This window comes from Monodelphis domestica, chromosome 6 (assembly GCF_027887165.1).
Source record: "Monodelphis domestica isolate mMonDom1 chromosome 6, mMonDom1.pri, whole genome shotgun sequence".
NCBI classification, from domain to species: Eukaryota; Metazoa; Chordata; class Mammalia; order Didelphimorphia; family Didelphidae; genus Monodelphis; species Monodelphis domestica.
In genome coordinates this window covers 69,057,045-69,129,133 of record NC_077232.1, presented here as the reverse complement: position 1 = coordinate 69,129,133, position 72,089 = coordinate 69,057,045, and the positions used below count along the sequence as shown (strand labels likewise).

Here is a 72,089-nt window from a genome sequence, read left to right as displayed (position 1 = left end):
TGACTTATAGAAAGGTATTATATTAATGCTATTGTAGTTTGTCTCAACTTTCCTTATTAAAAATTATATATCTACTTACATACTTTTCCTATTAGTCTACAAGAGTTCTGGAACACCACCAATACATCAATGTTCATGTATTCTCTGAATTCACAGATGAGCAGGCTTACTTTGTAAGTCTATCCTCTTTATGGGGATATTTCAAAGAAGTAAGAAAAGAAAAAGACTGTAAATTCTGCATTTACCCATGTCATTGGAGAATGTCTATCTCAGTATTTTCCAAGATAATTGATGCTTGTAGTAAACATTTAAGCAGGTTTTTTTATGTTGTGCACACACATACACACACACACACACATAAATGTATGGAATGGGTTGTTTGGGGAAAGTTGCTTATAACAAAGATTTTTTTCCCCTCTGTAGATCATCTTCCTTAAGGGAAGGCAGTGAACAAAATCTGGAATTATAACCTTCAGAACAGTCAGTTACATGGCACTGAGAAATTCTTGAGTTCTATTTCTAATCTTTTGGATGGTTTTATTTTTATTTTCCATTTACCATCATTTGCTGTTATCTTTGATAGATCTATTTTTCTTTTTCTTTTTTAAAATTTTATTTGGTCAAATTCAAACATTATTCCTTGATTATAAAATTCATATTCTATTCCTCCCTCCACTCCCCCTGCCCTTCCCATTACTGACATGCAATTTCACTGGGTATTACATGTGTCCTTGATCAGAACCTATTTCCATGCTGGTGATGTTTGCACTAGGATGTTCCTTTAGTGTCTATATACCCAATCATATCCTCCTCAACCCATGTAATTATGCAGTTGTTTTTCTTCTGTGTTTATACTTTCACAGTTTTTCCTCTGGATGTGAATAGTGTTCTTTCTCATAGATTCCTCTGGGTTGTTCAGGATCACTGCATTGCCTCTAATGGAGAAGCCCATTGCATTCAATTGAACCACAGTGTATCTGTCTCTGTGTACATTGTTCTCCTGGTTCTTCTTTTGCTTTGCACCGCTTCCTGGTGATTGTTGCATTTCCCATGGAATTCCTCTACTTTATTATTCCTTTTATCCCAATAGCATTCCATCACCAACATATACCACAATTTGTTCAGCCATTCCCCAATTGAAGGGAATCCCCTCATTTTCCAATTTTTGGCCACCACAAAGAGCCCAGCTATGAATATTCTTGTATCAGTCTTTTTCCTTATTATCTCTTTGGGGTATAGACCCAGCAGTGCTATGGCTGGATCAAAGGGCAGACAGTCTTTTATCGCCCTTTGGGCATAGTTCCAGATTGCCCTCCAGAATGGTTGGATCAATTCAGAACTCCACCAACAATGCATTAATGTCCTGACTTTGCCACATCCCCTCCAGCATACATTACTTTCCTTTGCTGTCATGTTAGCCAATCTGCTAGGTGTGAGGTGGCACCTCAGAGTTGTTTTGATTTGCATCTCTCTAATTATAAGAGATTTAGAGCACCTTTTCATGTGATTATTAATAGTTTTGATTTCTTTGGCAGAAAACTGCCTATTCATATCCCTTGCCCATTTATCTATTGGAGAATGGCTTGATTTTTTGTACAATTGATTTAGCACTTTGTAAATTTGAGTAAGTAGACCTTTGTCAGAGGTTTTTGTTATAAACATTGTTTCCCACTTTGTTACTTCCCTTCTAATTTCGGTTACATTGGTTTTGTTTATACAAAAATTTTTTAATTTGATGTAATAAAAATTATTGATTTTATATTTTGTGACTCTTTCTAAGTCTTGCTTGGTTTTAAAGTCATTCCCTTCCCAAAGGTCTGACATGTATACTATTCTGTGTTCACCTAATTTACTTATAGTTTCCTTCTTTATGTTCAAGTCATTCACCCATTCTGAGTATGGTGTAGGGTGTGAGGTATTGATCCAAGCCTAATTTATTATTCCTTTGTGTGCAATAGTATTCCATCACCAACATATACCACAATTCGGCCATTCCCCAATTGAAGGGTATCCCCTCATTTTCCAATTTTTGGCCACCACAAAGAGCACAGCTATGAATATTCTTGTACAAGTCTTTTTCCTTATTATCTCTTTGGGGTACAAACCCAGGAGTGCTATGACTGGATCAAAGGGCAGACAGTCTTTTATTGCCCTTTGGGCATAGTTCCAAATTGCCCTCCAGAATGGTTGGATCAATTCACAACTCCACCAGCAATGAATTAATGTCCGGACTTTGCCACATCCCCTCCAGAATTCATTACTTTCCTTTGCTATCATGTTAGTCAATCTGCTAGGTGTGAGGTGATACCTCAGAGTTGTTTTGATTTGCATCTCTCTGATTATAAGAGATTTAGAACACTTTTTCATGTGATTTTAAATTAGTTTTGATTTCTTAATCTGAAAACTGCCTATTCATGTCCCTTTTATCAATTTATCAATTGGGGAATGGCTTGATTTTTTGTACAATTGATTTAACCCTTTGTAAATTTGAGTAATTAAACCTTTGTCAGAGGTGTTTGTTATGAAGATTATTTCCCAATTTGTTGCTCCCCTTCTGATTTTAGTTACATTGGTTTTGTTTGTATAAAATCTTTTTAATTTGATGTAGTCAAAATTATTTATTTTACATTTTGTGACTCTTTCTAAGTCTTTCTTGGTTTTAACATCTTTCCCTTCCCAAAGGTCTGAAATGTATACTATTCTGTGTTTCCCTAATTTACTTATAATTTCCTTCTTTATGTTCAAGTCATTCACCCATTCTGAGTTTATCTTGGTGTAGGGTGTTAGGTGTTGATCTAAACCTAATCTTTCCCACACTGTCTTCCAATCTTCCCAGCAGTTTTTATCAAATAGTGGATTTTTCCCCCCAAAACTTGGGTCTTTGTGTTTGTCATAGACGGTCTTGCTGAGGTCACTTACCCCAAGTCTATTCCACTGATCCTCCTTTCTGTCTCTTAGCCAGTACCAAATTGTTTTGATTGACCACTATTTTATAGTATAGTTTGAGATCTGGGACTGCAAGTCCTCCTTCCTTTGCATTTTTTAAAATGATTTCCCTGGATATCCTTGATCTTTTGTTCTTCCAAATGAATATTCATAACTGCGCTCTTTGTAGTGGCAAAAAAAAATTGGAAAATGAGGGGATTCCCTTCATTTGGGGAATGCTGAACAAATTGTGGTATATGTTGGTGATGGAATACTATTGAGCTCAAAGGAATAAGGAACTGGAGGAATTCCATATGAACTGGAATGACCTCCAGGAATTGATGCAGAGTGAAAGGAGCAGAACCAGGAGAACACTGTACACAGAGACTGATACACTGTGGTACAATCAAATGTAATGGACTTCTCCATTAATGGCAATGCAGTGACATCCTGAATAATTTGGAGGAATCTATGCGAAAAACCACTATCCACATTCAGAAGAAACACTGTGGGAGTAAAAACACTGAAGAAAAACAACTGCTTGAATACATGAGTTGAAGGGATATGGTTGGGGAGGTAGACTCTAAATGAACATCCTAGTGCAAACAACAACATGGAAATAGGTTCTGATAAAGGACACAAGTAATACCCAATGAAATTGCACATTGTCTGTGGAAAAGGTGGGTGGAGGGGAGGGAGGGAAATAAAGTGATTATTGTAAACCCTCCCCCCAAAAATATAAATTAAAAAAATCTAGTCCTTGGATAATACATAAAATATCATTTCAAATATGTTATAGTTATATGAATGTTAAGAGTGTGCATGTTACTGTATTAAACTTAAGTGAGTTGCCATGTTAATCCCAGGTGTATGGTTTTATTTTATAATGTACTTGATATCAAATTAAATCACATAACAGGCTACAGGGACCAGAAAGTCACCCAAAGGTTATGGAGAACAGAAGGCCTTCAAGGGCTGGAACTTTGATGGCCAAAGGACTTATAGGTGTTGATTATTTTGGTTGGATCTGAATATTTAATTGGTGGTCACCAGGGATTTAATTTCTAAATCCCAAAAAGAATTACTAAAGTAAAATGGAATTTATGGTAGTTTATTTTTATAATAGAAGGAAAATATTAAGGAAGAGAGAAAAGGCAGAGAGATAGAGAAAGAGAAATGTTCACCTTCCTCTGACCCAGGTAAAAATTCTAAGGCACCAGTCAGGGAAAGGAGTTTCAAGACCCTGGACCTTTCTCAGGGGTTCACACCTCCAGAATGGAGAAGGAAGGAAGTCAGCCTTTCCACTCACCATGGTGACCATCTAAAAGGAAAGCAGTCTGAGATCTTCTGCAGGAGGTCCTCCAGGGGTCCAGTTTCATAGCCAACTGTCTTCACTCCAAGTCTGAGTGTCTGTCTTCCAGTCTCTCCTCAAGTTTCTATCTTCCCTACAGCTTCAAGTGACTGTCTTAACTCCAAGTCCAAGTAACTATCTACCAGTCCAACTCCGAGTGACTGATGATCCCTGTGTGTCTCTGTTTCCACTATTTACAGATCTTTTTCTATTGTATCACCTCCCCTAAAATTTACGTCTACCAATCACAGCCAATGCTCCTCTCCAGGACTGCCCACTCTTTCACATGTGAGTTACAGACTTCCCACTCAATGTATGAAATGGGGTTTCATAACTTTTTGTGGTTAGTTCACACTTTTTTGTAGTTAGTTCATACCTTTTGTGGTTAAAATAGGTAGATCAACTTTAAGTACTGGGTTTATACTTTGGGGATTAAAATCTAAAAATAGACATGGGATTACAATTTATAGTATAGTGGTAGTCTCTCGGTGACCGAGAATGACTATTGTCTTTGTGCATTATCATCTATTGATGTACCCTCATGTGGCTTTGAAGTCCAAAGACTGAGGCGCAGAGTTTGTGGCAAATGGGGCATGGAGCACCAGTTGTTACGGGAGGTGCGGTTGGGGCCTGGTGTCGGCGTTCACGCGCAGCGGCAAGATGTCGACGTCATTCATCTTCAAAGGTGGTGGCGGCATGGTGAATGTGGGTTCGCCAGCTGCTTCTGACAGAGGCAGCGAGTTCTAGTTGCTTTGGTGTAATGCCAGCCCACTTCAAGTTGGACTTTAGCTGATCCTTGAATCTTTTCTTTGGTCAGCCTTGTTTCCTGAGTCCAGTTGACAGTTCACCATAGAATACCTGTCTTGGTATTCTCTGTGGGTCTGTGCGGATGACGTGTCCAGACCATCATAGCTAGGTTTTGAGGACCATTACTTCAATGCTGGTGAAGTTGGTTCTGTTGAGGACTTCCTGATTGGTGATTCGGTCCTGCCATCGGATCCTCATGATTGACTGGAGGGAGCGTTGGTGGAATTGCTCCAGCTGTTTCATGTGCTTCCAGTACAGGGTCCATGTCTCGCAACTATACAGGAGAGAGCTGAGGACCACTGCGTTATACACTTTGAGCTTCGTTGCAGTGCTTACACCTCTGTGTTGGAGGACTTTGGAGTGCAGGCTCCCGAGTGCCTGGCTGGCCTTTTGGATCCTGGCATTGATCTCATGGTCTAGGGACCCGTCCCTGGTGATGGTGCTGCCCAGGTACTTGAAAGTGTTGATGTTAGAAAGCTGCGTGCTGTCGATTGTAAAGCATGGCTGGTTAGTTGACCTCCCTGGTGCAGGTTGGAACAGCACCTCTGTTTTGCTGAGGCTGATAATCAGGCCAAACAGTTTTGTTGTGGTAGAGAACCTGTCCACAATGGTTTGGAGATGATTTTCTTGGTGGGCCATGAGAGCACAGTCATCTGCAAAGAGAGCTTCCAGGATGAGTCTCTCTGTTGTCTTTGTTTTTGCAGTCAGGCGGCAAAGGTCAAACAGTGAGCCATCTAGTTGGTATTTAATGTAGACGCCCAGGTCTAGATCCATCACAGCATGTCGTAATACTTGGGTGAGGTAAAGGTTGAATAGTACCGGAGCGAGGACACAGCCTTGTTTCACGCCATTGGAGATGTTGAAGCGATTGGAAGTCTCTTCACCAGATAGGACTTCCCCTGTCATGTTGACATGAAAGAGCTGGATCAGTTTGATGAATTTTGCTGGGCAACCGAGCTTGTTAAGGATCAGCAACAATGCGTCCTTGTTCACTGTGTCGAATACCTTTGTCAGGTCTAAGAAGACAATGTAGAGACTCAGGTTCTGCTCAAGGCATTTTTCCTGCATTTGCCTCACTGTGAAGACCATGTCGATGGCGCTGTGATCTGGTCAGAAGCCACATTGTGATTCAGGCAAGCTCTGCTCTGAAACAGATGACAGGAGTCTGTTGAGCATAATACGGGCGAGGATCTTTCCAGCAGTGGAGAGTAGTGAGATGCCTCTGTAGTTGTCACAGGCTGCTTGTGAGCCTTTGTTCTTGTATAGGGCTATGATGGAGGCATCTCTGAGTTCTGGGGGCATGTCTTCCTCTTCCCATATGCTGGTCAGCACTATGTGGAATGCCTGAAGCGCCTTTCCATTTAAGGCCTTGTACACCTCGGTTGGGATCCCGTCTTTACCAGGTGCCTTGCCTGCACTCATTTGTTTAATAGCTTTTTGGACTTCCTCTATTGAAGGAGGGACATCAAGTTGTTCAATGGTGCAGTTTTGGGGGATCTGGTCAAGGGTGCTTTGGTCGACTGAAGAGGGTTGGTTGAGAAGCTGACTAAAGTGTTCTTTCCACCTGTTGCTGATGCCTTTTTTATCATTTATGAGAGTGTCACCGTCAGAGGATAGCAAGGGAGTGGTGGTGGGTTTTAATGGCCCATAGACAGTCTTGAGGGCACTGAAAAATTGTTTGTAGTTTTTCTATCAGCAAAGCGCTGGATTTCTTCTGCCTTTTTTTCCCCATCATTGGTCTTGCATCTTCCTGATCTCACACTGCGCTGTGGCTTGTTGAGACTTGAATCTGTCCTTTTTAGGAGAAGAATTTGGGTTATTTTGCCATTCCATAAAAGCTTTGTTCTTTTTGCTCAATAGGTTTTCCTGGTGGTTGTGTTGTTTGGGGCCTAGGACTGCCTTTGATGTTTCCTTCACTGCGTCTCTGAACTGGTTCCATTTCTTGGTTGAGCTTCCAGTGAGTGGTCCCTTGGCAGATAGCTTGTCATCCAGGCAGGACTGGAATGTTTGCAAATAAGATGGATCTCTAAGATAACTCAGTTCTAAAATGTGCAAACTCTCTGGGTGCATTTTGGATGGCGAGGCGCAATGCGCATTTGAAGAGTCCCTCTAACCAATCGGTGGTTTGTCCAGCATTCAGCTCCTCTCATGGCTCTGGTGATCTGTACATCCTGGATGTCTCACTGGCGTACAATGATGTAGTCAATGAGATGCCACTGTTTTGATCATGGGTGCATCCACGTTGTTTTATATTTGTTCGCCATTCTGACCACAGTGTTCGTGATGGTGAGTTCAAACTCTGAGCATTTGCTGAGTAGCAGTAGACTGTTGTTGTTCATTTTGCCCACACCGTGTTTGCCGAGCACTTCTTTCCATCTTTCATGGTCCTGGCCAACGTGGGCGTTGAAGTCTCCCAGTAGTATCAGCTTGTCATTTGTGGTCACTGAGTGCAGGATGGCACTCAGATCAGAGTAGAACTGCTCAATGGTCTCCTCTGTGCTGGTCAGTGTTGGGGCATATGCGCTGATGATTGTGGCATACCAGTCTTTGCTGAGAGGCAAACGGATCTTCATGAGCCTCTCACTGATGCCCACAGGCAAGTCTGGCAGCTGTTTGAGCAAACTGATCTTGATAGCCAGGCCAACACTGTGGATTCTGTCTTCATTTGAGGCTCTACCTTTCCAGAAGAAGGTGTATCCAGTGGTGGGTTCGCTGAGTAATCCCTCTTACAATTTAATCTTCACAATAAAGGAAGAGCTAAGTACCCTCATTGTGACAATCAGGGGAGAGTCAAATGCAATCTTCACAGAAATCTCATGGGGTTTAGAATGTACTATGTTGGAATGACCTGTGAAGAGTTCCAGGTCAAAGGTGTTCTGAGTTATCTGTGACCTATGAGTCACTATTCCTCACATCAAGAGTGGTATCTATAAGTTATCACGTACACTCTGTAAATTCCTCTATGGGCCATTAAAACCCACCACCACTCCCTTGATATCCTCTGACGGTGACACTCTGAGAAAATTGAGTAGAAGTCTTTTTATGACACAAAAATGGTGTTGATACCTAAGCCAGGAAGAGGAAAAACAGAAAGAAATTTGCAGACCTATTTCCTTAATAAATATCAATACACAAATATTAAATAGAACAGTTGTAAAGAGATTTGTAGAAATATAGTATAAGGATCATTCACTATGACCAAGTGGGATTTATCCAGGAATGGAAGTCTGGTATATTATTAGAAAAACTATCAGAATAAATAACTACATCAATAACAAAACTAACGGAAATAACATGGTTATCTCATTAGATAACAGAAAAAGCCTTTGACAGTATATAATATACTCCTTCCTATTAAAACTCTAGAAACCATATGAGTGAAAGGGCTTTCCTTAAAATACTATATAGTGTCTATCTAAAACCATTAGCAGTATCATCTACAGTGGGGATCAGTTACAGTTGGAAATTTACTTGCCAAGACAAACAAAGGAATTACATAAACATAATTACAAAGCATTTTTCACAAAATAAAGTCAGATCTAAACAATCTGAAAACCTTAATTGTTCATAGGTAGGCCAAGATAATATAATAAAAACAATAATTCTACCCCAAATGATTTTACTTATTTAATGACATACCAATCAAATTACTAAAAATGTATTGTATTGAACAAGAAAAATAATACTAAAATTCACATGTAAGAACAAAAGATCAAGAGTATCAAGGGAGTTAATGGGGAAAAAAAGCAAAGGAATCTGATTTAGCAATATAAGATCTCAAACTATACTATAAAACAGTAATCATCAAAACAGTGTGGTAGTGGCTGAGAAATACAATGGTAAATCTATGGAATAGATTAGGGGTAAAAGACCTTGGTAAACTAATGTTCAATAAACTCAAAGATCCCAGCTTTGTGCATAAAAATTACTATTTGAAAAAATTTTTTGGAAAACTGAAAAACAGTATGGCATAAATTAGATAAAGAAAAATATTTTACACCCATTCCAAAATAAGGTCATAATGGATAAATGATTTAGATGTAAAGGGTGACACCATGAGTAAATTAGGGGAAGAGAATACTTTAACTGTCAGATCTTTGAAGAAGGAAAGTATCAAACAAGAGAGAGAGACATTATTGTATGATATAAAATAGATCATTTTGACTATATTGAAACATTACAGGTTTAAACAAACAAATCATAACCAGGATTAGAATGGAATCAACAAAGTGGAAAAATTATGACTAATTTCTTTGATAGAGACCTCATTTCTCAAGTATTTGGAGAACTAAGTCAAATTTCTAAGAATACAAGTCATTTACCAATTGAGAAATGGTCAACGGGTATTAATAATTTTCAGACAAAGAAATCAAAATAATCAATAATCATGTGAAAAATATTGTAAATCACTCTTTATTAGAGAAACTAAATTATAACAACTCTCAGGTACCACCTCACACATATGGAATTGGCCACTATGATAGTAAAGGAAAGTGATTAATGGGGGGGGGCTTGTGGCAAAATTGGGGCACTAAAGCACAGATAGAATTTTCAATCAAAGTGGAACCAAAATGGAGGAATAAAAGCAATTTGGAATTTGCCTGACCTCTCCCAAATTCCTACCAAATAACATTAAAATGATACCTCAAGAGAGGCGGAGTCAATATGGCAGTCTAGAAGGAGCAGAAGTTCAGACCTCTGAATACCCTTCCTTACCAATCACAAACTGAATGCTTCCAGGGGACTCAAAATCAAACTCAACAACAAGACAGAGCCAAGGAACCCTCCTGCTGGACTTAATTAAAAAGGTACACCCCACAAAAAGCCGGAATCTGAGAACACTCAGGTTCAAGAGGAAGACAGAAGGAAGGTCCCAGGTCCCATATACCCTCCCAACTAGAGTGCTGAGACACCAGTGGCAGGGGGAACTTTTGGGTGGGCAAAAGTGCTGGTCTGGAGGGCTTACCTTGTGGGCAGGCCTGTGCCAAGTTCAGAGCATCCAACACAAACAGCAGGGAAGGAGCTAGAGAGGGAGCATAGACCTGGCACCCTGGCCAGAGCTGTGGAGATGCTCCATATTTGTTCCAGCCTTCCAGGAGGTTTTGGACTCAGAGCACACCCAGCCCAAATAAGCTGAACTTAATCCCATTAAAAGTCTCCAGAACTCAGGGAACCCCAGGCTCCACACCCATCCCCATTGACTGCTGTACTTTAATCCAATCAAAGGCCTCCCAAGGACAGGGAAGCTCAAACCCCCAACAACCATCCCTACTACACTACACGAAGACTACACTGAGAGATCTACTGTTAAAGTTCCAAGAGGGGAGACTGACAGAAGCCCCCAAAAGAAAAAAAAATGAGAGGAGCAAGAGCACAGACATATACAGGGAGTAAAGAAGGGTGAACATGAGCAAACAGCAGAAAAAGAAGAAAGAAACTACAATAGACAGCTTCAGCAAAGTCAGCAAATGGAACAGAGGGGGAGAGATCAGTAAATGATAAACCAGAAATCCCAGCGAATTGGATACAGGCTGTGGAAGAACTCAAAACACAATTAAGAGAGGCTGAAGACAATTGGAAAAAGAACTTAAAAATTAAGATAAGTCATCTGGAAACAGAGGTACTTGAGCTAAAATAAGAAGATAGTGTCTTGAAAGCCAAAATCAACCAGCTGGAAAATGAGGCAAAGGAGATGAAAGATGAGACAAAGGAGATGGAAGACAAGGTAAAGAGGATGAAAGATGACCTTCAAAGAAAATCAGACCAGAAGGAAAAGGATGACCAAAAAGCCAGGGATGAAATCCAGTCTTTAAAAACCAGAATACAACAACTGGAATTAAGTGACCTCACAAGGCAGTAGGACACTATAAAACAAAATGAAAAGAATGAAAAAATTGAGCAAAATATGAAGCATCTCATTCACAAAACAGAGGATTTAGAAAATCGTTCGAGGAGAGACAATTTAGGAATCATTGGTCTACCAGAAGACCATGACAAAAGAAAAATCCTGGACATAATACTACAGGAAATTATTCAGGGAAACTGCCCCCATATCCTAGAACAAGAGGGAAAAGTGGAGAATGAAAGAATCCACAGATCACCTCCTGTATTTAATCCCCAACTGACAACATCCAGGAATGTTATAGCCAAATTCAAAAACTATCAGACCAAAGAAAAGATATTACAAGCTGACAAGAAGAAGTCATTCAGATTCCATGGAACCACAGTGAGGATAATGCAGGATTGGTTTGCATCCACACTTGAGGACTGAAAGGCATAGAATATGATATTCCAGAAAGCAAGGGAACTAGGTCTACAACCAAGAATCAACTACCTAGCAAAACTGACTATATTCTTGGAGGGGAAAGTATGGTCATTCAAGACAATAGAATAATTCCAAGCATTCGTAAAGAAAAAACAGGCCTGAACAAAAAATTTGATGTCCATGCACAGAACTCAAGAAAATCATCAAAATGTAATTTAAAAAGAGGGGAAAAAGAAAAACAAAACAAAACAAGAACAACAAAACTTTTTTAAGAGACTCAATAAGTTAAAATAATATGTATCCCTATGAGAAAAGAGGTCATTGGCAACTCTTAAAAACTATTGCTATCACCTGGGCAGCTAGAAAAATTACACTTAGTGGGAACAGTGACAAAATCTATAGGATGAAAGGATAAGACATAAATAGGTATATAGATATATGCATGCATAAATACATATACATGTGTGTGTATATATATATATATACATATATATAAACTAGAACTTAAAAAAGAGGGTAAAACTAAAAGAAATGGGAAAAGAGAGAAATGGGGGTAAATTTATATGTCACAAAGAAACTCATGGCAGGAGGGGGTTGAACATCAATACACTGAAAGGGTAAAGAAGTTGGAGATAGGAAACACTCAACTCTTACGTGCTTTGAAACTGACCCAAAGAGGGAAGAAAAATCCAATCTATTGCGGCAGAGAATAGATTTGCACACTATAGGGGAGTAGAAGGGTAACAAACAGACTGGTGGGTAGGGACATAGTACAAGGGAGGGAGAGGGTGGGGGGACAACGTTAAAAAGACTACAGGGAAAATAAGGGGGGGAAATAAAAAGGGAGGGGTAGAAAGGGAAGTAAAATAAGGGTGGTAACTAGGGTGACTGATTATAACCAAACATTGGTGTAGAAGGAAATAGTGAAAGAAGAAAAGGCAGGACCAGGAGTAGAAATCAAAATGCTGGGAAATACACAGCTAGTAATCGTAACTCTGAATGTGAATGGAATGAACTCACCCATAAAATGCAAGTGAATAGCAGAGTGGATTAGAATCCAAAACCCTACCATATGCTGTTTACAAGAAATACACATGGGGAAGATAGATACACATAGGGTCAAAGTAAGAGTATGGAGCCAAATCTATTGGGCATCAAATGATAAAAAGAAGGCAGGAATTGCAATCATGATATCTGACAAAGCCAAAGTAAAAATAAATCTAGTTAAAAGAGACAGGGAAGGTAATTACATCCTGATTAAAGGCAGCATAGACAATGAGGAAATATCTGTACTCAATATGTATGCACCAAATGGCATAGCATCCAAATTTCTAAAGGAGAAACTAGAGGAGCTCAAGGATGAAATAGACAGAAAAACTATACTAGTGGGAGACCTGAATCTTCCTCTATCCGAACTAGATAAATCAAACCAAAAAATAAATAAGAAAGAGGTAAGAGAAGTGAATTAAATCTTAGAACAATTAGAGTTAGTAGACATGTGGAGAAAAATAAATAGAGACAAAAAGGAATATACCTTCTTTTCTGCATCACATGGTACATTCACAAAAATTGACCATGTATTAGGGCATAAAAACATTGCAAACAAGTGCAAAAGAGCAGAAATAATAAATGCAACTTTCTCAGATCACAATGCAATGAAAATAATAATTAGTAAGGGAACATGGAGAGGTAAATAAAAAATTAATTGGAAATTAAACAATACGATTCTCCAAAACCCGTTAGTTAAAGAACAAATCATAGAAACAATAACTTCATTGAAGAAAATGACAATGATGAGACATCCTTTCAAATCCTATGGGATGCAGCCAAAGTACTACTCAGGGGCAAATTTATATCCTTGAGTTCATATATTAATAAATTAAGAAGGGAATAGGTGAATGAATTGGGCATGCAAATTAAAAAATTAGAAAGAGGACAAATTAAAAATCCTCAGATGAAGACTAAATTAGAGATCCTAAAAATCAAAGGAGAAATTAATATTATTAAATGTCAAGGAACTATTGACTTAATAAATAAGACTAGAAGCTTGTTCTTTAAAAAAAAACAAATAAAATAGACAAAGTACTAGTCAGTCTAATTAAAAAAAGGAAAGAAAAAAAGAAAATAGAGAGTATCCAAGATGAAAAGGGAGACCTCACCTCTAATGAAGGGGAAATTAAGGCAATCATTAAAAATGACTATGCCAATTATATGGCTAAAAATCTGGGAATTTAGCTGAAATGAATGAATACTTACAAAAATATAAATTGCCTAGACTAAAAGAGGAAGAAATAAATTACCTAAACAACCTCATATCAGAAAAAGAAATTCAACAAGCCATCAAAGAACTCCCTAAGAAAAAACCCCCAGGTCCAGATGGATTCACAAATGAATTCTATCAAATATTCTAAGAACTACTAATTGCAATATTATACAAACTATTTGACAGAATAAGCCAAGAAGGAGTTCTACCAAATTAATTTTACAACACAAACATGGTACTGATTCCAAAGCCAGGCAAGTCAAAAACAGAGAAAGAAAAATATAGACCAATCTCCCTAATGAATATAGATGCAAAAATCTTAAATAGGATACAAGCAAAAAAGACTCCAGCAAGTCATCACAAGGGTTATTCACTATGACCAGGTAGGATTCATACCAGGAATGCAAGGATGGTTCAACATCAGGAAAACTATCTGCTTAATTGACCATATTAACAAGCAAACTGAAAAAAATCACGATTATCTCAATAGATGCAGAAAAAGCCTTTGACAAAATACAACACCGATTCCTATTGAAAACACTATAAAGTATAGGAATAGAAGGGCTTTTCCTAAAAATAATAAACAGTATATACCTAAAACCATCAGCAAACATCATCTGCAGTGGGGAAAAACTCAAAGTCTTCCCAATAAGATCAGGAGTCAAACAAGGATGCCCATTATCACCTTTATTATTTAATATTGTATTAGAAACACTAGCAGTAGCAATTAGAGAAGAAAAAGAAATTGAAAGTATTAAAATTGGCAATGAGGAGACCAAGCTGTCACTCTTTGAGGATGATATGATGATTTACTTAAAGAATCCTAGGGAATCAACCAAAAAGCTAATCGAAATAATCAACAACTTTAGTAATGTTACAGGATACAAAATAAACCCACATAAGTCATCAGCATGTCTATATATCTCCAACTCAGTTCAGCAGCAAGAATTAGAAAGAGAAATTCCATTTAAAGTCACCCAAGACAATATAAAATGCTTGGGAATCTATCTGCTGAGACAAACACAGGAACTATATGATCACAACTACAAAACACTCTCCACACAATTAAAACTAGATCTAAACAATTGGAAAAACATTGATTGCTCATGGGTGGGATGAGCTAACATAATAAAAATGACCATCCTACCCAAACTTATCTATATATTTAGTGCCATACCCATTGAACTACCAAAAAACTATTTTACTGAATTAGAGAAAACCATAACAAAGTTCATTTGGAAGAATAAAGGATCAAGGATATCCAGGGAAATAATGAAAAAAAATTCAAAGGAAGGTGGCCTTGCAGTCCCAGATCTCAAACTATATTACAAAGCAGCGGTCATCAAAACAATTTGGTACTGGCTAAGAGACAGAAAGGAGGATGAGTGGAATAGACTTGGGGTAAATGACCTCAGTAAGACAGTCTTTGACAAACCCAAAGACCCCAGCTTTTGGGACAAAAATCCAGTATTTGATAAAAACTGCTGGGAAAATTGGAAGACAGTGTGGGAGAGATTAGGTTTGGATCAATACCTTACACCCTACACCAAGATAAACTCAGAATGGGTGAATGACTTGAATATAAAGAAGGAAACTATAAGTAAATTAGGTGAACACAGAATAGTATACATGTCAGACCTTTGGGAAGGGAAAGATTTTAAAACCAACCAAGAATTAGAAAGAGTCACAAAATGCAAAATAAATAATTTTGACTACATCAAATTAAAAAGTTTTTGTACAAACAAAACCAATGTAACTAAAATTAGAAAGAAAGCAACAAATTGGGAAACAATCTTCATAACAAAAACCTCTGACTAAGGTCTAATTACTCAAATCTATAAAGAGCTAAACCAGTTGTACAAAAAATCAAGCCATTCTCCAATTGATAAATGGGCAAGGGACATGAATAGGCAATTTTCAGTTAAAGAAATCAAGACTATTAATAAGCACATGAAAAAGTGTTCTAAGTCTCTTATAATCAAAGAGATGCAAATCAAAACAACTCTGAGGTATCACCTCACACCTCCAGATTGTTCAACATGACAGCAAAGGAAAGTAATGAATGCTGGAGGGGATATGGCAAAGTAGGGACATTAATTCATTGCTGGTGGAGTTGTGAATTGATCAACCATTCTGGAGGGCAATTTGGAACTATGCCCAAAGGGCGATAAAAGACTGTCTGCCCTTTGACCCAGCCATAGCACTGCTGGGTTTGTACCCCAAAGAGATAATAAGGAAAAAGACTTGTACAGGAATATTCATAGCTGTGCTCTTTGTGGTGGCCAAAAATTGGAAAATGAGGGGATGCCCTTCAATTGGAGAATGGCTGAACAAATTGTTGTATATGTTGGTGATGGAATACTATTGTGCCAAAAGGAATAATAAAGTGGAGGAATTCCATGGAGACTGGAACAACCTCCAGGAAGTGATGCAGAGTGAGAGGAGCAGAACCAGGAGAACATTGTACACAGAGACTGACACATTTTGGTACAAGAGAACATAATGGACTTCTCCAGTAATGGCTTTACAATGTCCCTGAACGACCTGCAGTGATCTGCGAGGAAAAAAAAACACAACAAAACTATCCTCAAGTAGAGGACAAACTGAGGGAGTAAAAACACTGAGGAAAAGCAACTGCTTGACTACAGAGGTTGAGGGGACATGATTGAGGAGAGACACTAAATGATGCAAATACCAACAACAAGGAAATGGGTTCACAGCAAGGACACATGTGATACCCAGACGAATCACGCATCGGCTAGGGAAGGGGTGGTAGGGGGTTCGAGGGGGGGAGAAAAGAAAATGATCTGTTTCCAATGAACAATGTATGAAAATGACCAAACAAAATAATGTTAAAAAAATTGGCAATGAGGAGACCAAGCTATCACTCTTTGCAGATGATATGATGGTATACTTAAAGAATCCTAGAGAATCAACCAAAAAGTTACTTGAAATAATCAACAACTTTTGCAAAGTTGCAGGATACAAAATAAACCCGCATAAGGTCATCAGCATTTCTATATATCTAACCCATTTCAGCAGCAAGGATTAGAAAGAGAAATACCATTTAAATCACCCTAGACTATATAAAATACTTAGAAATCTATCTGCCGAGACAAACACAGGAACTATATGAACACAACTACAAAACACTCTCCATAGTTAAAACTAGATCTAAACAATTGGAAAAACATTGATTGCTCAATGGTGGGATGAGCTAACATAATAAAAATGACAATCCTACCCAAGGTAATTTACTTATTTAGTGCAATACCCATTGATCTACCAAAAAACTTCTTTACTGAATTAGAAAAAAACATAACTCAGTACATTTGGAAGAACAAAAGATCAAGGATATCCAGGGAAATCATGAAAAAAAAATGCGAAGGAAGGAGGCCTTGCAGTCCCAGATCTCAAACTATACTATAAAGCAGTGGTCATCAAAACAATTTGGTACTGGCTAAGAAACAGAAAGGAGGATCAGTGGAATAGACTTGGGGTAAGTGACCTCAGCAAGACTGTCTATGACAAACAGAAAGACCCCAGCTTTTGGGACAAAAATCCACTATTTGATAAAAAATTGCTGGGAAAATTGGAAGACAGTGTGGGAGAGATTAGGTTTGGATCAATACCTCACACCCTACACCAAGAGAAACTCAGAATGGGTGAATGACTTAAACATAAATAAGGAAACTATAAGTAAATTAGGTGAACACAGAATAGTATACATGTTAGACCTGTGGGAAGGGAAAGATTTTAAAACCAAGAAAGACTTAAAAAGATTCACAAAATATAAAATAAATAATTTTGACTACATTAAATTAAAAAGGTTTTGTACAAACAAAACCAATGTAACTAAAATCAGAAGGGGAGCAACAAATTGGGAAACAATCTTCATAACAAACACCTCTGACAAAGGTTTAATTACTCATATTTACAAAGAGTTAAATCAATTGTACAAAAAATCAAGGCATTCTCCAATTGATAAATTGATAAAAGGGACATGAATAGGCAGTTTTCAGATTAAGAAATTAAAACTATTAATAAGCACATGGAAAAGTGTTCTAAGTCTCTTATAATCAGAGAGATGCAAATCAAAACAACTCTGAGGTATCACCTCACACCTCCAGATTGTTCAACATGATAGCAAAGGAAAGTAATGAATGCTGGAGAAGATGTGGCAAAGTCGGGACATTAATTCATTGCTGGTGGAGTTGTGAATTGATCCAACCATTCTGGAGGGCAATTTGGAACTATAAGGGCTATAAAAGATTGTCTGCCCTTTGATCCTGTCATAGCACTGCTGGGTTTGTACCCCAAAGAGATAAAAAGAAAAAAGACTTGTACAAGAATATTCATAGCTGCGCTCTTTGTGGTGGCCAAAAATTGGAAAACGAGGGGATGCCCTTCAATTGGAGAATGGCTGAACAAATTTTGGTATCTGTTGGTGATGGAATACTATTGTGCTCAAAGGAATAATAAGGTGGAGGAATTCCATGGAGACTGGAACAACCTCCACAAAGTGATGCAGAGCGAAAGGAGCAGAACCAGGAAAACATTGTACATAGAGAGTGATACACTGTGGTACAATCGAACGTAATGGACTTCTCCATTAGTGTCAATGCAATGTCCCTGAACAATCTGCAGGGATCTAGGAGAAAAAACACTATCCACAAGCCAAGGACAAAGTGGGAGTAAAAAGACCAATGAAAAGCAACTGCTTCACTACAGGGACTGCGGGGATATGATTGAGGAGAGACTCTAAATGAACACCCTAATGCAAACACCAACAACATGGAAATGGGTTTGAATCAAGGACACATGTGATATCCAGTGGAATCACGCGTCGGCTATAGGAGGGGTGGTAGGAGGGGGTAGGAAAAGAAAATGATCTTTGTTTCTAATGAATAATGTTTGAAAATGACCAAACAAAATATAAGATTCATCTTGTAACATAAAAAAAAATAATACCTCAACATGAATTCTGGAATTGTAGAATGAGTAAAAGGACAGAGTGAAATAATTTCCAAGCCCAAGACAATTGAGAAAGTTAGCAGGGAAAGTCTATCACACTGGAGTGAGAATGAAGCATAATCCAGTGCAAGTCACACTTAGCAAGTCAACAAAGAGTTTCCTCATGCAGAAAGGAGGATCTGAGCCCTGGTACAAGTCAGAAACAGGCCTTGGGAGTAGCTGAAACAATGTAGGGCTTTCAGAACTCTCAACCCTGATATGGTTAAAATTCTCTGGAGACTGTATTTTAATTTTTAGTTATTTATTAAATAACAAAAAGCATACCAGTGAAAGAGAAGGCATCAGCCTTTCATCGCCTGCCACCCTCCTTGCTGAGACCTAGCTCAACAGCACTACTACTCACTCTGATTCCAAGGAAAAAGACCTCTCGTTTCTCCTGGTACTCTGATTTATACTCTTTGTTAATATCCTTTTCCTAAGCTCCTCTGATTGGAGCTCTCTGGCCTCACTCTGGGTAAGAGGCAAGGGCCTTCCAGAATCAAAAAGCTACAAGACCTTTAGAATGGCTATATAGTGCACACATCCACCTTTTTTCTATCTTAAGAAACTCATTTACAGATAAATGAAAAGCATTGTCTCCAGTCTTATTCATTAAGGGAGTAGGGAAAGAGGCATGTTATAAATTCAATCTTAACATTAAACCTTTTTCCTTTAAATCCCTAAGTTTGTCTCATAATACTAAAAAAATAATATAGTGTTAAATTTCCACAGACCACACATAATAAGGGAGTGAGATCTTGTCAGAATGAGGTTACAGGGGACTCTTTCCTATCATGGGTACTTGAATCTGCTACATTGCCCATGCACAGTTCTGGATTATAGTCCTAGGGCAAAGAGGAATACTATCACACTAGAAATATGTGTCCACAGTGGAACTTAGACCCTGGCTGGTCACAATTCAAGGGTAGAAAAGAGTGCTCAAAGACCAAAGCACAGGCCAGGAGAGTAGTAACCACATTTCTCCTTAGTTCATACCACCTTGGAAGAACTGAAAACTTATAGACCTCCCAGAACTGGTCATGAAAACAGTAGCAAGAAAGTCTTAACTCTTGGAACATTGACACTTCCATCCTAAGAGCAAAGCTCAACTTTAACATACAATTAAAAGTCAAGAAATAGATTGAGAAAATGAGCAAACAAATGAACAACAACAACAAAAAAAGAAACTGGCCATAGTAAGTTTCTGTGGTGAAGGAGCACATCAAAATACACACAGAGGAATCAACAAGGTCAAAAAGCCATATCCAAAACCTCAAAGAAAAATGTGATTTTGTCTCAGGCATAAAAAGAATTCTTGGGAAAACTCAAAAAGGGTTTTAAAATCAAATAAGAGAGGTAGGGGAAAAACTGGGGTGAAAATGAAAGTGATACAAGAAAATAATGGGGGGGGGGAGACAAGATCTTAGTTAAGGAGGTACAAAAAATGCTAAAGAAAATAATAACTTAAAAAATAGAATAAGACAAATGGTTTAAAAACTCCCCACAAAATTCAATGAAGAGAAGAATTCCTTAAAAACTAGAATTGGCTAAGTAGAAAAAGAAGTACAAAAGCGCGCTGAAGAAAATAATGATTTAAAAATTAGAATCAGGCAAGTGGAAATTAATGACAAAATACAATATTAAGAAACAATAAAAACAAAATCAAAAGAATGAAAAAATAGAAGAAAATGTGAACTTTCTAACTGGAAAAACAACAGATACAGAAAATAAATGAAGGAATGATAATTTAAGAGTTACTAGGCTACCTGAAAGCCATTACATATATCATTTTGGGAAACACTAAGGCATCATATTTAGTCTATGTAATGCATAGTCATCATATTTAGAGTGATTCATTGAGGAAACTGAGGCACAGACTCTCAAGAATTAGAGGGAGGATTGGAAGAATTTTTTCATATTCTATAGTAATTCTTAGGTCAGGATGATAGATTACAGGGGGCTCAGTAAATTCCTATTCAAGGTCTCACTTTAGAGGGGCTCCCTTTAGTTGATCTCTTTTTACATTTTCTTTGTTCCTTTTAACAAAATTTGGTTAATAGAAAAGAGAGACAATCATTCTCTTCCTACTATGAGTACATTATTACACATTATTACTACCGAGAGATTGGCAAGTAGATGCAAGAAGTGGAAGCTTGAAGGATTGTCAATCAAGGAGAGAAGGAAGGATTCAAAAGAAGAATCTGGTCAGGAGAGAGACAGTTAAGAAAGCTGGTATCTGAAACTGATCATTTCTTCTCTTTTGAACTCTGAAGAAGGAGCTAACAGATAAACTGCTCTGGAGTCCTGGCTATTGACTTCACATTGAAAGATTTGAGCATAGCTCTGAAGATCCTTTCAGTTCATCAATAATATCCCCTTAGAGACAAATAACTTTGCTTTCTTATATTGAACTTATAGAAAATTAGGGAGATCCTAAATTCCCTCTTCCCTTCTCCCAATTCCCTAACATCCCTTTTTAAAAATAACCCCCTTTTCAGAGAGTACTATAGTGTGAAATTAGTATTTTGAAACTGCTATTAATTTACCATCTGAGGAGAGCTGTTAGGACCTACTGAGAGAGAGAGACAGGAAGTGGGGTGGGGGAAGGAGCGAGAATCCCAGCTTCTCCTCAAACCTATTTCCTAGTGGCATTGCTCCAGCACTTCTCTTACCTTAAATATCTTAGTGAGGAGCATCTATTACACTACCTATGTGACCTCAAGCACCTATGGCATCAGGAAGGGTTGAGAGATTGCTGGACTATCTCCTAATTAGCTTCTTATCAATTAGAGATATCTTAGGCTATTCAAGGGAAGATTTCAATATCAAGCTCCCAAGATTGTATATAGGGGACCAGATCAAGGGGGTTGGGATTTTTTATTATCAAGAGAATCATTTGACCATATTAAGATATCTTGATTAGTGAATAAATTTAAATTTAAAATTAAGAAATATTACCTCTCAAGAATTTTAATCATTACAACTATACATTGCATTTCTTAATTAGAAAATTGCTTGTTCTTATTCTTTTATTATTTATCAGTTGGAGAATGACTTACATTCTTATAAACATTACTCCATTCTCTCTGTTTTTTTCTTTGAAGAATTCTACTCAGTTTTGTTTTATAGACGCTTGTTGATTGTAATGATAGTTCCTTTGCTCTCTGGAATATCAAATCCCAAGACTTCTGATCCTTTATTACAGAAGCTGATATATCTTATGTTATCCTGATAGTTCCATGATATTTGCATTGCTTGTTCCGGTTGCTTGTAGTATTTTCTCCTTGACCTTGGAACACTGGAATTTGGTTATAATATATCTGTGACCTTTGATTTTTGAGATCCCTTTGAGATCAGTTTGATGAATGGAACTTTCCAATTCTATTTCATTCTCTATTTATAGGATATCAGGCCAATTTTCTTTGATAATTTCTTGAAATTATCATAGAGGACTATCATAGAGGTTCAACTATAGTGTAAACTGAAAAGAAATAATATTTTGGAATATATTTTAAAAATATTCTTTAAAATACTTTCCCCCAGAATCTGAGAGGCAATATCATATGGTAGAAATAATGATAACAAAATAATTTATACAAATTCTGTGCCAGGCACTATGCTAAGGATTTTATAATTATCAAATTTGATTCTCATAACAACTTTACTATTATCATCCTCATTTTACAGATGAAGAAACTGAGGTTAAGTGACTTTGGCAGGGTCATATAATTAGTATATGCTGCAGGCTGGATTTCATTTCAGGTTTTCTTGATTCTATATTTTTTAAATCTTACTTTCTATTTTAATGCAATAAGGTAAAAGAATGGCAAGGGCTAGACAGTCAGGTTTAAGTGACTTGTCTGGGGTGACACAACTAGAAAGTGTTTGAGGTGATATTTGAATCCAGGTCCCCCAAATTTACAGTCTGGCATTCTATCCAATGTGCTATGTAGCTGTACCAATACTTAAAATTGTCCAAGGGAATGACCTATTGATATGGAAACTACACCTGGATATGAAGTAGACAACTAGAGTACAACAAAATAGTACTCTGACCAAGCATTCTGGACAATGTGGAATCAACATAAAAGGACTGGTCACAAAGAATGGACAAGAGAATGAGTTGCTGCAGACTGGGAGTAGATAGCAAGGTGCCTGGAAAATTGGGATTAGACTTTTTAAGCAACATTTCAAATCCTGATTAGAGATAGCTAATATTGAGAAATAGAACCTTATGTTAATAGCACTGAAGAGGAATGGCACAGCCTGGGTACTGTAGGATAGAATAGATACAAGAGATGGAGCAAAAGGAGACTGTGGATCCTTTTTTTTTTTCCCTTGACCATGCCTTGTATTTATTTTTTTTTTAATTTTATAGTATTTTATTTGATCATTTCCATGTATTTTTCATTAAAGACAAAGATCATTTTCTTTTCCTCCCTCCCACCCCCCGTGGCCGACGTGTGATTCCACTGGTATCATATGTGTTCTTGACTTGAACCCATTGCCATGTTGTTAGTATTTGCATCAGAGTGTTCGCTCCGAGTCTTTCCTCTGTCATGTCCCCTCAGCCATTGTAGTCAGGCAGTTGCTTTTCCTTGGTGTTTCTATTCCCTCAGTTTGTCCTCTGCTTTTGGATAGTGTTTTTTTCTCCTTGATCCCTGCAGATTGTGCAGGGACATTACACCACCACTAATGGAGAAGTCCATTACGTTTGATGATACCACAGTGTGTTTGTCTCTGTGTACAATGTTCTCCTGGTTCTGCTCCTCTCGCTCTGCATCACTTCCTGGAGGTTGTTCCAGTTCACATGGAATTCCTCCACTTTATTGTTCCTTTGAGCACAATAGTATTCCATCACCAACATATACCACAATTTGTTCAGCCATTCCCCAATTGATGGGCATCCTCTCATTTTCCAGTTTTTGGCCACCACAAAGAGCGCAGCTATGAATATTTTTGTACAAGTCTTTTTGTCCATTATCTCTTTGGGGTACAAACCCAGCAGTGCTATGGCTGGATCAAAGGGTAGACATTCTTTTATCGCCCTTTGTGCATAGTTCCAAATTGCCCTCCAGAATGGCTGGATCAGTTCACAACTCCACCAGCAATGAATTAATGTCCCTACTTTGCCACACCCCCTCCAGCATTCATTACTTTCCATAACTGTCATGTTAGCCAATCTGCTAGGTGTGAGGTGATACCTCAGAGTTGTTTTGATTTGCATCTCTCTGATTATAAGAGATGTGGAGCACTTCTTCATGTGCTTATTAATAATTTTGATTTCTTTATCTGAAAACTGTCTATCCATGTCCCTTGCCCATTTATCAATTGGGGAATGGCTTGATTTTTTGTACAATTGATTTAGCTCTTTATAAATTTGAGTAATTAAACCTTTGTCAGAGGTTTTTATGTAGATTTTTTCCCAACTTGTTGTTTTCCTTCTGATTTTAGTTACATTGCTTTTGTTTGTACAAAAGCCTTTTAATTTGATGTAGTCGAAATTATTTATTTTACATTTTGTGATTCTCTCTATGTCTTGCTTGGTTTTAAAGTCTTTCCCTTCCCAAAGGTCTGACATGTATACTATTCTGTGTTTACCCAATTTACTTATGGTTTCCTTCTTTATGGAGACTGTGGATCCTAATGAGTGAGATACTAGCCACTGAAAAGTGAAAGTGGTAAACAAGGACCCTGGATACTTGAATTAGATGTAATGGAGGGTACATATTGGTGAGCATACAGTGAAAATATTGATTAATAATGGGTGAATATAAGCTATAAGAAGAGGAAAAGAACACTAAGTTTTTTTTTTAATGGGAAATAAAGTCAGTGGAATGGGAATGAAATCTCAACTGACAGACCAAGTTTAGAGACCATATTCTTTTCCAGATTAAATCACTTCAAGTTTCTACAAGATTTGTGATGTATACTTTCGGGAACAAATCCTCTTGGATTCCTGGTGAATGATTCATAGTATCACAGAGGAACTAGGCACAGCACCACTGAGTCCAGTTTATGAGAGATTGAGAAAATGATCTCTGGGTCATTAAGAGTCCAAGTTCATAATCACTTTGGGTGCCTAATATGGGGTCCTTTAGGAGGCAAAGCCAAGGTCAAAGAGGCACAAATTTTTTGATTTTAATATGATTACAAAGAGAGTCAGGAAATTTCAAGTTCATGTTCATTAAGAGCATACATAGTAGAATCTACCACCCTGAATCACCAGGATAAAGAAATAACAGTATTTCTTTGATTGGGGCTCATAGAGTACATGGAAGAGGGAACAAGAAGGAAAAGAGATTAAAATTGATCCAATCTGTTGAGCTCTTTGTCTGCCATGGGGTCATTAACTCCTAAAGAGATTGATGTTCCAGCTGTCCTGGTTAGTATTTCACATTCTGGGGCAAAAAAGAAAGGTTTGTATTAGAGATATTTACACTTCACCTCCAGCCTAATTTCCCCTATTTAATGTTCTCACACATGAATGAGGAAGGGACACTTTGATAAGAGTTTAGAGAAAGTATTTTAGCTCCATTTTGCCAAGAAATGTAGACTCAGAGCTCAATAACATGCTCTGTTCCCATGCCCAGATCAGCCACTGTCCAGCAGGTTTTCTTGTTAGGACCAAAACATTGAGAACAAGAGGCTGAGTTAATCATCTTGTACTTCGTGACATCATACTAAGGATGATTGAACTACCTAAGTCTGCATATTTCCTGAATGCTTTATAAATCAAAATACCAAAGGATTTCTTAAAATAATTGTAAAAAATATTTCTAGAGGAACAAAAGATCAGGAATCTCTATAATCCACAATAAAAGTACAAGAAAGGAGATACATAATAGTACAAGATCTCACACTACTGAAAAGTAACAACCATTCTTTCTTTATTTTTTAAAAAATCTTTACCTTCCATCTTCAAATCAATACTATGTATTTGGTTTCAAGGAATAAGAGTGGTAAGGGCTAGGCAATGGGGGTTAAGTGACTTGTCCAAGGTCACATAGCTAGAAAATGTCTGAGGCCAGATTTGAACTTAGGACCTCCTGTCTCTTGGATTGACTCTTAATCTACTGAATCACCAAACTGCCTCCTAAAATGTAACAATCTTTAGAATAAACTCATACTTATTTTAAAAATAGTAACATTGATCACTGGCAGAGAAGAGATACACAAGAAGCAAACTGTCATAATATAATTAGGTTATACAATGGATAGAGTGCCAAGCCTGGAGTAAAAACGACTCACTTTGGGAGTAGCTGGAAAGCTCAATGAATTGAGAGTTAGGTCCAGAGACAGGGGTCCTGGGTTTAAATGTGATCCAAGACACTTCCTGGTTGTGTGACCCTGGCCAAGTCACTTATTCTCCATTGCCTAGCTCTTACCCCTCTTCTGCCTTGGAACCAATACATAGTATTGATTCCAAGGTGGAAGGGAAGGGTTTTAAAATAAAAAGACCCATCTTCCAAAGTTCAAATCTGATGTCAAACACTTACTAGTGGTGTGACTGGATGAGTCATTTAACCCTGTGTGCCTCATTTCCTCATTTGTAAAATGAACTGGGGGAGGAAATGTCAAAGCACACTAATATTTTTATCAAGAAAACTACAAATATGATTACAAAGAGTCAGCCATGCCTGAAAAACAATATCATAGTGTTTGATAAACACAGATCCCAAAAACTAATGTAAAAAAATCAGTCTTTGAAAAAACCTGTTGGGAAACCTAAAAAGCAATCTGGAACAAAATAAGGATTAGATGGATATCTCTCATACATTATGTCACTGTAAACTCTAGAGGAATATATAAACAGAGAATAAAAGTTTGCAACATCACATATAAATTAGGGAAGCATGGAAGAAGTAACTTTTTACAGCCAGGGTAAGAGAAGAAAGTCATATTTTGTTTATAAGATGAATTGAAAATTTCAATTTGAAATTTTTATAAAGCCCTCTGAAACAAACAAAATCAATACAGTTAAAATTAGAAAGGAAATAATTAACTAGAAAAAAATCATTGCAGTTAGTTTTTCTGATAAATATCTACTATACAAACTATATCTAGATTGGATTGAAGTACACAAGAAGAGAAGACTTTCCTAATAGAGAAATGGTGACGTGAAGAATAGTAGTTTAAGAATATCACATACAAAGAAATTCCCAATCACCAATGAGAAAAATGTACATTAAAACAATTCTGATATGACAGGTGACCTCCAACATAAGGGCCAGGATGACAAAAAAGGAAAAGGAAAGTTGATGGAGATGATATGAGGTGAAAGGCATACTACCTACATTGTTGATGAAACTGTGATTTAGTGTCACCATTCTGAAGAGCAACATGGAACTCTACCCCAAAAGTCACTAATCCATGTATATACCAGTTGATGAAGTAATACTACTAGTAAGCAAATCCTCCAAAGTGACAAGCAGAAAGAGGGGAAGAATACACATGGACAAAAATATATGTGTCTAATGTGTTTTTTGTAGCAAGGATTTGAAAACAAAGGGATGGAACATCACTATGATATGATATATAGTATTGATTTAAAAATACTATGCTGAATAACGAATAGGATAGATTCAGAGAAATATGTGGAAATTTATGTGAACTGGTGCTCAGCATGATGAGCAGAATTGGGAAATCTATTTGGAAAATGCCTGCAACACTACAAAAATAGTTTGTAATTACTAAGATCTTTGATCAATATCATTACCATCTATGATTATGAAAGACAGATGATGAAGTATAATTCTCACCTCTTAATTGATCAGTGGAGCAGTGGTGTAGAATGAAACATGCATTATCAACAGGCCAATGTGGGGATATATATTCTGCTTGACTAGACAAGTTTGGTTCAAGGAATAGATTTATTTTTAATTTTTAATGTAGAAGATGGAGGAGAAGGAGACTAGTGATAGTGATGCTAAAAAGAAAAGAATAGCAGAGGAGAGGAAAGGAGACAAAATGAAAGGAAAAAGAAAGGGAAATGAAAGGCATCTCCCCAAGATGCCAAAATGCACATTTTGGGAAAGAAAATGGACAAAGTGTAACTGCACTGTTTATAATGGGATTATACCCAGTTTTCTCCACCTCTGAGGTTCACTAGAATGCCCATATCTGTTTCACTGTCAGAAACATATTCCATTTCATACCTCCAAAAGTGAGAAAAAGCCATCTTTTGCTTCTCCTGATTCCACCAATTCACAATAGTTCAAGCACAGTCCATTAACACCTAGAAAGAGAAGAGCAATTATAGTGGAATCCAGAGTTATAAGCAAAGTTACAATAACACAAACCTACCTCTTTTGGAAAATGAAACTTCCTCTGAGGTTTCAAGATTTTTCTTTATGGATGCCATGGATACACCCCCCAATTACTGTTCCCCAATGAAAATGGCATATCAATATGAGCCTTGTAAATAGATTTCTTCCCTATCCAATTACTAAAAACTAGATTCTCTAAACATAATCTATGCTGACATTTAGCCTCCTGTTAATACTACTTTGTTTCTCTTACAAAGGACCTAAGATTAAAAACACCTAACTGAATACTTCTAGTGTACATTTTGAGCATCATAATATTATAGGTGAAGATTATTTTCTCTGTTGAACAAGGACTAAAGTGCCAGAATTACACACACACACACACACACACACACACACACACACACACACACACACACACACACACACACACACACTACTATGAACCCTTATTCCTTAGAGGTAAATTACTTTTTAGGTAGAACTATCTTTATTCATTATTCACAGATTTATGCAAAGCAGCACTATCAAAGGATGATATTCTTCCCAAGCAGATGGGATAGGCCTGAATAAAAACATTTTCCGGTTATCATAGTCTCACCTTTTTCAACCATTTCCAAACTTTCAACTGGAGTTGGTATAGAACTTTTAGCACTGTTGACACACAGGATAAAGGAGAAGAGGAAAAGAACTGTGACCAGCTTCATTGTGAAGTTCAGACTGGAATGCAAGAAAAAATTTTCAAGAATCCAGATCAATCTGAATAAATAAATGTCTTTTGGTTTTCCAGTTGTAATATTTCTGGTTTGACATTTACATGTGATTTCATTACAAACTTAACCAACATTTTAAAGCTCCCAAATTGTTTTGTAATGAATTAGAAACAGATTTCTAACACTGCTGCAATAGCAACTTAGAAAAAGCTAACAGAATTCCCTTAACATCAATATCATTAATACTACTACATTTTTCTAGGTTTTGTTCAGTTTTCTTACTTACCAACATTGTTCACTCGGGCATATAAATTCATTAAGAAATCATTCCAAAATATTGATTAGGTGTCCACTATATATGTTGCATTGTGATATGCCCTGAAAGTATTTTTAAAGTATACACTGCTCTCTAGACTATCACATTCTATTAGTTCAGTTCTTATTTAGAATATAATCTGCATTAGCCCTGAAATCACATTAAGGAAAGAGAAGAAAGAATCCCTGCTAATAGAAAGTTTGTCAGCTGTAACAAAGACACTATAACAAAAAAGGAGGGAAAGGAAGGCCTCCACAAAACTGAAGGAATACCTAAGTCTGCTCCTTTTTCAGGTCAGGAGAGAGGTCCAACTGTGAATGCTGCTGGGCAATGGAGGAGAATCTGATATTTATACAAGCTCTCCACCAGGGGAAAAAAAAAGATTGAGTCTATGAGCCAATCAATGCTCAGGCTAGTTGGGGAATTTCCCCTTGAGAATTCTTCCTGGATGATTATTGAATTAAATATCAAGGAACAGAGAATCTATCATATTTTTTAGATATAGTACACTGAAGTCTAGTTTCCTGGCAACTTTTCATAGTGGCATTCTTTCTTCTACTTTTATTGTCTTGGAACAAAGGAAAAAGCCCCATGTAGTCAATTTAGGACTCTGGACAACCTAATCACACCCTTTGAATGTTTTGCATATATCGTTGCTCTATTGCATATTATTTCGAGCCTCTTGATGTCTGAACTCAGTTTAGTTGTGAATTGTAAAAATAATCAATATTTTTGTAGGTTTATAAAGCCTTTTATATATATTCTTTGATGTGAGAATTTTAATTTCATGTAAAAAGTATCAGAGATTATTTCCTTTCACTTAACAGATAATAAAATTGTGAGCTGGAGAAATTAAATGCCTGGTCCACGGTTGAACCAAAGGAAAGCCAAAAGCAGTTATTACTGAATGACACTTTTGTGTTCCAGTTTTCTGGCTGACTTGATAAAGGAATTTTATGTCAGAACCACACCACAGTGTAGGCAAAAAGAGAGAAAGAGTAGGTAAAAATTGAGGATGTTTATAGCAGCTCATCTGCAGAGAGTTTTCTCTCTTCATGTTCCTTAGGATTGTATGGGGCTCAGACTGCAATTTGTTGTATGAATGCTGTGTCTCATGGATCTTATTTATATTTCTATGCATATAATTCATAGTTTAGTCTTATCTCCCAGATTATAGCAAAACTAATAGAATACATCTAAGATGAGATCTGAGAAGAGATGTCATATTCAAAGACTTTAACCTGAGAACAACATATCTCATACTTCTAACAAGAGCTCAAACTTACATAGTGAGATATGATGTTCAAATAGTGAATGTTTGTCACAACCACTCATTCTTTTATAAACTTTGAACTCTTATCCCAATATGATCATAAGTTCTATGAAAGTATGTACTGTGTCTAATACTTCTTTTGTATCCCACGAACTCTTCGGACATTCTTGGTATATCTTAAAGAACCAAATATATGCTTTAAAATACCCAAAATATAAGAGTTAGACTCCTGGATCACTGCCTTGTTGTTGCAGAGGGACTTGACTGGCTCAATGAAACTCTAAGCTATACCATGCCAGGTTTCCCAAGATGCACAAGTTATAGTGTAGAGTTCTGTCAAAAGATGATCCACTGCCAGGAAACCCCAATGGATAGTATTAAAATGATAAAAGATATGACAGGAAGATAAGTCCCTCAGTTGGAAGGTTGCCAACATGCTACTAGGGAAGGGAATAGGACAGCTACAAGTAGTTATAGAAAGAATGAAGTGTCTGTGTCAAAGGTGAAAGGAAGCTCAGCTGCAGAAGTATCTCATGACAAAAGAAAAGTTCAATGTTATAAAAATCAATATTGCATAGGAACGTGAAATGTTAGATCCCTCAAGTGTAATCTGGATGTACTCCAATAGGATATGGAAAGATTAAACATCAACATTTTCCATATCAGTGAAGTTAAATGGACACAAGTGAGTGAATTTAATTCAGGTGATCATTACCTGCACTACTATGGGGAAGAATCCATTAAAAGAGGTGGATTAGGTAGATCCAAAATGGCAGAAAAGGTGCACAGACTTACCTGATCTCTACTGAATCCTCTCTAAAAAACTATAATATAACATCTTAAAATGTATTCTGGAACAGAATAAGCCACAAAAAGACAAGATAAAATAATTTTCCAACCCAAAGCAACTTAGGAAGCTAGCATGAAAGATCTGTCACACATGAATGGAAGTGGAGAGTTAAGCAACACACCAAGATCTGCCACACCATGGCTACAGGCCTGTGGGGCAGCTGAATCAACAATAAAAGCTTCCAGAGTTCTCAGCCACAGATGGTAAGGCAATTGGACAACTGCACAAAAGAAGATTTCAGGCATCCTGTTGCTAGCTATGAGTGCAAGTCTCTCGTTGCATTGCCCATACACAGATACAGGTTTTAGTCTTAGGGTATCTCAGGGTATGGAGGAGCACTAGCATACTTGTGGCTATTGTGGTTATTGTGGATCAGGGGATTCTGCTCTCAGTTCCAAGGAGGAAAAGCATGTTTAGGGTTACTTATAGACCATACCACAGGCTGGGAGAACATTAAACACTTTTAAGGGGTAAAATTATGATTGGACTGAATATTTAAGAGTATGGTCACCAGGAATTTAATTACTAAATTCCAATGAATTACTCAAGTCAGAATGACTTTTATGGTAGTTTTATTTACAAATAGGGAAAATGAGAGAGAGAGAGAGAGAGAGAGAGAGAGAGAGAGAGAGAGAGAGAGAGAGAGAACTACTCTGTGTGAGTTCAAATGATTTTTTACAAAGTAACAGTTTTTTATGAAGAACAGAAGTACAACAGGTAATGCACATTCAAGAAATATCAAAATTCACAAAGTTATAATAGCCCATTTAATGACAATGGCCAACAAACCCACTATCATTAGGATTCACTTGAGTCTGCTGTATGACATTAAAAAAATAAAACCTTAGAAGCTAATGGATACTTGTCACAAGTTTTTCAGGTGTAGCAATCTTTCAACCTTGGCTGAGATATTTTAAAAAATCTGTTACTGCCATCATTACAAAATGTGTCAGAGGAGTCTAGAAAAGACAAAAACCTCTGTACCGTTGATGTTGGGTCTAAACACTTCACCAAGAATCTAGATCATTCTGATGGAAGGGTAGAATAAGATGAAGAGTTACAAATGGCAGATGCTCCCTCTTGGGAGCCATCCAGGGGTACCACGCCCTAGGAATAACTTCCCTGCTCCTCTGGTATGAGACTGTGATATGTCTCAACCATTACATTTTTATAAATGTGGAAGTGGAAATTATAATTGCACTTCACTTCAGCTACTAAATAGATCCTTTATCTCTTGTTAGAAATAACCCAGAGGCAGGCAAATGATTAGTCGGAGGTATTGAAAAAATCTAAAATTTATGTCTTAAGACCCTTTAAGATCAATTTGAGATATTTAGCTCATTAAATTCTCCAAAAGTCGTATACAAGGTTGATGAAGTCATCTATGTGACAATTAAAAAAAGGCAAAATGGAAGAAAAGGCTGTTTATGGGCTTTTACAATGATCTTTTGTTTAGTATAGTTATAGGGGAAAGGTAACAGAATTTATCTAATAGTTAAAACACAGTAGCTTAAAATGATTCAGTGTAACAGAATAGTATTGATCAGATTAACATATGAACTTAAAACATGAAAATTAAATTTTAAAGCAATTAGCAAAATCAAATAAATACAGAGATTTTCATTAAACAATGGAGCCTAAAAAGGCTTAAAATTTTTACCTCCAGACTCTTTAAAGTTCTTTCCCTATCCATTTAGATTTCTTTTGTCACACCTCTGTAATCTCCCATAGTGAGGGAGAATTCCTTGCTGAATATGGTGTGGAGGAATTCCATATTGGATGTATTTTAGAAACTGGGCAGGCCCAAATGGCAAGAGGTTGTAGGGAGATTAATGTCTCCCCAGAATTTGAGGCAAGACAATTACAAGGACCAGTGAATCCAGGAATGGTAGGAAGAAAAAGCATCCTAAAACTATATCCATTTTGGACTTATCTTTGTATATAGTGTGAAATGTTGGTCTATACTCAGTCTCTGCCATACTTTTCTCCAATTTTCCCTAATTTTTTCAAATAGTGACTTCTTGTCCCAAAACCTTGATTCTTTGGGTTTGTGAAGCACTTTATTACTATGGTCTTTTGCTACTATGTATTGTGTAGCTAATCTGTTCTACTGTTCTAGTTCTTAGTCAATTCTAGTTATTTTGATAATTATCACTTTGTTGTACATTTTGATATCTGATATAGCTAGGTTGCCTTCTACTACAATTTTCCCACTATTTATTCCCATAATATTCTTTATCTTTTATAATTCCAGATGAATTTTGTTATTTTTTATAACTCTGTAAGATAATTTTATGTAATTCTTTTGGTATGGCACTGAATATGTAGATTAATTTAAGTAGGATTTTAATTTTTGTTTTATGTATACCAGTGAGCAATTAACATTTTTCCAGTTATTTATATCTTACTTTATTTGTGTGAAATACAATGGAAATACAGATTGATGAAAAATAATTTAAGAATTATTGGACTACCTGAAAGCCATGATCCAAAAAATGTGCCTACAGAAGTGGAACCAAGATGGCGACTTAGGAATACTAAAATCCAAACTTTCTCTGACAATCTGTCCATACAAATCATTTAATTGAGCTTCAAAAAAAACCAGAAACTCAAATCAAACAAGAAGTCACAGGACAGGGGACTTCTGGGCTAACATAGCCACAGAGTAGACTCAAGGAACTTCCTCTCTTTACTACCTACAAATATAAAGTGCTTCAAAAGGACTAAATCCAAAATCAGGCGAATGAAGGGGCTCTACTGAAGCCTTGAAGGTAGGCAGAGTATAGGCATTTCCATGCTATAACGGTGTGAAAGTACTCTGACGAAAGCATAAGCTGATCACCCCTCCTCCATTCCATATGCAGCTCCAGTGCCAGAGTCAGAGTGAATGTTGGACATCCAGTAGGTTCTTGGGGGGCTGGCTGAGGACACCACAGACATACCTCAGAGAGCAGAGGGACTTGGGACCCCAGGAGGCTGAGGATCATGAAGTTTGGGCATGGAGATAGGCCAGAGAGGAGCTGTGCACAGCAGACAGAGCAGAGATTTAGAAAATAACCTCAGGAAAAAACTGCTCTATAGCTCAATACACAGAGAGCCTGCCCTCCTTGCCCAGACTTCTGACTTTGAAGAGAAGAAAGAACTAGCAAAGAAATGACCACCAACACCCAGGAACAACAATCTGTAACTACCAAAACAAACAAACTAGAAAAGAACCTTGACCCTTGACCATTTCTATGAAGAAAACCTCCAGACTGCCAAGGAGACAGCAGAGGAAGATAAACAAACAAACTCATCCCAATATTTCCCCCAAAATGGAAATTGCTCACAAGCTCTGGAGGAGCTCAGATTTGAGATGATGAATGAAGTGAGAAAGATAGAAGAAACTTGGCAAGAAAAGGAGGAAATAGTTCAAAAAGAAAATAATAGTTTATAAGACAGAATCTTCCACTTGGCAAAAGAAGCTCAGAAATCAAATGAAATGATAAGCAAACAGAAGACCAGAATTGACCTGCTGGAAGCCATGAAAAGAAGGATAGACCAAACAGAAAAGGAAAATCAAAAGATTATAGCTAAAACCCTGTCTTTAAAAACTCGAATTGGGCAATTAGAAGCTGATGATCTCACAAGACAGCAAGAATTAATAAAACAATTTCAAAGGAACAACAAATAGAAGGAAACATGAAATATTTCATTGAGAATATGATTCACTTGGAAAGCAGGTCTAGGAGAGGCAATTTGAGAAACATAGGCCTACCTGAAAACCTAGAAATTAACAGAAACCTTGACATTATACTACAAGAATTTATCCAAGAAAAAAGCCCTGATATTCTTGAATAAGAGAGCAAAATAGATATTGAAAGAGTTGATATATCAGCCTCTACGTTAAATCCTCAACCTTGGGATATAATAATTGCCAAATTCAAGAGCTTCCAAGCTAAGGAGAAAATATTGCAAGAATCCAGAAAGAAACAATTCAGATATCAAGGAGTCCCAGTCAGGATTACATAGGATCTGGCAGCCTCTGCACTAAAGGACCACAAGGCTAGTAATATGATATTCAGGAAGACAAGAGAATTGGGTCTACAACCAAGGATCACATACCTATCAAAACTGGCTATATAGGGGGTAGAGTCAAGATGGTGGCATAGAGGCAGTGAAAGTTCAGACCTCTGTAAACCCTTCCTTACTAAATGCTCCTAGGGGACTGAAAATTAAACCTAACAACAAGACAGATTGAAGGAACCCTCCTGCAGGACTCAACTTAAAAGGTATGCCCCCCAAAAGCCTGAATATGAAAACACTCACGTTTAAGGGGAAGGAAGAAGGAAGGTCCCAGCCCCTCCCCACCTCTAGAGCACTAAGGGTCCATGGAAGCTGGAACCTCTGGGCAGACAAGGGTGCTGGTCTGGAGGTACCTTGTGGGCAAAGCTGTGCCAGGCTCAGAGCATCAAACAGAGGTGGTGGGGAAGCAGTTGGAGAAGAAATGCAGAGCAAAGAGTACAGAGTGCACAGCCTAGTTGAAGCAGCTCAGACACTATATATTGTCCCCCCCCTCCCTCCCGGATATTTTGGCCTCAGAGCACATCCAGCTCAACCCAACTGGACTTAATCCCATCAAAGCTTTCAGAGGGCAGGGAAGCTCAAGCTCCAATACCCCTCCCCCACAGACTGCGCTGAGAGATTTGCTGACTAAGCTCAAAGGGTGAAGGTTGACAGAAAAGTCCACAGATCCAAGAAAAAAAAATCAGAGGAGCAAGAGTGCAGGCAACTGCAGGTAGGAAAGAAGGGGGGTAAATATGAGGAAACAACAGAAAAAGAAAAAAAATAAAATTGACAGCTTCTATGCAGGCAATGAACTAATAGCAAACAGAACAGAGAAGGATGAGGAAACATTAAGCAAAAAATCAGAAACCCCAACGAATTAAGTACAGGCTTTGGAAGAACTCAAAATGCAATTCAAAACACAATTAAGGGAGGCTGAATACAACTTTAAAAGCAAGATATGTTATCTGGAAATAGAAAGTAGTGTCTTGAAAGCCAAAATTAATCAGCTTGAAAATGAGGCAAAGGAGTTGAAAGAGGAGGCAAAGAAGATGAAAGATGACCTCCAAAGAAAATCAGACCAGAAGGAGGATGACTAAAAAGCCAAGGATGAAATCCAGGCATTAAGAACCAAATACAACAATTAGAAGCAAGCAACTTTACAAGGCAGTAGGACACTATAAAACAAAATCAAAAGAATGAAACAATTGAAGAAAATATGAAGCACCTCATTCACAAAATAGAAGATTTAGAAAATCATTCTAGGAGAGACAATTTAAGAATCATTGGTCTACCAGATGACTATGACAAAAGAAAAATCCTGGACATTATACTATAAGAAATTATCCAAGAAAACTGCCCTGATATTCTAAAACAAGAGGGAAAAGTGGAGATTGAAAGAAGCCACAGATCACCTCATGTACTCAATCTCCAACTGACAACACCCAGGAATGTTATAGCCAAATTCACGAACTATCAGACCAAGGAAAAAATATTACAAGCTGCCAAGAGAAGTCATTCAGATACTATGGAACCACAGTGAAGATAACACAGGATCTCGCTGCATCTACACTGAAGGACCAAAAGGCATGGAATATGATATTCTGGAAAGCAAGGGTATTTGGTCTACAAACAAGAATCAATGACCCAGCAAAACTGACTATATTTTTACTAGGGAAAGTATGGTCATTTAACAAAATAGAAGAATTCCAAGCATTTGTAAATAAAAGACCGAACCTGAACAGAAAATTTGATGCCCAAGCACAAAACTCAAGAGAATCATCAAAAGGTAATTAAGAAAGAGGGAAAAAAGAAAAACAAAACAAAACAAAGCAAAAAAAAATTAAGAGACCCAATAAGTTAACATGATTAGTATCCCTATAAGAAAAGAGGTCATTGGTAACTCTTAAAATTGTTATTATCACCTGGGCAGCTAAAAGAATTACACTTAGAGGGATCAGTGACAAACTGTATAGGATGAAATGCCAAGACATAAATATATATTGATATATATGTATGCATATATACTTGATCAATTTCTTTTTCTGATATGGGGTTATTTAAATATTCTATTTCTTCTGCTAATCTAGCCAATTTATATTTTTGTATATATTCATCCATATCCCCTATATTGCCATATTTATTGTCATATAATCGGGCAAAATAGTTTTTAATGATAACCTTAATTTCCTCTTCATTCAAGGTGAGGTCTCCTTCTTCATCTTGGATACTGTCAATTTGGTTTTCTTCTTTCCTTTTTTTATTAGACTGACAAGTACTTTGTCTATTTTATTTGTTTTTCCAAAGTACCAGCATCTAGTAATTTATTAATTCAATAGTTCTTTTACTTTCAATTTTTATTAATTTCTGCTTTAATGTTTATAATCTCTAATTTAGTTTTCATCTGGGGATTTTTAATTTGTTCACTTTCTAATTTTTTAATTTGCATACTGTCCTCTCAAATTTATTACTATATGAACTCAAGGATATAAATTTTCCCCTAAGTACTGCTTTAGCTGCATCCCATAATTTTTGAAAGGATGTCTCTTCATTGTCATTTTCTTCAATGAAATTATTTTTGTTGAATTTTTATTTTTAATTTCAAACATTGTTCTTTGGTTACAAAAAATCATTTTCTTTTCCTCCCTCCCCTTCCCCATCCTTCCCATAGCAGACACACAGTTTGACTGGGTATAGCATGTGTTCTTGATCAGAACCTCTTTCCATGTTGTTGGTATTTGCAATAGGATATTAATTTAAAGTCTATCTCCCCATTCATATCCCCTTCAACCCATGTCATTAAACAGTAGTTTGTCTTTAGTGTTTTTACTCCCATAGTTTTTCCTCTGCATGTGGATAGTGTTTTTTCTCCTGTAACCCTCTGGGTTGTTAAGGATCGATGAATTGCCACCAACGGAGAAGTCCATTACCTTCGATTGTACCACAATGTATAAGTCTCTGTGTACAATGTTCTCCTGGTTCTGCTCCTCTCGCTCTGCATCACTTCCTGGAGGTTGTTCCAGCCCCCGTTTAATTCCTCCACTTTATTATTCCTTTGAGCAAAATAGTATTCCATCACCAACAGATACCAAAATTTGTTCAGCCATTTCCCAATTGAAGGACATCCCCTCATTTTCCAATTTTTTGCCACCACAAAGAGCCCAGCTATGAATATTCTTGAACATATCTTTTCCCTTATTATCTCTTTGGGGTACAAGTCCAGCGGTGCTATGGCTGGATCAAAGAGCAGATAATCTTTTATCGCCCTGTGGGCATAGTTCCAGATTGCCCTCCAGAATGGTTGGATCAATTCACAACTCCACCAGCAATGAATTAGTGTCCCTACTTTGCCACATCCCCTCCAGCATTCATTACTTTCCATAGCTATCATGTTAGCCAATCTGCTAGGTGTGAGGTGATACCTCAGAGTTGTTTTGATTTGCTTCTACTCTGATTATCAGAGATGTAGAACACTTTTTCATGTGCTTATTAATATTTTTTATTTCTTTGACTGAAAATCGCCTATTCATGTCCCTTGCCCATTTATCAATTGGAGAATAGCTTGATTTTTTGGTACAATTGATTTAGCTCTTTATAAATTTGAGTAATTAGACCTTTGTCAGAGTTTTTTCCTATGAAGGTTGTTTCCCAGTTTATTTCCCTTCTGATTTTGGTTACATTGGTTTTGCTTGTACAGAAACTTTTTAATTTGATGTAGTCAAAATTAATTATTTTACATTTTGTGACTCTTTCTAAGTCTTGCTTGGTTTTGAAATCTTTCCCTTCCCAAAGATCTGACATATACTATTCTATGTTCTACTAATTTACTTATAGTTTCCTTCTTTATGTTCAGGTCATTCACCCATTCTGAGTTTCTCTTGGTGTAGTGTGTGACGTGTTTGTCCAAGCGTAATCTCTCCCACACTGTCTTCCAATTTTCCCAGCAATTTTTATCAAATAGTGGATTTTTCCCCCAAAAGCTAGAGCCTTTAGATTTGTCCTAGACTGTTTTGCTGAGGTCCTTACCCCAAGTCTAATCCACTGATCCTACTTTCTGTCTCTTAGTCAGTACCAAACTGTTTTGATGACCATTGCTTTATATTATAGTTTGAGATCTGGGATTGCAAGACTGCCTTCCTTCACATTTTTTTCATTATTTCCCTGGATATCCTTGATCTTTTGTTCTTCCAAATGAACTTTGTTATGGTTTTTTTCTAATAACGTAGAAAAGTTTTTTGGAAGTTCAATGGGTATGGTAATAAATAAATAGATAATTTTGGATGGGGAAGGTAAATACATCCTGATAAAAGGGAGTATAGACAATGAGGAAATATCACTAATCAACATGTATTCACCAAATCATATACCACCCAAATTTCTAATGGAGAAAGTAGGAGTATTGAAGGAGGTAATAGATAGTAAGCCTATATTAGTGGGAGACCTGAACAAATAACTATCAAATTTAGATAAATCAAATAAAAATAAATAATAAAGAGGTAAAAGATGTGAATGGAATCTTAGAAAAATTAGAGTTAATGGACATATGGAGAAAAATAAATAGGGACAAAAAGGAATACACCTTCTTTTCAGTAGCACATAGCACATTCACAAAGACTGACCATATAATGGGTCATAAAAATATGGCATACAAATGCAGAAAAGCAGAAATAATAAATGCAACCTTTTCAGATCATAAGGCAATAAAAATAATGATCAGTAATGGCACGTGGAGAGCCAAATTAAAAATCAATTGGAAATTAAATAATATGATACCCCAAAATCGGTTAGTTAGAGAACAAATCATAGAAACTATTAATAATTTCATTGAAGAAAATAACAATGTTGAGACATCCTTTCAAACCTTGTGGGATGCAGCCAAAGCAGGGCTCAAAGGAAAAATTCATATCCTTGAGTGCATATATTAACAAATTAGGGAGGGCAGAGATCAATGAATTGGACACGCAGATCAAAAAACTTGAAAAAGAACAAATTAAAAACCCACAGAAGAAAACCAAATTAGAGATCCTAAAAATTAAGGGAGAAATTAATAAAATCAAAAGTGATATAACTATTGAACTAATAAATAAGACTAGAAACTGGTACTTTGAAAAAACAAGCAAAATAGACAAAGTACTGGTCAATCTAATAAAAAAAGGAAAGAAGAAAAGCAAATTAACTGTATCATAGATGAAAAGGGGACCTCACCTCCAATGAAGAGGAAATTAAGGCAATCATTAAAAACTACTTTGCCCAATTATATGGCAATAAATATACCAACCTAGGTGATATGGATGAATACTTACAAAAATATAAATTGCCAAAACTAACAGAAGAAGACATAGAATTCTTAAATAATCCCATATTAGAAAAAGAAATCCAACAGGCCTTCAAAGAATTGCGTAAGAAAAAATCCTAAGGGCCTCATGGATTCACAAGTGAATTCTATCAAACATTCAAAGAACAACTAACCCTAATATTATATAAACTATTTGACAGAATAGGAAAAGTAGGAGTTCTACCAAATTCCTTTTATAACACAAATATGGTACTGATTCCAAAGCCAGGCAGGTCAAAAATGGAGAAAGAAAACTACAGACCAATCTCCCTAATGAACATAGATGCAAAAATCTTAAAAAAGGATACTAGCAAAAAGACTCCAGCAAGTGATCAGGAGAGTCATTCACTATGATCAGGTAGGATTTATACCAGGAATACAAGGATGCTTCAATATTAGGAAAACCATCCACATAATTGACCACATCAACAAGCAAACCAACAAAAATCACATTATTATCTCAATAGATGCAGAAAAAGCCTTTGATAAAATACAACACCCATTCCTATTAAAACACCAGAAAGTAAAGGAATAGAAGGGTCTTTCCTAAAAGTAATAAACAGTATATATCGAAAACCATCAGCAAACATCATCTGTAATGGGGATAAACTAGATGCATTTCCAATAAGATCAGAAGTGAAACAAGGATGCCTATTATCACCTCTATTATTTAACATTTTACTAGAAACCCTAGCAGTAGCAATTAGAGAAGAAAAAGAAATTGAAGGTATTAAAATAGGCAATGTGGAGACCAAGCTATCACTCTTTGAGGATGATATGATGGTCTACTTAAATAATCCTAGAGAATCAACTGAAACAACTTTAGCAAAGTTGTGGGATACAAAATAAACCCACATAAGTCATCAGCATTTCTATATATCTCCAACCCAGTTCAGCAGCAAGAATTAGAAAGAGAAATTCCATTTAAAATCACCCCAGGCAATATAAATTACTTAGGAATCTATATACCAAGACAAACACAGGAACTATATGAACATAACTACAAAACACTCTTCACACAATTAAAACTAGATCTAAACAATTGGAAAAACATTGATTGCTCATGGATAGGACGAGCTAACATAATTCAATGAAATTATTAATTGTTTCTATGATTTGTTCTTTAACCAAATTTGGAGAACCATATTATTTAATTTCCAATTAATTTTTGATTTGGTTCTCCATATACCCTTACTAATTGTTTTTTTAAATTGCATTGTGGTCTGAAAAGGTTGCATTTATTATTTCTGCTCTTTTGAACTTGTTTGCAATGTTTTTATGCCCTGATACATGGTCAATCTTTATGAATGTACCATGTGCTGCTGAAGAGAAGGTGTATTTCTTTTTGTCCTTATTTGTTTTCCTCCATATATCAACTAACTCTAAGTTTTCTAAGATCTAATTCACTTCTCTTACTTTTTTCTTATTTATTTTTGTTTTGATTTATCTAGTTCTGATAGAGGAAGGTTCAGGTCTCCCATTAGTAGTTTTTCTATCAATTTCATCCTTGAGTTCCTCTAGTTTCTCCTTTAAAAGTTTGGATGGTATGCCATTTGGTGCATTCATGTCGAGTACTGATATTTCCTCATTGTCTATAATCAGGATGTAATTCTCTTTCCCATCTCTTTTAACTAGATTATTTTTACTTTGGCTTTGTCAGATATCATGATTGCAACTCCTACCTTCTTTTTACCAGTTGATTCCCAATAGATTTTGCACCATCCATTTACTTTTACCCTATGCATGTCTACCTTCCTCGTGTGTGTTTCTTGTAGATAACATATGGTAGGATTTTGGTTTCTCATCCACTCTGCTATTTGCTTCTGCTTTACAGATGAGTTCATCCCATTCACATTCAGAGTTATGATTACTACTTGTGTATTTCCCAACATTTTCATTTTTCTCTCCTTGTCCTGCTCTTTCCTTTTTCATCATTTCCTTCTACACCAGTGTTCTGTTTTTAAACAGTCCCCCTAATCTCCACCTTTATTTTACTTTCCTTTCTCCCCCCTCTTCTTATTCCTCTCTTAAATTTCTTTTGGAGTCTTTTTAAGCTACCCCATACACTCTCCCCACTTGAATTACTTCTCTCCCCACCTTCCCTTTCTGCCCCAATCCCTTTTTATTCCCCCTTTACTTTTTAAAGGCTATTGAATTTTCTTCCCCTTCTTTCCCTCCCCCCCTATTTTAAAATTCCCCTCACCACTTCCCCTCCTTAGTGTTCCCCTCTCAGCTTCCCTATAGGGTAAGAGAGAGTTCAATACTCCAATGGATATAGATGTTCTTTTCTCTTGGAATTGATTCCACTGAGAATAAGGTTTGAGTATTACCTTTTAGCACTCTCTTCCTCTCCTTCTTATAGTTGTATTCTTCCCCTCCCTCTCCTGTGTGCCTTTTTTGTGTAATATAGGTTATCCTAATTGTCTTTATTCCTTCAAGTTTCTCTTGATGCCATTTCCCCCCGACCTTACTTTCTTCTTTTATATCTATATAGGATTTTAAACCCCTTAGTGCCCCAATCTCTACCTTTGGAAATTCTTCCAACTACTATAATAGTGAATGTAATTTTTGACAGTTACAAATAACATTTTCCCATATAGGAATATAAATGATTTGACCTTATTTGAAGCCCTTAGAGAACAACAAAAAAAATAAGACCCTTCCATTTATTATTTACCTTTTCATGTTTCTCTTGATTTTTGGATTTTTATGTCAAATTTTCTGTTTAGTTCTGGTCTTTTCTTTACAAATATTTGGAAGTCTTCCATTTTGTTGAGTGCCCATACTTTCCCCTGGAAATATATAGTCAGTTTTGATGGGTAGGTGATCCTTGGTTGTAGACCCAATTCTCTTGCCTTCCTGAGTATCATATTCCAAGCTTTGAGGTCCTTTAGCATGGAGGCTGCCAGATCCTTTGTAATCCTGTTTGGGACTCTTAGATATCTGAATTGTTTCTTTATGGTTTCTTGTAATATTTTTTCCTTAGCTTGGAAGTATTTGAATTTAGCAATTATATTCCTGGGGGTTGTCTTTTGAGGATTTAGTGTGGTGGGTGATCTATGGACTCTTTCAATGTCTATTTTTCCCTCTTGTTGCAGAACCTTAGGGCAGTTTTATTGGATAATTTCTTGTACCATGGTGTCAAGGTTTCTGTTTTTTTTCAGGTTTTCAGGTAGGCCTATGATTCCCAAATTGTCTCTCTGACTTTTATTTTCAAGGTGAACCACCATCTCAGTGAGATATTTTGTGTTGCTTTCTAATCTGTCACTTTTTTTGGCTTTGCTTTATTAATTTTTGTTGTTTTATGAGATCATTGGCTTCTACATGCACAATTCTAGTTTTTAATGACTTATTTTCAGCTAAGATCTTTTGATTTTCCTTTTCAGTTTGATCTATCCTGCTTTTCATGGCTTCCAGCAGGTCAATTCTTTTCTTTTTTTTTTTAACATTAGCAGATCTATTTATTAAGGGATAGGTTCGGTATATTGTTAGGAAAGAGGGAACAGGAAGTCCCTGATCTATTTTCCACCTAGATTTTCTTCAGGGGTTGAAGCTCATCTGGGGAATGAGTCCCAACACACCTTAAGATCTTCTGTATATTCAAGATGATGTATTTGCTTGGAAGAGAGATATAGCTTTTGAATAAAATCTTCTGATGGATAGGCTATTGCCTTCCACTAAGGGAAAAAGTCTTTATCCAACATTATGGATGGTTAATCTGGATCTCTTCTGTTCAATGAATTTGTAGTCAGATAAGCTCAGTGAGATTGCTCCTTTCCTCCTCAGTACAGAAAGGGAAAAGGTAATGTATTCTCAATTATTCACCTTCTTTTCTTTGCTGGAGCTTTCATTCCCATCCCTTGTTGACAGCCAAGGTTCTATGTCCTTTTTGCATGAGATAATACTTCAAAACTCAGTCCTTGTGTTTCCTTCAATATTTTTCTCTTCCAGTCTTAACATCTTTCCTTTCCCACAGATCTGACAGGTACAGTAATCCAAGTTCACCTAATTTATTTATTATTTCTTCCTTTATATTTACATCATTTACCCATTTTGAGTTTATCTTGGCATGGGGTGTAAGATGTTGATCTAAACCTAATTTTCCCCATACTGGTTTTCAATTTTCCCAGTAGTTTTTGTCAAATAGTTCTTTCCCAAAAGATGGGGTTTGGGTTTATAGAACACTAGATTACTGTGGTCATTTACTCCTAGTCTGTTCCATTGATACACCTTGCTGTCTCTTGACCAGGACAATATTGTTTTAATGACCTATGCTTTATAGTACAGTTTAAGATCTGGTACTGCTAGGACCCCATCCTTCACATTTTTTTTTATTATTTCCCTGGATATTCTTAATCTTTTGTTCTTCCAAATGGATTTCATTACAATTTTTTCTAATTCTATGAAAAAATTTTTTGGTAGTTTGATAGATTAATTTGGATAGATTGTTGTTTTTATTATATTGGCTCATCCTACCCAGGAGCAGTTGATGTTTTTCTAATTGCTTAGATCAAGTTTTAATTGTGCGAAGTGTTTTCTAGTTGTGTTCATATGATTCTTGTGTTTGTCTTGGCAGTCAGATTCCTAAATATTTATGTTGTCTTGAGTGATTTTAAGTGGAGTTTCTCTTTCTGTCTACTGCTGATGAGTTTTGTTGGTAATATACAGACATGAGAATGATCTATGTGGGTTTATCTTGTATCTTGAAACTTTACTAAAGTTGTTAATTATTTCCACTAGCCTATAGTTGATTTTCTGGGGTCCTTCAAATATACCATCATATTTGCAAAGAGTGGTAGTTTAGTCTCCTCATTGTCTACTTTCATCCCTTCAATTTCTTTTTCTTCTCTAATCACCATTACTAGCACTTCTAGTACAATATTGAATAAAAGAGGTGATCATGGGCATTCTTGCTTCACTCTCGATCTAATTGGGAAACCTTCTAACTTGTCTCCATTGCAGATGATACTGGCTGTTGGTTTTAAATATATACTATTCATTATTTTAAGGAAAGGCTCTACTATTCCTATACTTTCAAGTGTTTTCGATAGGAATTGGTGTTGTATTTTGTCAAAGACTTTTTCTGCATCTATTGATGTAATCATGTGATTTCTGTTGGTTTGATTATTGATATGGTAAATTATATGGACAGTTTTCCTAATATTAAACCATTCTGATATTGCTAGTATAAATCCCACCTGATCATAGTGGATAATCCTCATGATCACTTGCTGGATTCTTTTTGCTAGTATTTTACTTAATATTTTTGCATCTATGTTCATTAAGGAGATTGGTCTTTAGTTTTCTTCTTTTTCTGGTTTCTGGTTTCTGGTCTGCCTGGCTTTGGAATAAGTACCATATTAGTGTCATAAAAGGAATTTGGTAAAACTCCTTCATAAGAAAAAATCCCCAGGGCCAGATGGATTCTATCAAACCTACAAAAAAAACCTAATCACAATATTATAAAGATTATTTCACAAAATAAGCAAAGGTTTTTTCCCTTTCCTCTTTTCGCTACTTGTCTCTGGGTCTTATTAAAATGGTTTCTGTCACCTTGTGAATACTAATCCTGATTTTTTCTACTGTGTACCCAGCCCAGCCCCATTTCAGAAATTATGGATTCACTGTTTGGACTCCAAGATGATAAGAAATATTGGTGCTGTTTCTGAAACTCATTCCACATTGTTTGCATTGATAAGTTTTCTCTCTAGTGTGGATCCTCTAATGACTAGAAAGATTGGAGCTCTGTCGGAATGCCTTTCCACATTGCTTGCATTCATAAGGTTTCTCCCCAGTGTGGACTCTCTGATGTACAGCAAGATGGGAGCTCTGACTGAATGTCTTTCCATACTGCTTGCATTCATAAGGTTTCTCCCCAGTGTGGATTCTCTGATGTACAGCAAGATGGGAGCTCTGACTGAATGTCTTTCCATACTGCTTGCATTCATAAGGTTTCTCCCCAGTGTGGATTCTCTGATGTACAGAAAGACTGGAGTTATTTATGAATATTGTTCCACATTGAGTGCATTCATAAACTTTCCCACCAGCATGGATTTTCTGATGTACAGCAAGATGGGAGCTCTGACTGAATGTCTTTCCACACTGCTTGAATTCATAAGATCTCTCACCAGTATTGATGCTCTGATGTCTAACAAAACTGACCCTGGGCATAAAAGTCTTTTTACAATGATTACTTTCACTAGATTTTTCCTTAGTGTGGATTCTTTGATGTTCAATATGAGATGAACTTTGAGTTGCAGCACCAAATTCTCGGAAATAAAAGTTATCAGAACCATCACTCATGAATCTTTGTAGGTCCATTTCTTCCACAGGAAGGCTCACCTCTGTTGAATTAACCTTCATTTCAGGTCTGATCTCTCCTCCTGGGCAGCAGCTCCTCAGGTCTTCTTCCTCCAGCATCTGTGGGGCTTCTCTCTGCTCCAAATAAAAGAGCAAGGCTTCTGGGTGAGCTAGAAGACCCATAGAGAGCAGGTTCCTGGTATTCTCCAGCATCACCTCCTTGTACAGCTCCTTCTTGAGAGGGGATAAGAGGTGCCACTCCTCCCGGGTGAAGTCCACAGCTACATCTTTGAATGTCAACACCTCCTCTGTTGGATTCCCCTTCATTTCTGGTCTGATCTCTCCTTCCACAGAGAGCAGATTCCTGCTATTCTCCAGCATCACCTCCTTATATAGCTCCTTCTGTGGAAGGGACAAGAGGCGCCACTCTTCCCAAGTGAAGTCCACAGCCACATCCTTGAATTTCACTGCCTCCTGGCCTGGCAGTCTGTCCCTCTCCAAGGTCATCCCTGGCCCTCCAGGCTCTCGAAACTTGAAGCATGGGGCACAGCAAGTTAAAAGCCAGCAGGTCATTTCTAGTCTTCAATTTGCTTATTATTTCATTTGATTCCTGGGCTTCAATTTCCAAGTGGGAGAGCCTGTCTTTTAAACTGTTATTTTCTATAAGATTCTAAAGACTAAAATTGGGCTAGTAGAATGACCTCATAAGACAGCAAGAATTAATAAAGCAAGTTCAAAAAAATGAAAAAAAAAGAAACCATGACATATCTCACTGAAAATCAGATAATAGATCAAGAGAACAGGTTCAGGAGAGACAATTTGAGAATTAATGGATGATCTGAAATCCTGGAGCAAAATAAAAGCCTTGACATCATATTACAAGAAATAACCCAAGAAAACTCCCCTGATATTTTTGAACATGGGGGAGAAATAGACCTTGAAAGAATCCTTGGATAACCCACTACATTAAATCCTCAAAAGACAACACCCAGGAATGTAACAGCCAAATTCAAGAGGTTCCAGGGCAAGGGGGAAATATTGCAAATAGCTAGAAAGAGACAATTGAGGTATCAAGGAGTCCAAGCCAAGGATTACACAGTATCTGGCAGCCTCCACACTAAAGGATCATAAGGCTTAGAATATTCAGGATGGCAAAAGAATTGGGTCTATAACCAATAAACCAACCATCAAAACTGACTATATACTTTCAGGGGGAAATATAAGCATTTGAAAAGAAAAGACCAGATCTGAACAGAAAATTTGATGCCCAAGCATAGAACTCAAGAGAATCATCAGAAGGTAAATAAAAAGAGAGAAAAACAAAAGAAAAGAAAAAAACAAAAAAACCTTCTTTTAAGAGACCCAATAAGTTAAAATGATATATATTCCTATGAGAAAAGAGTTCATTGGTAACTCTTAAAAATTATTATTATCACCTGGGCAACTAGAAGAATTATACTTAGAGGGAACAATGACAAACTGTATAGGATGAAATGCCAAGACATAAATATGTATATAAATATATATGTATGTACATACATACATACATATATATGTGTATATATGAGTGGAATTAGAAGGGAGGAGGTAGAAAGGGAAGTAAAATAAGGGTGGGAATTAGGGGAACTGATTAAAACCAAAATATTAGTGTTGAACAAAATAGTGACAGAAGAAAAGGCAGGACTAGGAATGGAAATCAAAATGCTGGGAAATACAAAGCTGGTAATCATAAATCTGAATGTGAATGGAATGAACTCACCCATAAAACTCAAGCAAATAGCAGAGTGGATTAGAATCCAAAACCCTACCATGTGCTGTCTACAAGAAATACACATGAGGAATGTAGACATGCATAAGGTAAAAGTAAGAGGATGGAGTCAAATCTATTGGGCATCAACTGATAAAAAGAAGGCAGGAGTAGCAATCATGATATCTGACAAAGCCAAAGTAAAAATAGATCTAGGCAAAAGAGATAGGGAAGGTAATTACATCCTGATAAAAGGGAGTATAAACAATGATGAAATATCAGTGCTCAACATGAATGCACCAAATGGCATAGCATCCAAATTTCTTTTTTTTTTTAATTTTTATTTGGTCATTTCCAAACATTATTCATTGGAAACAAAGATAATTTTCTTTTCTTCCCTCCCCACCCTCCTACCACCTCTCCCATAGCCCACGTGTGATTCCACTGGGTATCACATGTGTTCTAGATTGAAACCAATTTTCATTTTGTTGGTATTTGCATTAGAGTGTTCATTCAGAGTCTCTCCTCAGTCATATCCCCTCCACTGCTGTAGTCAAGCAGTTGCTTTTCATCGGTGTTTTTACTCCTACAGTTTATCCTCTGCTTGTGGATAGTGTTTTTTAGATCCCTACAGAATGTTCACGGACATTACATTGCCACTAATGGAGAAGTCCATTACCTTCGATTGTACCACAATGTATAAGTCTCTGTGTACAATGTTTTCCTGGTTCTGCTCCTTTCACTCTGCATCACTTCCTGGAGGTTGTTCCAGTCTCCATGGAATTCCTCCACTTTATTATTCCTTTGAGCACAATAGAATTCCATCACCAACAGATACCAAAATTTGTTCATCCATTCCCCAATTGAAGGACATCCCCTCATTTTCCAATTTTTGGCCACCACAAAGAGTGCAGCTATGAATATTCTTTTACAAGTCTTTTTCCTTATTATCTCTTTGGGGTACAAGCCCAGCAGTGCTATGACTGGATCAAAGGGCAGACAGTCTTTTATTGCCCTTTGGGCATAGTTCCAAATTGCCCTCCAGAATGGTTGGATCAATTCACAACTCCACCAGCAATGAATTAGTGTCCCTACTTTGCCACATCCACTCCAGCATTCATTACTTTCCATAGCTGTTATGTTAGCCAATCTGCTAGGTGTGAGGTGATAACTCAGAGTTGTTTTGATTTGCATCTCTCTGATTATAAGAGATGTAGAGCACTTTTTCATGTGCTTATTAATAGTTTTGATTTCTTTGGCTGAGAACTGCCTGTTCATGTCCCTTGCCCATTTATCAATTGGAGAATGGCTTGATTTTTTGTACAATTGATTTCTCTTTGTAAATTTGAGTAATTAAACCTTTGTCAGAGGTTTTTATGAAGATTGTTTCCCAATTTGTTGCTACCCTTCTGATTTTAGTTACATTGGTTTTGTTTGTACAAAAACTTTTTAATTTTATGTAGCATCCAAATTTCTAAAGGAGAAACTAGTGGAGTGCAAGGATGAAATAGATAGAAAAACAATACTAGTGGGAGGCCTGAACCTTCCTTTATCAGAACTAGATAAATCAAAACAAAAATAAATAAGAAGGAGGAAGGGGAAGTGAATGAAATCTTAGAAAAATTAGAGTTAATAGGTATGTGGAAGAAAATAAATAGGGACAAAAAGGAATATACCTTCTTTGCAGTAGCACATGGTACGTTCACAAAGATTGACCATGTACTATGGCAAAAAACAAAACAAAACACATTGCAAACAAGTGTAAAGGAGCAGAAATAATAAATGCAACCTTCTCAGACCACAATGCATTAAAAGTAATAATTAGTAAGGGTACATGGAGAGGCAAATAAAAATTAATTGGAAATTAAATAATATGATTCTCCAAAATCGGTTAGTTAAAGAACAAATCATAGAAACAATTAATGATTTCATTGAAGAAAATTACAATAATGAGACATCCTTTCAAAGTCTATGGGATGCAGCCAAAGCAGTATCCAGGGAGATATTTATATCCTTGAGTTCATATATTAACAAATTAGAGAGGGCAGAGGTCAGTGAATTGGGTATTGTGAATTTCAAAACTACTCAACCCTATTAAGACCATTCTTTAGAAGATGGGATTTAGCTATTTCCTGATCAATAACAATAGAGATACTTGGAATAACAGAATCAGGTCTTGGAAACTACCATCTCCACCCTACTCAGGGTAACAACATCAGGAAGGGCTGCAGCAAAACTCAAGATTTAATTATTTGAGAATACGGCCTTCAACAGACATGTGCAAAAAAGGACAGACCTCTTGGCGGTCCTAGGTCAAGCTAGAGCCACCATTGACACATGTGAGAGACAGGAAGTGAGGTAGAGGACAGCTCAGGAGTTCTGGGGACTTCCTGTGTGGAGGAAAAAAGGTGGTTGGAGCCTGGTGCTTGGAGTGGAGGAGCCCACAGATTGTTTTCTCCATTTTGGTCCCGTGAGTGATAGGAACTGATCTCTTTTCTTTGCCTCGGCTATCCAAGGCCTTGGGCTTTTGGCTCAGCCTAAGCAGAGTGGGTATTTAAGCCCTATTTCCTTCTCTTCCCTTTCCCTCTCTCTCTCTCTCTCCCTCTAATACTTTTCTTCCTCCTGTTTGTAATTAAAACACCATAAAAGGTTGACTGATTACTTGAGTTTTCATTTAGGAATTGCATAGCTGAATTCCTTGGTGACCTTAAATTAATATATTTCAGTCTTTTAAAGTGATTTCCATATCACAGTATGCAAATTAAAAAAAATAAAAAGTGAACAAATTAAAAATCTTCAGATGAAGGTTAATTAGAAATCCTAAAAATCAAAGGAGAAATTAATAAAATTGAAAGTCATAATAATATATATTTTATTATATAATAATGATCATAATAAATAAGACCAGAACTTTGGAAAAAAAACAAATAAAATAGACAAAGTATTGGTCAATCTAATTAAAAAAAGGAAAGAAGAAAACCAAAATGACAGCATCCAAGATGAAAAGGAAGACCACACCTCTAATGGACAGGAAATTAAAGCAATCATTAAAAACTATTGAGCCCAATTATATTGCAATAAATATGGCAGTCTAGGTGATATTGATGAATATTTACCAAAATATAAATTGCCTAGACTAACAGAAGAAATAGACTACCTAAACAACCCCATATCAGAAAAAGAAATTGAACAAGACATTAAAGAACTCCCTAAGAAAAAATCCCCACAAATTCACAAATTGAATTCACAAATGAATTCTATCAAACATTCAAAGAACAACTAATCCCAATATTATACAAACTATTTGACAGAATAGGAAAAGTAGGAGTTCTACCAAATTCCTTTTATGACACAAATATGATACTGATTCCAAAACTAGGCAGGTCAAAAATGGAGAAAGAAAACTACAGACCAATCTCCCTAATGAACACAGATGCAAAAATCTTAAATAGGATACTAACAAAAAGACTCCAGCAAGTGATCAGGAGGGTTGTTCACTATGATCAGGTAGGATTTATACCAGGAATGATAGTTCAATGTCAGGAAGACCATCCACATAATTGACCATATCAACAAGCAAACCAACAAAAATCACATGATTATCTCAATAGTCACAGAAAAAGCCTTTGACAAAATACAACATTAATTCCTATTGAAAACACTAGAAAGCAAAGGAATAGAAGGGTCTTTCCTAAAAATTATAAACAGTATATATCTCAAATCTTCAGCAAACATCATCTGCAATGGGGATAAACTATATGCATTCCCAATAAGATCAGGAGTGAAACAAGGATGCCCATTATCACCATAACAAACCATAACAAAGTTCATTTGGAAGAACAAAAGATCAAGGATATCCAGGTAAATCATGAAAAAAAAATGCAAAAGAAGGATGCCTTGCAGTCCCAGATCTCAAACTATACTGTAAAGCAGTGGTCATCAAAACAATTTGGTACTGGCTAAGAGACAGAAAGGAGGATAAGTGGAATAGACTTGGGGCAAGTGACCTCAGCAAGATAGTCTATGATAAGCCCAAATATAAACCCTGCTGCCTTGTGAAGTTGCTTGCTGCTAATTATATTCTGGTTTTTAAAAACTGGATTTTCCCCTGACTTTTTGGTCATCATCCTTCTGGTCTGATTTTCTTTGGAGGTCATCTTTCATCTACTTTGCCTCATTTGCAAGCTGGTTGATTTTGACTTTCAAGACACTATTTTCTCATATTAGTTCAAGTGCCTCTGTTTCCAGATGACTTATCTTACTTCTTAGGTTCTTTTCCCAGTTGTCTTCAGCCTCCCTTAATTGTGTTTTGAATTGTATTTTGAGTTCTTACAAAGGTTGTATCCAATTCGCTGGGGTTTCTGTTTTTTTTTTTGCTCATCCTTCTCTGTTTCATTTGTTCTTTTTTTATTGCATGTTTAAAAACTGTCGGTTGTAATTTCTTTTTTCTTTTTCTGTTGGTTGCTTATATTTACCCCTTCTTTGCTCCATGTAGTTGCCTGCACTCTTGCTCTTCTAATTTTTTTTTTTGTGGTTTTGGGATTTTCTGTCAGCCTTCACCCTTGTAGCTTAGTCAGCAAATTTCTCAGTACAGTGTGTGTGGTAGGGGTGTTGGAGCTTGAGCTTCCCTGCCCTCTTAAGGCTTTGATAGGATTAAGTACAGCTGGATTGAGCTGGACATGCCCTGAGCCTAAAACCTTGGGAAGGAGGTGGGGGGCAGTATGGAGTGTCTCAGGTCCTGCAACTAGGCTGCCTGCTCCATTCGCTGCACTTCTTCTCCAACTGCTTCCCCACAGCCTGTGCTCGATACTCTGAACATGGCACAGCTTTGCCCTAGGGTACTCCCTCCAGATCAGCACCCTTGCCTGACCAGAAACTGAGTGTTCTTGAATTCTGGATTTTGGGGGTTTACCTTTCAAGTTGAGTACAGCGGGAGTGCTCCTTGACTCTGTCTTGTTGAGAGCCACCTCCCACTGTTGATTCTTTGGAAACTGCTGATGGTTCAAAATCTAACCTCAGGCTTGGGTATGCATTTTTTATCTCATTATGATCTTGATCAGATCGGGAAACCTTTCACTGAAGATTTCCCTTCCCTGGAGTTTTGCTTTGAGATTTAGCAAGTGCCAGCCAGGCTTCCACAAGCCAACACCCTGTGTTCTGCCCCTCTGGAATGTGAGACCCATCTCTGTGTATACAAACTGCCTCAAAGTGTTTCAGGTCCCCACTACAAGCTTAAGCTATGGCTCCTGGACTCTCTCTAGGTCCACACAGATCACTTTGCATAGCACAGACTACCCCAGGCTGGAGTTACAGAACTCAGCACAGGATTGTGTGGAGAAATAAGTAGTGGATTAAAGTCCAAAAAACTCACAACTCATCTATGATGGTCTATATTCATCCTTGTCCCACATAACTTGGAGTTGTATGAGGCCCAGTATATAATATGTTACATGAATGGTGTAGCTCATGTGTTCTATTTATGTTTCTATTCATATCTTTCATAGATTGGCTTAGTCTCTACTCTATGTTAGATTCAGCAGACAGAATACTTCTAAAATACAGTCTGAGAAGAGATTCTCTCCCAATAAGGTTGTAATGTAAGAAACCCATGCACCATAGCTTATACTACTACTATATCCCACAGAACCTACTGCTGTCCTGGGCATGTATCTAGGAATGCAATAAATAGAAATACACAGGATATCAGAATGATAAGGGAAGTCAAACACCACCTTGATATTTCACTGAATAAGTTATCTTTCTTAATCCTTGCCAAGAGAGGTCTTTTTTGCTTTTCTTCCAGGATTCATCAACAATACATATTACATCTGTTTCAAAGATCCTCATTCATTATGTGTTGGCATTAGTAAGCTGCTTTCAATGGTTATATGTCTCTTCCAAGAATTTATGCATTACTCTATGGCTCAGTGGAATCAAAACAATGTCACTTGCAAACAGGACCATTTGGCATTTCTAACCCATCACAAGGAATTATCTAGAACAATGATGTTACATTTCAATATTATTGGCAACACTCTCTGAGAGCATACAACAGATTGTAATAAAAAAAACTTTATAGACCATCACTATTTTTTTGTTTGATGTTCTCTATCAATTTTTATCCTTCAATGCCATGGAGGATAAATTTACTTAGTTGAATCACTTGCCAATGTTCTTTGAATTAGTTTTACGACATCACTGAATCTTAACTTTATTTGATGCTATTACTCATAATGAACTTCATCTTTCCCTGAAAGACTTTACAAAACAGTTCCTTTTTTTTGTTTAGAATATTTTCCCATGGTAACATGATACATGATTCCCACCCTCTGCCCTTTTCTTCCCCCTTCCAAGAGCTGTCAGGCAATTCCGCTGGGTTATACATGTTGTTCAAAACCTGTTTTCATGTTATTCATATTTGCAGTAGAGTGATCTTTTAACATCAAATCCTCAATCATATGTCCATTAAATCATGTAATTGATAATTTTTTTTCTGTGTTTCTGTTCCTTACAGTTCTTTCACTGGATGTGGATAACATTCTTCCTCCTAAATTCCTCTGGATTGTCCTGGATTGTTGCATTGCTGCTAGTAGAAAAGTCTGTTACAGATTGTGTCATAATGTATCAGTCTCTGTGTACAATGTCCTCTTGGTTCTGCTCCTTTCACTCTGCATCAGGTCCTAGAGGTCTTTTCAGTTCACATGGAGTTCCTCCAGTTCATTATTCCTTTCAGCACAATAATATTCCATCACCATCAGATACCAAAATTTGTTTAGCCATTCTTCAATCAGTGGACAAACTCTCCTTTTCCATTTTTTTTTTGCCACCACAAAAAGCACAGCTATAAATATTGTTGTACAAGTCTTTCCCCTTATTATCTCTTTGGGGCACAAACCAAGCAGTGTTATGGCTGAGTCAAAGTGATGACATTCTTTTAAAGCCATTTGGGCATAATTCCAAATTGCCCTCCAGAATGGTCAGATCAATTCACACCTCAACCAGCAATGCAGTAGTGTCCCAATTTTGCCATATCTTGTCCAACATTTATTTTCCCTTTCCTGTCATATTGGCCACTCTACTAGGTGTAAAGTGGTACATCAGAGATGTTTTCATCTCCATTTCTCTAATCAAGAGGAATTTAAAACACCTTTTCATGTAATTATTGATAATTTTGACTTCATCTGAAAACTGTTTATTCATATTTCTTTACCATTTGTGAATTGGAGAATGGATTTATCTTTTCATGAATTTGATTTAGTTCCTTATATATTTGGGAAATCAAACCTTTGTCAAAGAGTTTTGTTACAAAATTTTTTACCATCTTGTTGCTTTTCTTCTAATTTTGGTTGCATTGGTTTTGTTTGTACAAAACCAACCAAAGCCATTCATTTTACATTTTGTAATATCTCTATCTCTTGCTTTGTCTTAAATTCCTTCCTTTCCCACAGATCTGACATGTATACTATTCTATGTTTATCTAATTTGTTTATTATTTCCCTCTTTACATTTAAGTCATTTACCCATCCTGAGTTAATATTAGTATAGAGTGTAAGATATTGATCTAAGTCTAACTTCTCCCAAACTGTTTTCTAATTCTCTCAGCACTTTTTGTGAAATAGTTGTTTCTTCTTCCCAAAGCTGGGATATTTGGGCTTATCAAACACTATCTTCTTACTGTTATTTACCTCAAGTCTATCCATTGATCCACTCTTCTATCTTTTAGCCATTACCATATAGTTTTGATGATCTTTGCTTTATACAATAGTTTGAGATATGGAATATGTAGGCCTCCATAATTTACATTTTTTCATCATTTCCTTTGATATTCTTGATCTTTTCTTCTTCTATATAAACTTTCTAATAATTTTTTCTAATTCTATGAAAATATTTTGGTAGTTTTACAGGTATGGCACTGGATAAGTAGATAAAGTTAGGTAGGACTGTTATTTTTATTATATTAGCTTTCCCAACCCATGAGGTATTAAATTTTTTCTAATAATTTAGATCTAGTTTTTATTGGGTATAAAGTGCTTTGTACTTGTCTTCATATAACTCCTGTGTTTATCTTGGCAGGTAGTTTCCTAAATAGTTTATCTTGTTTATAGTGATTTAAAATGTTTTTAACTCCTGCTGCTGAATTTTGATGGAAATATATAGAAATGTGGATGATTTATGTGGTTTTTTTTTGTAGTCTGCAACTTTGCTAAAGTTAATTATTTCCACTAGCTTTTTAATGTTTTTCTAGGACTCTTTAAGTATACCATTATATGATCTACAAAGAGTGAGAGATTAGTTTGTTCACTGCCTGCTTTAATCCCTTCAATTTCTTTTTCTTCTTTAATTGTTACTTATTATTAAAAATCATTGCCATATTATAAACATATTCTTGCATTTTCAGTAATCCAGTTCCATTGTTTAGAAATTTCAGAAGTCTCAGGGTGGAGGTAAGATGGTAGGGAAATATCAGGAGCTTTCTGAATCTCTTTCCAACCATTAATTACAAAGTATATCAAAGGACAGAAATCAAAACTGGATAAGTAAAGGGGTTCTCCCATGGGATAAAGTCTTAAAGGAAGCACCATAGGGGGGAAAATGGCACTTTTTGTGTTGATTACCTGTCCCCCACATTACCTACCAGGCCAGAATCAATATGAGGTCTGGAGAAATCTCTAAATTCTCTGGAGCTGCCTGAAAGCACCACAGATTTACCCCTGAGGGCAGTGCAAGACCTTGACAGTGAGACTTGGGAAGCAAGGCTAAAGAGCTCACAGCATTGGCAAAAGAGTGTAGAGATTTGGCAGAACAACTTTGACCACAGCAGAGACAGCAGTACTAGAAAACTAGCCACAGGACAAAACTCTTTAAAGAACACTACATAAAGAATATCACAGAGCTGCCTGCTCTCCTTACTCAGGCTTCTGATTGGGAGGAGAAGATACTACCAAGGCAAAGCCCTGAGAGACAGAAGCTTAGAAAACAATGTCCACCAACATGCAGGAACCTCAATCTACTAGTAGCAAAAGGAATAAGCAGGAACAAAAAAAGCTTTTGACCCTGGATAATTTCTATGGAGAAAAAGAGCAAAATACAGAAGCAACAGCAGAGAGTGCCAACGAAGCAAACATATCCAAACTCCTCCCCCCCAACCCCCATGGAAATTGGTCACAAACTCTCGAGGAACTGAAAAGGGAGTTCAATAACCATGTAAGAACGAGAAAAAAAATGGGGGAAAGTGAAAAAAAAGAAATGCAAGTAATTAAAAAAGAAAATAACATCTTAAAAGTCAAAATTGCTCACATGGGAAAATAGGTACTGAAATAAAATAAAGTAACAAGTGAATTGAACATCAGAATTGACTTGCTGGATGCCATGAAAAGCAGGATAGACTAAACTGAAAAGAAAAATCAAATTATCAGAGCTGATGTGCAGAGGGGATCTTATCTCCTTCCCCTCCTGAGTAGCCAAACCAGTCAGTCAACTTTTTTACATGCTAGGGTTGTGTGAGAGTTACATCTGAATGTCATTGAAAGAAATGGGGCAGGTCCTTTTGGGACATTTTTGGACAGAATCTGGGAGAGAGCAGAGAGGTGAGGGAGAGAAAGGTTAATGGAGAATAAGGGACACGTGATCTGAGTACTTAAAGTAAGAAAGATTTAACTTTGTGCTGATCTACCTTTTCTATTAATAAACTTTATGAAAAATAATAACTGGTAGAAATATTAATTTTAATTATAACATATTGGCAATGATATTGGTTTGATTTGAATTCTTAATTCTCTTCTGAGAAAAGTTTTGAGTAAGTGATTAGGAAAGTGTAAGGGGATTTTAGTGACTCTGCTCATCTGCTTTCATATGTGAGACACACCTTGGCTGAGACAGAGAAAGGGCAGTTTTCCTTTTCATACTGGCCAACTAGAAGATCAGATCAGTGAGACTTTCCCTCCCATGTGGTATTACCCCTCCCCATTTCTTTTGGCTTGTATAGGAATGGAGGTTTTTTGCACTTATAGAACCAGAGGGTTTTAGGGCCCAACAAGAACTCCCGCTCTTTTACTTTTTCTGGTTTTCAAAATCAGCAGAACACTGAATCAGGCTCTGATTTGCTACTGTGCTCCGCACAATGAAGCAGGGAGAGGAGCCTCTTCAACTAAATCCTGAGAGTACTCTTAGGCTGGGGGGAAGTGGTATGAGGAGACCCTAAGACATAGCCCCTCCAACTTTGGACCCTGAATCTTAGGGGTTGGGGTGGAGTGCCTGGGGTATTGAGAATTCCTTGGCTAAGTAATTTGAAAGCCAGACCTGGAGATGGGAGATTCTGGGTTAAAAATCTGGCACAGATTGAGCAAGCCACTGGCAGTTAGCAGTGCAGGCAACTTTGAAAAAATGTGGCCACTGGCTAGCTTCTAGGGAAAGGAAAAATACTGTACTTTTATTAAAAAGTTCTGTTTTGAATTTTCTTTCCTCCCTTCCTCTCTCAAACATTCTGTAGGACTGAGCTAAGAGGAAGTGCTTTTTGAAATTCTTTTCTTAACACCCCCCCCCCCAATTCCTTCTGGGGCTTATCTTTATCTCCTTTTTTTTTTTTTAATAAGACCTAAACCATCAAGGGTCTCACCCTCTACATGCAGTTGTGGTGCCACCCTGTGGTGAGAAGTAAAATTTCAGGAAATTTAAAAGAAATTACCTTCCCATCTGCTCCTAGGGATCCAAAATAATATTAAATTGAATACATTTAAATACACGAATTATTAATAGTTACATATTAATAATGTTGAATAATATTCAAACCAAACTTCTAAAATTGAACAAAGTCAAAATTATATCGAATCAGTTTAAAGCAATATTAAGGAATAATTGTAGAACATAATAGTATTAATACTATCAATAAAAATAATTATTAATTTTCCATATTATTATTAGTCACTAGCAACTATTATTAGTTATTAATATTTATTATTATTGATAATAGATGCATGTGGCTTATGATTATTTATTATTAATAATAATAACAATAACTATAATAAATATATTGTTATTAACCTTTAATAACAATAATTCTACTAAAAATATTCATTGTTAGTTCTATTGTTGTGCAAAAATTATCTAGTTCCATATATTAGCTTATTTTTCAAACCTAATCTCATTGCCTTCCACAATAACTTTGAAGAAATTTGTGTCTCCATTTTTTTTTATGTTTTAGAAACATTTCATAGTTTAAACTGACCGTTTAGCAATACTCAGACTAAGTTAAATAGGCAGATTAAGGGAGACAGACTAGACACTATGGGAAATTCTGCAACAAGTCATGGGAGATCAGGAAATATTCCTCCAGATTCACCCCTGCATAAACTTTTTAATTGTTGGGGGTGATCCTAATCTTCCTAAGGAAATTGGATGACAAAAAAGGACACCAGATAATTTTGCAAAGCTTGGATACACATATATTTTACATGGCCAAAATACAGATCTTTTGACTTCAAGAACTTAAAGGATTTGAAGTTAAAAACAAAGATTCCAACGATTATAAATACCAGCTCTTGTGGGCATATCATGTTGACAAATCAACCATTTTTGCCAATAAGGAAACCATTCTTTGGAACCAGACCATTCTGACTTAACTCCTTCACTTCCTCCTCCTGAACCCTTGATTAGATCCAGCAAGAAACACACCCTATCATCCCACCTGGATTGTGAGGAAGTCTCTTCTTATACTGACCCAAACCAGGACTTGAACCCTTCAGTTACTCTCTGTCTCAGAGCTCACTCATTACCTATTCCTCCCATCCTTTTCCCTTCCAATCTATCTCTGTACCCTCCCTTACCATATCATTACTTATACCCTGGAGAGTTTCCTTCTTCTCACTATCTGGTGCCCATCCATCTCCTCTATCCCCACCTGTACCATTCCTACCCGCCTTATCTTTTTCCCTACCCTACTTCCCCTGACTGAAACCACCTACCATACTATGACTCCTCCTCTAGACCTCACCCTTCCTACTCCTCTCCACCCCATTCCCAGTCCCACCTCTGTCCCTCTTCACCATGGCCCCAGCCCCACCCCTGTTCTTCTCCATCACTCCCCCAGTCCCACCCACAATCTTTTCTCTCTGCATCCCCACCCCCTGACCAGTCCCTCCTTTTTCATTCACCCACTCCTCTCTTCCCTTACTAGCTTCACTACAACCCACCCCATTGAAATCCAAAAAACAGGCCCAGTAGCAATTACCACAGATGATTTTAATAAAGGTCTATTTCCTTTAAGGGATGTTCCTACTGATAATAGATGGGGAGGTTTAGTAAAAATTAGACACTATACACCTTTCTCTCCATAGGACATTGACATATTCAAAGAAAAATTGCTTTCCTTTGAATCTGAGCCTATACTGCTCATAAATAAGGATGAAAGCATTTTCTGCACATATAATCCCAGATGGATCAACGTGGAAGATTTGCTCCAGGCCTTGCTAACAGAAAGGGAAATAAATAAGATTCTTTCTCTTGATAATCAGGCTTAGGGAGAGGAAACACCTAGTTGGGCACCTGAAGATCCTAACTGGAACCCAAATTCAGAGCAAGATTACTTACAACTATGCCAGGCTAGAAATACATTACTAAAAGCCATGAGAGCTTGTTCTGATAGGCCTGGTATGTGGAATAAATTTTAAAAAATCTGCAACAAGAAGTTAATGAAAATCCCTCTCAGTTTGTGGATAGGCTTATTGAGCTGGGAGGAAGGTGCATAGACTTGGATCTTGAAAGGGAAAGGGATGTTAGACAAGTCAGAACACAATTTGTGAAAAAAAAGTTATAAGGTAGTTAAGATTATTTCATGTGATACCAAAATCACTTTAAAAGACTGATATATATTAATTTAATATCACCAAGGAATTCATCTATTCAATTCCTAAATGAAAACTCAAGTCAGTTGCCAACCTTTTTTATGGTATTTTAATTACAAACAGGAGGAAGAAAGTATTAGAGGGAGAGAGAGAGAGAGAGAGAGGGAACGGGGAGAGAAGGAAGAGTGTACATTCAAAATAAATTCAATCAACCTTCAGTTCAAGCAACCACACCCCAAGGTTCATTCTTGATTTTGATGTAATGTAGGTTTTCTGGCATCTTTCTGCAAAAGTTCATTCTCTGGATTTATGAGTTAGGAAGCTTCTTCCTTGAAGATCTTTCTCAAACAAAAAAAATCTTTTCAAAATCTTGGATTTTTATTAAAATACAATCCCCCCTGAAGTGGGTGTTAAAAAAATCCAGTTCAGCTCAGGATGCATTGTTGAGTTATGGGGGTGTATGAGTCAGTTATTAAAAGAGTTCAAAAACAATAAAAACAAAACAAAAATATATAAAGGGAAAAATATGGAAGAAAGTTAAACTTTTGGGAGAAAGGGAAGAAAAAAATTCAAAATCAGAATCAAAATACCAAAATCTATGTATAAAATGTTGAGTAAACAAGAATACCTTCATAATGGGCCCTTGTAAAGTTCCAATTTAAAGTAATTTCTATCCCACAAGTCTGTAGGACAGAATGCGGTAATATTTCACTTACCCATTTGCAGCCAAGTCTACAGTAAGTTGTCATATTATAAGGGGGAAAGGAACTAGAATTCTATTTTGATAGGGAAGAGTCATTCTCTGTTCTGACTTTTTTCATTCTCAAGGATATAGGGAGCATGATAGTCAAATTTTTGTACTTGTATGAGTACTTCATAAAGAGTGTAGATAGAAGGAAGTCCTATGACTTAACATATGTCAAGATTCGCAACCTCAAGTCCACATTAGTATGTGCTCTTTTGGCACTATTCAGGTTAAGTCTGTGCTCCTTGTTTTTATCCCATTTCCTGGAATCAGACACAAACATTAATCATAGTCCCATAACATTTTATCAATAAATGGCAGGTTCCCACAGTCTAAAGCTGTTTGGGTATGTTTTAATAATATAGCAAGTATGTATATTTAAACTTATATTACTGCAGATAGAGAGAAAAAATTTAATTATATGTACCTTTTGTACAAGAAATGAGGAATGGGGGAAAATTCAAATATTCAAAAGAAAAACAATAATTAAAAAAATAAGGGAAAGAGAAGAAAAAAATCAGGAATTCAGTGTGATTTTGAAAAACAGCATCCACTTGTCAATGGATTATTATTTTCAATGCATGTGATAGGATACAGTCAACCAGTCTCAACAGAAGATGCTCTCTTTACATGTGAGCAATGAATCTAAGAGTCCTTCTCTCTCCAACCTTTATAGATGTTGGAGTAGTTAACAATATTTGGAAAGGTCCTTCCCACAAAGGCTGAGTTGCTCCAGTATGCTGGAAATTCTTAATATACACCTTGTATCCTGGATTCAGGTCATGAAGTGAAAAGTCTAGTGGTCCGGCTTGTACTGCAGCTCCAGATTCATGAAGTTCACACAGTTTATGCTGTAATTCCTGTATATGGGAAGCAATAGTAGTATCTCCCCCTAATCGTGATGTATATGCTGAGAAGAAAGGCTTAGCCTGTATAGGTGGATGTCCAAAAAGCATCTCAAATGATGAAATATGTAATTCTCCTCTAGGCCTGCTAAGATAAAATATGGCCAGAGGGAGAATTTCAGGCCATTTTAAATGGGTCTCTGCATAATTTGCCAATCATAGTTTTAAGTTCTTTATTCATCCTTTCAACTTGGCCTGAGCTCTGGGAATGATATGGAACATGGAATTTGGGAGTTATCCCCAAGCAAAAATATATTTGGTTTAAGAAAGAATCAGTAAAATGATTTCCTCTATCAGAATCAATACATGCTGGCAGGCCAAAACGAGGAATAATTTCTTTTAAAAGTACCTTAGCAACAAAAGCCACTGTGGCTCGGGTTGCAGGAAATGCTTCCAGCCATCTGGTCAGTTGATCTACTATGACTAGACAAAATTTATAATGTCCGGCCTTTGGCATTATTAGGAAATCTATCTGTAGGTGCTCAAAAGGTGTGTAAGCCAGAGGACATCCCCCAAAAGCTTTGCCACGAAAGGCATGTTGGTTATATGCCTGGCAGGTAGAGCAGGCTGAATACACTTTAGAGGCAATGGTAGTTATACCGGGGGCTATCCATACTTTCTTAACAGAGTCCACGATGCCCTGGGTACCAAAGTGACCATTTTAATGAACAGATTGGCAAATTTGGTGATAGAAACTTCTAGGGAACAGGAGTTTCCCTTCAGACAATACCCATACTCCATTAATATGTTTTGCTTTAAATTTTTGTTTCCATTTTTCCACTTCATTTTCATTATAGGAAAGTGATAAATTTAAGTCATCAGTGGTTGTTAATGTTAAAATTAATCCAGGTCCTTCTATGGCTGCTAGCTTTGCAGTGGCATCTGCTCGGTCATTTCCCCTAGAGACAGGGTCAGAGCCACCTGTATGGGCAGAGCAATGAACTACAGCTAGGGATTCAGGCAGTTTGAGAGCAGAAGGAACTTTATTAATAATTTCTGCATTAGCTATGGATTTTCCAGCTGAGGTTAACAATCCTCTCTGGAGCCATAGCATCTCAACTGAGTGACAAATGCCAAAAGCATATCTAGAATCTGTATAAATTGTTGCCTTTTTACCCTTGGCAATTATACAGGCATGTTTCAGAGCTATGAGTTCTGCCCCTTGAGAGCTAATATTAGAGGGCAGTGAAGCTGACAACTCAGTGGCAAATTCTGTGACTACAGCAGCTCCAGTGTAGCTTATGCCATCTTTCATAAAAGAAGAACCATCAGTAAATAAGACCAGATCTGAGTTGTTTAAGGGAGTGTCCAAGAGATCATCTTGAGGCTTTTCTGCCATGGACACTAGTGTTTCACAACTATGTAATGGTTCTCCTGAAGTTGGTAAATATGGAAGAAAGGTGGCAGGGTTGAGTTGAACAGCTCTTCAAGGTAATGTTTCCATTGTTTAACAAGGTTATTCGCTGATCAGAAAATGCCTGTGATCTATGTCTTAGCAACAATGCTTCTACCTCATGTGGACACATAATTGTCAATGGGCATCCCAATACTAGATCAACAGTTTTTGTCACTAGTAAGGCTGTAGCAGCTACTCCTCTAAGACATGGTGGTGCTCCTGATGCTACTGGGTCCAGTTGGGCAGAATAATAAGCAATTGGGTGCTGATAAGGTCCCAAAGTCTGAGTTAAAACACCTGAAGCTACTCCTCTTCACTCATGTACATACAAAGTAAATGGCTTGTTGTAATCTGGGATGCCTAGAGCGGGGGAAGACAGGATAGCCTTTTTTAGATCTGATAGAGCTGACAGGTATTCTGATTCTAATTTGAGGGGTTCAGGGATCGAATCCATTGTTAGTGCTATAAGGGGTTTAGTAATTTGCCCATAGCAAGGAATCCATTGTCTACAAAACCCTGTTGCTCCCAAAATTGCTCTCAACTGTTTCTTAGTGGTAGGAGCACTTAAAATTTTAATATTCTCAATTCGTTTGGGAGAAATTAAGTGGGCACCTGCAGTCAGGATGAACCCCAAATATTCTACTTTAGGGAGGCGCCACTGAACCTTATCCTTTGAGATCTTATGACCTCTTTTGTGCAATTCCAAAAGAAGGTGTTTGCTATCTTCCTGACATGTTTCTGCATCTGCTCAAGCCAAGAGTAGGTCATCTACATACTTGATTAATTTGCTGTTTTTAAATTTTATATTATCTGTATCTTGGCTCAAATTTTGCTCAAATAAGCTCGGGTGGTCTATGAAACCTTGTGGCAAATGACTCCAGGAGTATTTATGGCCCTGCCAGGTGAAAGCAAAGATATGCCTCGAGTTCTCATGTATGGGTATGGAAAAGAAGGCTGAGCACAAGTCTACTACTGTAAAGTATGTAGCTGTGCTAGGAATAGAAGAAATAATAGTATTGATATTGGAAACTACGGAGTGTCTCTTTATAACGTGATTGTTCATAGCCCTCAAATCCTGCATGAATCTATAGAGGTGTTTGCCATCGGGCCCTCTTTTTGGTTTTTTACCAGGCAGGATGGGCATGTTGTATTCAAATTTACAAGGGATTATTATTCCCTGTGCAATTAATGAGTTAATACTGGGGTAATTCCCTCAATTGCCTCTTTTGAGAGGGGATACTGAGGAATGGAAGGAGGTGGGCTAGATTTAGTTTTTATCTGCACAGGAACAGCTAACTTAAGTAAGCCTACATTGGAAGAAGATGTGGTCCAAAGAATCTCCGGTATATCTTCAAGTATTGACAAGGTGGGATGCTCTTTTTTCTCCTGACTCTCTGAGAGAATTATAGGGAGTAAATTTAAAGATTCCTCTGGTACTTCCAATGATAAAGAACCATCTGGGGAGCAAGTTATTGTGGCTCTGAGTATGCATAGAAGGTCCCTCCCCAGCAAATTTAAAGGGGAGTCAGGCATCAAAAGGAAGGAATGTTGTACCTCTAGGGGTCCTACAGACACCATTCTAGGGGGAAGTCTTTTAACTCTTTGAGGGTATTCCTGATACTCCCATCACATTCTCTGAGCCAAGAGAATAACATTGTAAGTCAGGTGTTCTCTTTAATACAGACCAGGAAGCTCCAGTGTCTAATAGACAATCATAATAGATGTTACCCACCTTTAAAGAAACATGGGGTTCATTAGTATGGGGGGGTAGTGGATAGGGACAAAGGGTAGTAGGACATCAGGTTCCAAAATATCAAAGGTTGTATCCTCTGATTCCTGTGCCCCAGCCCCCCCCCGACACATTCATTGTGTTTGGGAAGTTCCTGTTTGGGCACCCCCCTGAAAAGTGCCCCCTTGAAGGGCACCCCCCTGAGGGGTATTAGCACCTCGAGTATTTTTTGGATAAGTACCATTTTTTATATATTTTTGTGAAGTTATTTCATTTGAGTTATCATTTTCCCAATATCCATTCCTATAGTCATCATTCCTAAAGTTGTGGTTTGCATTGTCATAATTATATTTATTTCTATAATTATCACTTCTGTAGTTGTTATTAAACTGTGTATTCCTTCCTATAATCTTGAGAAAAGCTCTACACTTTACTGTATTGTGCCCCTTCTTCCCACAGAAGTGGCAGATAATGGATTGATAATTAGATTTCTGGAGAGGGGAAGGCTATGTGTGCTTTCTTGGCACTGACACGATAGCCAGTGGCCTCGAGGGAGAGCAAGAGGTCTCTTGTGGCTTCCTTACAGGATTCCTCGGTGGGGGAGGAGATCAGCAAGTTGTCCACATATTGCAAGAGAGTCACAGTAGGGTATAACTGGCAAAAAGGTTTCAAATCTTTAGCGTTGCTAAAGATGGTCAGGCTGTGTTTCAGCCCTTGGGGCAGCCTAGTCCATATGAGTTGGATGGTTGAGTGGGTTTCAGGGGAAAACCACTCAAAAATGAAAATAGGCTGACTAACAGCGACCAATGGAAGGGTGAAAAAACATCTTTTAGGTCTAAAGTAGTGTACCAGGTCGGGGAAGGGTGTAGATTGCTAAGGAGAGTATATGGATTTTGGACAATGGGGTGGACATCCTCAATATGCTTGTTAACTTCCCACAGGTCTTGAACAGGTCTGTAATTCCCCATGCCTGGTTTACAGATAGGGAGGAGTGGGGTGTTCCATGGGGATTTGCAAGGTGTGAGGATCCCGGAGACTAGAAGGCGCTTAATGTGGGGTTGAATGCTGTCTCTGGCCTCAACTGACATCGGATATTATTTAACTCATATAGGGCTGGCCTCACTCTTGAGGGGGATGATAATAGGTGGTTGGTTTATGGCCAGCCCAACTCCAGAAAGTTCAGCCCAGACTTTAGGAATGGAGTCCACTCATAGCCGCACATGGCGGGGGGGATGTCCAGAGGGGCTGGGTCAGAATATAGAAGGTGTTCATCCTGGAAAGCTAGGGTAAGGACTGTGAGAGGGGCTCCTGAGTCATCTGTAAGGGACCTGGTCCTGCAGGAAAAATGAATATGGGCCCCAATCTTGTGGAGGAGGTCTCAACTGATAAGGGGAGCCAGGCTCTCAGGGATAATGAGGAAGGAATGAGAAACTTAGTGGGTTCCCAGGTTGACAGGTTGTGCTGTGGTCCAGGGGTATTGGTTGGACCCTGTCATCCCTTGGACCAAGGAGGTTTTGAAACTGGTCTTCCCCAAGGGTGACAGGAGGACTGAGTATTCAGACCCAGTGTCCACAAGCATGGGAAGGGGTTTCCCCTCAATGTAAGCTATTACTCAGGACTTATGGAGGGGGCCTGAGACCCATCCCCCTTAGTCATCCTCAGCCAGGGCAATAACATTCCTGTTGGGCTGCCCCAAGTCTGTGTTGGGGGGGGGCTATCCCAGCACCTTGGGGGGCCCTGTCGGCCTTGCCTCATTCTGCCTTGTATTCTCTGGGGGCAGTGATGCTGCTAGTGGCCAATTTTTCTGCAAAGGAAACAGGGGCCCCGTGGGCGCTGATTGGGTGGTTGCCCCCCAGGGGGAGGGGGCTGCGTCAGGGCTGCCATGAGGATCCGGGTTGTCTGCTATTGGGTCCGAATCAATTGCTTCCTAGCCTTCTCTTCCCTAGACTGGAGGTCCTGCAAATGCTTGAATTCTCATTCTTTGGCCTCCTTCTGTTTTTGTTCTTGCCTAGCAATGTCCTCCTGCCTTAGTTGGTCAGCCCATTCCTCAGGGGTTTCATGGGAGTTAAAAACTTTCTCTGCTACCTTAAATAATTCAGTTAGAAATTGGGCTGTAAATGCATCAGCCCTCTGGAGCTTCCTGTGAATATCAGGGGCCGACTGATTGACAAAAGCAAGAAGAACGGCTGTCTGGCTATTGGGCGCTGTTGGGTCCACCAGGGAATAGATGCAGAAAGCTTCCTGCAGCCACTCAAGAAATACAGCAGGGATCTCTTCGGGGTCCTGCCTAACAGAATCAGTTTTAGCCAAATTCGTGGGCTTGCAGGCCACTTCCCAAAGCCCAGTGAGGAGAGTCTGGTGGTAGGACTGAAGACTCTCCCTACCTTGATCAGTGGCGAAGTTCCAGACAGGCCGTTCTGTGGGGAATGCTGTGGTAAGTCATGCAGGGTCAGTGGTAGGTCTCCCATTGTCCCCAACAACCAACTTTTTATCTTCAGTGATGATCCGATCACGCTCCTCACTGGTGAAGAATGTGCAGATTAATTTCTGACAATCATCCCAAGTGGGACTATGGGTAAGAAAAATAGACTCGACCAAGTCTATTAGTTTTTGGGGCTGCTCAGAGAAAGGGGGATTTTGATATTTCCAATTATACAAGTCAGAAGAAGTGAAAGGCCAGTACTAGAAAAACAAGGGGGCCCCCTTCCACCATGGGTCCGACAGTGTGGACCCGTAGGACGGTGGTAGAGGAGGGGGCTTCTGCTGGAATGGGAGGTGGCAGCTGCATCGAAGCCACTCGGTCTCTGGTGCGATGATCTGGAGGAGGGCTGGGTAAGTCTGCTCCCTTATTGCGGCTGCCTTGTTTCCATCAAGGGGAAGAGGAGGGTATAACTGAGGGTTATAGGGAGGGGGTGGTAGAGGAGGTTTGGGGAGGGTTTCCTTGGGTGGTGGGAGGACCGGAGGCAGAGGGGGAATTTCAAGGTCAGGCTTTTCAGGCTGGCCCCTGGATTTGGTCCTATCATCTAGTGAAGCCACTAGGATATGGATGGCCTCCGTAAAATGTTTCAACCAGGGTCGGGGGTCTAAGACTAAATCCTGCCAGGTCTGGATGTAGGGGACCTGGTCTGGGTGCCCTTCTGGTCCAGGGAGGAGGATCCTCCCCTGAATGGCAGAGATGACACTGTTCTGCCAAGTATCTCCTCAGGGCCACCCGCACCCAAAGGTGGGCCATTCCACATTGCAGAGAGTCTGCAACTTTCCCTTATGAACTGTCAGGCTTAGGTTTGCAGCTCTTGACTTAAAGTCAGCATAATGTTGGAGGACCAGATCTAGGGAGGTCTTAACCCATATTGGGTCCTGTAAATCTTGAAATTTCTCAGACTTGTGAATGTTAAAAATTTCCACATTGAGGAATCCTCCATTGGAACAAATTCCCTCCTGGAAACATTCCCCATTTTGATGTGAGAACTCCCCAGGATCAGAAATGTGATGACCTCTACTCCACCCATACTTAAGACTGCTTTAGGGGAGAAAACTCCTTGCTAAACAATGAAAGTACTTGGACCCATGCTTATGATGAGGCAGGGAGTTCTTTGAGCCATGCCTGTTTTTAGAATTGATACAATGGGATGCTAGGTACCTATAAAGGTCCGGCAGGTTTTCTCTTGATGGGATTAGTCGACTCAGCTGTGTTTTCTCTGGTTCAGACTTACTGAGGCGATTAGTCGACACAGCAGTGTTTTCTCTGGTTCAGATTTACTGAGGGGATTAGTCGACTTAGCTGGAATTCAGATGGGCTGTCTTTTAGAAAACATCTATGGTGATTGGTAGATGGAAGAACTTAGGGGAGGAGACATAGGAAAAAAACCCTATATAAGAAAAGGAATCTCTTGAGCAAAGGGCTTGGAGATCCTTGGATCCTTGGAGATAGATCCTTTTGGAGGAGGCCCTTTGAAGATCTCTTGAGAAGAAGTCCCTTGGGAGGCTGACTATGGCTGGAACTTCCTCTGGGGAGACTCTTTTCCCAAGATATCCTTGCTTAAGACAAATCTTGTGGTGAGTGATAAAAAACTGACTGATTCTCTCTCTCTTAAGCCTCAGGTCTAGGCCATGTTGGCTTAAGGCCTTTCATACTTATTTCCTTTTTCTCTCTTTCCTTTAATTACTCATTATATTATTAATTAAAAATCTCTATAAAACCCAGTTGACTTGGGCATATTCATAATTTGGGAATATATTCCCTGGTGACCACCTTATATTTGATTTAAAAATCAAGACACTGTAGTGAAACATATTTTCTGTGGTCAAATTTACTCACCCTCTCTTATATCTACTATAATTTATATCTTCCACCATTTTACTCACTTACAGTTTATACCCTTAACTCTTTTAATCACCACATTTTATGCCTCCAACTATTTTAAATATAACAGTTTAAGCCATATACTCTTTTAAATCTTACAGTCCAGAGGTTCTGAGAGGATGAGGAGATAAATCATAGAGAGTAAGATGAGGAGGGGGGTGATACCGGAAAGGTCAAAGAATCCCGATATCGGCGACCGTTTGTCAGAGGCCGGCCGCCCAGTCCCTCCCGTGAGGCCAAAAAGACAGTGTGTTTAAGAGGGTAACCTAGGGATATAAGAGTTACCTAGGGCTACAAGAATCACCTAGAGATTATGGGGCATCCCCTGGTCTCTCTTAGGGGTGCAATATCTTCCCAAGGGGGACTTGAACCTCCTTCCCTTTAATCTAGTTGAGAGTAATCCCAACCTGATGGAGACTCGAACTCCGTCTGATGTACACTCGAACTCCATCTTGGGGTACTTGAACCCCCGAAATTTCCAAGGTTGGCATGTATCCTGGACTGTAATCCTTCACCACCCTTCAGACAGATCTCAAGTGCTTCCCCTGTTTCTCGACTGGCTCCTTCATGGGTGAAAAGAACTGCGATACTGCAGAGTCCAGTCTCAGAAACAGGTAGGAGGTTTGGACAGATGCTGCGGGGGGGGGAAAACCCCTCACCCCAAAACGGGATGGGCCTCAGAACTTAGTGTAGGATATCCTTGTATAACCCGCGAGGCATGGAATCTCCCATCCACTAAGCCGTATGTTCAGCGAGAGTCCTCCTCTCCCCCATACACTTCCAGTCACCACACACACACACAAATACACACACACACACACACACATACTCCACTCAGCTCACCTGAAGGTCGGGTCCAAGGCAGTGCCGTAGACCCTTCTGTCAAGGGGTTTCCGAGGTGGGGAAGAGGCAGATGAGTACCCAAATGTTAAGGTCCAGTTCATCACCCACCACCAAGGAAGACCCCTAGACAATGCAATCAAGCAAAAGGGTCATTTATTGATCTGGTGCACACTAGGGGAGCTCAGCACAAGAGTTCCACCTGTGGCTCGTAAGTGCAGAGGTTTTTATACCCTTTGCCCACCAGCATATTACCCGCCAGCACCCATGGCCCACAAGTTCTTCCTGGAATCTATAGCTTGGGCGTTAATACATTTAGTTTTTCTGCTGCGGGTCTGTTTGCCAGTTGCTTCATAGTGATATGCGTTTCACTGACTGAGCAGTTCCCTGCTTGGGCCTCCCTCAATTGGGAGGATGATGAACAGGATTTAGGGAAGGATGAGAGCTTTTGCCCAGGATCCAGTTCCCATAAGAGCTTTACCTTTGCTATCACAAGTCTGAGAGAGAGATTGACTGCCTCTCACCCTAGAATCTCCTCTTTCCTTGGGATTCTAAGCCTTCTTCCAATCCCCTGCTCTGGATGGAAACCTTTGCATTTCTTCCAGTCTCTGTCAAATCAAAGTTTCTGGATTATTTCTCTATCACAGAGTATTAAACACACCTCTCTTTACATAATATCTCCTTGGAGAAAATGAAAGCAAATCGATTCCCAGACTTAGCACTGAAGGCAACTGCACAAAGAAACTAGAGCTTGGCTCCCTTCACTCAGTTAGAGAGCCCAATTTTAACAGTTTTTTAAAT

The 72,089-nt window shown here is 37.8% G+C and overlaps 1 long non-coding RNA gene across 1 annotated transcript; it reads right to left on the bottom strand.

Moving 5' to 3' along the window:
• Window positions 1–24,794: 24,794 nt before the first annotated feature.
• LOC103100005 (uncharacterized) lies at window positions 24,795–28,770 on the bottom strand. The gene is made up of 3 exons (XR_469327.3): window positions 28,495–28,770; window positions 27,783–27,862; window positions 24,795–25,025 (listed from the first exon to the last, which is right to left on the bottom strand). It is a non-coding gene; the product is annotated as an uncharacterized LOC103100005 (long non-coding RNA).
• Window positions 28,771–72,089: the final 43,319 nt, after the last annotated feature.